This window comes from Notamacropus eugenii, chromosome 3 (genome assembly GCF_028372415.1).
Source record: "Notamacropus eugenii isolate mMacEug1 chromosome 3, mMacEug1.pri_v2, whole genome shotgun sequence".
Lineage (NCBI taxonomy): Eukaryota > Metazoa > Chordata > Mammalia > Diprotodontia > Macropodidae > Notamacropus > Notamacropus eugenii.
The window spans coordinates 252,663,803-252,735,891 of record NC_092874.1 but is presented as its reverse complement, the minus strand read 5'-3'; positions in this window follow the sequence as shown (position 1 = coordinate 252,735,891).

Sequence of the window (72,089 nt, the reverse complement as noted above, 5' to 3'; positions counted from 1 at the left end):
CCTTCCTAAAGCTCCAAAATTTACTTAGAGCCCATGGAAGAGGAATCACTTAACATCTTTAATATAGTGTATAAGTTTTAGGTTCAAAAATTTACTTTAGAAGCATTATTTTTTCCTGTCCTGTAAATAGAACCAAAAACTTAAAAAAAACAGTCACCAACTTCTGCACATATAACCTCTAGAGATTTTATTTTTTTATTTTTAAAATCTATACCGTATGGCACTTTATAAAGGGAACAGGGATGGAAAGAGCCCTTAAAACTTACATCTCAATTAACATGCCAACCTGGACACTTTGGAGTGGTGTGACCTCAAATAACTCCCTTATTTCTTTGAGCTGTTTCCCCCTCTTTCATAGAAGAATGAAGGGGTTAACAATAGAAGTGATGGATACCTGACTCATGGGGCTGAAGTGATGAAAAAGTCTTTGTAAAATATAAAATGTGTTAAAATATAAATTGACATTATAAAGCAAAAAATTATTTTTAAAGACTTAAGAACCATGATCAGTTCAATAGCCAGTCTTGATTTCAGACCAACGATGGAAGTCTTATTCTCACCACCTGACAAAGAAGAGAGGGACTCAAAATAAAAATGAGACATATAGTTTTGAACTTGGTCAATGTGAAAATATGATTTCTTTGACTATGTATATGAGCTATTATGATCTTGCATTTATTTTTCTTTCAATACAGGAAGAAAATGGGAGAAAGAAAAAAATCCTAGTTAATTTTTTTTCAAAAAATAACGAAGATGTTAATTTTATTAATGTGTGCTCTCTGATGTGGGAAGGCAAATGGGCACGCTTAGATATATACTGTCTGCTCAGGTTCTCCTCCCCTTCACATTTGTCCAAATATTTTCCTGTTCATCCTCATAGTAGGGGAATAATTTAGTCTTCATAGGAGTGAGTCTTGTGGTAGAGCTGATCCTGTTAAGAACTGGAATTTGAGCACTGATTATTCAGGTTAGTGCTTACATGGCTGCCTTTACTCCCATGACAGACATGTTCTTAACAATTTTGTGTACTGAGCAACAAGTGGGGACCACTCTGTGGACAACTCTGCTCCCTTCTCTTTTTAACTTGGGTGTTAGATTCCTTCTCTCCTTCAACTTCCCTACCCTCCCCCCAAGCTCTCATGAAAACTTCAAAAGTTTTACCACACCAGAGGATTAAATAGGTAGAAATCTGGCAATTGATTTTAGACAGTTCTTTATTCCTTTCACCAAAATATGGCTTTTCTTTTTGTTTTTTTTTTTAATTTAACTTTTAACATTCATTTTCACAAAATTTTGGGTTACAAATTTTCTCCCCTTTTATCCCCTCCCCCCCCAAACACCAAGCATTCTAATTGCCCCTGTGACAAATCTACTCTCTCTTCTATCATCCCTCTCTGCCCTTGTCTCCATCTTCTCTTTTGTCCTGTAGGGCCAGATATCTTTCTATACCCCTTTACCTGTATTTCTTATTTCCTAGTGGTAAGAACATTACAGTTGATCCTAAGACTTTGAGTTCCAACTTCTTTAGCTCCCTCCCTCCCCACCCCTTCCTTTTGAAAGGCTAGCAATTCAATATAGGCCAAATCTGTGTAGTTTTGCAAATGATTTCCATAATAGTTGTGTTGTATAGGACTAACTATATTTCCCTCCATCCTATCCTGTCCCCCATTACTTCTATTCTCTTTTGATCCTATCCCTCCCCATGAGTGTCGACCTCGAATTGCATTCTCCTCCCCATGCCCTCCCTTCTCTCATCCCCCCCACCCTGCTTGTCCCCTTGTCCCCCACTTTCCTATGTTGTGAAATAGGTTTTCTTACCAAAATGAGTGTGCATTTTATTCTTTCCTTTAGTGGAATGTGATGAGAGTAGACTTCATGTTTTTCTCTCACCTCCCCTTTTTATCCCTCCACTAATGAGTCTTTTGCTTGGCTCTTTTATGACAGATAATTTGCCCCATTCAATTTCTCCCTTTCTCCTCCCAATATATTTCTCTCTCACTGCTTGATTTCATTTTTTTTTAAGATATGATCCCATCCTCTTCAATTCAGTCTGTGCACTCTGCCTTTATGTATGTGTGCGTGTGTGCATGTGTGTGTGTGTACTCCCACCCAGTACCCAGATACTGAAATGTTTCAAGAGTTACAAATATTGTCTTTCCATGTAGGAATGTAAACAGTTCAACTTTAGTAAGTCCCTTATGACTTCTCTTTGCTGTTCACCTTTTCATGCTTCTCTTCATTCTTGTGTTTGAAAGTCAAATTTTCTTTTCAGCTCTGGTCTTTTCATCAAGAAAATTTGAAAATCCTCTATTTCATTGAAAGACCATTTTTTCCCCTGAAGTATTGTACTCAGTTTTGCTGGGTAGGTGATTCTTGGTTTTAGTCCTAGTTCCTTTGACTTCTGAAATATCCTATTCCATGCCCTTTGATCCCTTAATATAGAGGGTGCTAGATCTTGTGTTTTCCTGATTGTATTTCCACAATACTTGAATTGTTTCTTTCTAGCTGCTTGCAATATTTTCTCCTTGACCTGGGAACTCTGGAATTTGGCCACAATGTTCCTAGGAGTTTCTCTTTTTGGATCTCTTTCAGAGGTGATTGGTGGATTCCTTGAATATTTATTTTGCCCTCTGGTTCTAGAATCTCAGGGCAGTTTTCCTTGATAATTTCATGGAAGATGATGTCTAGGCTCTTCTTTTGATCATGGCTTTCAGGTAGTCCCAAAATTTTTAAATTGTCTCTCCTGAATCTATTTTCCAGGTCAGTTGTTTTTCCAATGAGATATTTCACATTATCTTCTATTTTTCCATTCTTCTCTCTTTGTTCTGTGATATCATGCTTACTCGCAAAGTCCTTAGCCTCCATCTGTGCCATTCTAGTTTTGAAAGAACTATTTTCTTCAGTGAGCTTTTGAATCTCCTTTTCCATTTGGCTAATTCTGCTTTTGAAAGCATTCTTCTCTTCATTGGCTTTTTGAGCCTCTTTTGCCAATTGAGTTAGCCTATTTTTCAAAGTGTTAATTTCTTCAACATTTTTTGGGTCTCCTTTAGCAGGGAGCTGATCTGCTTTTCATGCTTTTCTTTCATCCCTCTCATTTCTCTTCCCAGTTTTTTCTCCACCTCTCTAACTTGATTTTCAAAATTCTTTTTGAGCTCTTCCATGGCCTGAGCCCATTGGGTGGGCTGGGACACAGAAGCCTTGATTTCTTTGTCTTTGCCTGATGGTAAGCATTGTTCTTCCTCATCAGAAAGACAGGGAGGAAACACCTGTTCTCCAAGAAAGTAGCCTTCAATAGTCTTATTTCTTTTCCCTTTTCTAGGCATTTTCCCAGCCAGTGACTTGACCTCTGAATATTCTCCTCACACCCACCTCGCCTCCTGATCCTCCCAGCCAGTGTTTGGAGACTGAGATTCAAATGCTGCTTCCAGTCTTAGGGCTTTTGGCGGAGGCAGGGCTGCTATTCAGTATGAGATTATGTTCAGGTGGTCAGATTGGGGCAGGGCTGCCTCTCAGGCTCAGTTCCCTCAGGGGGTTTATGCACAGACCTTCCACAATGGATTCAGGCTCCCGCCCGCTTGGGGAGCCCTGGTCTGCAGCCGCCTCTCAGCTTCTACCTCCTGGGGGGGGGCCCAAATCATGGGGGCACCCCACTCCCCTCTCGACCCGCCAAAGAGACTCTCTCATCCACCCCCATCACCTGTGGGTGGAGGGACTTGTGCGGCCACTGGAGATCCCATCCCTGAAGCCTGCTCGGGTCTGTTTCTCTTGGTGCTGTGGCCGTAGCAGGTCTGGGCTGGGCTGGGCTCTGCGTCTGCAGCGCGACGGACCTTTTGCGAGAGGTTTGCTGGTCCCTCTGTGGGTGGAGGGACCCGTGTGGCCACTGGAGATCCCGTCCCCGAAGCCCACTGGGATCTTTTCATCTCGGTGCCGTGGCTGCGGCAGGGCTGCCCTCAGTTCCCAGTCCTGGTGCCCAGTCCGCAGCGCGAAGGACTCCCCGCGAGAGGTTTGCAGGTCCCTCCAGGACAGAAATCTCCCTCGCTCCAATATTCCGTGGCCTCTGGGTGCAGAATTCGCCATGAGTTACTCCCCTGTAGCCGTTCTGTGGGTTGTGGGTTCAGAGCTATGTGTATGTGCGTCTTTCTACTCCGCCATCTTGGCTCCGCCCCCGAAAATACGGTTTTTAAAAATAAAATTAACTGTAAAACTCTCAGTAATACCTGACAAAATTGAGTAAATTGTAAAAGTACCTAACAGTGTTTTCAGTTATGAGTTATTTGACCAAGAAGAAAAAGAGAGAAAGGATTTTAAAAAGAGAAGACATTAAAATTAAAACGGGTTGAGAAAGGTTCCCTATGGAAGATGGAATTTTAGGTGGAACTTCAAGAAAGCTAGGGAAATGAGTAGGTGGGAGATAAAGAGCATTCCAGGCATGATGGATAGGCAGAGAATATGTGCATCCAGAGAAATCCATAATTGTCCAAATTTAGTCTTATCCCTGCTTTGTGAGAGATATAATAATATGTATTGATATAATCTGATTAGTCTATTTCAAGCTCCCAGATGATAATCATAGCAATTATTAAAAAACATATCGCCCATTCCCTTTCTATGTAATTCTGATTATAGCATTCCTTTAAGCTGTCTTCTAGTAAATAAAATATATACAAACAAGCAATGCATTAGTTGAAGACAGTTTTGCCTTAACTAATTTTTAGAATGTTGACAGACAGAAATACAAAAGATACCTAAATGAAACAAAGCTAAATTTTGGAAAGCCTATATGCTCTACCATAAAAAGAGGAGAAAGAAAGAAGAGGGCCTACATTTTGGATTGATCTCTTTGTCAAGTTTGTCAACCACAGAATCTGTCACGTAGTTCTTGTGGCTGCAGAGTCTTGTGTTTCTCTTCTTTCTGCACCTATGTTTCTGACTGCATGACATATGGTCGTACTGACTTGGGAGAATTTTCTGGCCTTCACCTCTAACCCTTGTTATTCACTGAAGTTACTGGCCAAAAGTTAAATAGGACCCTTTGGCCTCTACCTTCACCCTCTTAGAAGCAACCCAAAGTCAATCTGGCAGCAGTGAAATGCTGGAGTCAGCTTGTAACAGCTCCAGAGTTAATTATTCCATATTCAGCCTGAGCATTTACACCTTGAAAAGCAATAATCACAAGAAATCTAGGATTGACCTTTTGCTTTATTGATGGCCTAGATTAAAGAAAATGATGGAAGAAAATATTTTTAAAAAGATTAAATTTAAAAGTGTATCATTACTCTTTTTTCTTTTACAAAGAGTTGGTTTTGTGAACACAATCCAGCACACTCCTGGATAGTGAAGGCAATGGACTGTGCATGGAAAGCTGCTGAGGCTATGACATCAGTGATGGGGCAACCAGCTTCCTTTGTCTCCTCTCTCACATTTGCTGTGGGCTTGCCATATTTTCCAATGTCATTACTTCTCAAAATGTTTCTCTAGCTCTTCTACTTCCTTAGGAAAATTAGGATCTGATTTTTCCATTACAGTCTTATGTTTCTCAAATGCCCAAGTAGATAATCATTGGTGAATACTTCGTTGTATAAACAACCGGATGATAACTTCTGATAAATAACAGATTATTGTTAGGGGGGAAATTATATTAATATAGAAATTTTAGCATTCGCAGATGGTTTGAAAATAATAGAAATAACAAATGATCATTTTGTTCTCATTTCTCCTGCCTAAGATTCTCTGGTACAGTCTATTACTCTATTTTGGAACTATGCTGCAAATCAGAATGGGAGTTTTACTGCAATTGTTTCTCATTTACATGTGATTAGCTATAGAATATATGTGAATGCTGAGCTGAAGGATCCCTGAAAGATTCCTGTGTTTCCTTCCTTAAAAACATTGAATGCTCAGGTAAATACAAAAAAGGAAAAGTCAGGAATTTTTCAACTTTGAAACTTTTTTTTTTTCAAATCAATAGTCAATTTCAGTAAGAAAAGCAAAAGTGTCTCCAACATTGTATTCCTTTCAGAATAAAAATAAAAACAGCAGACATAGATATGATTTTATCAGTGGAAAAGACATTAAAGAAAACATTTAAAATGATATTATCCTGTGGGATTTTCTGAGTATATACTAGAGTGATTTGCCATTTCTTTCTCCTGTGTGTCCTTATTTTATAGATGAGAAACTGAGGTCAATAAAGATTAAGTGACTTGTCCAATGTCTGAGGCCAGATTTCAATTCCAGTCTTCCTGATTTCAGGTCTGGTGCTGCATCCACTGTACCACCTAGCTGCCTCTAATCACTATGTGCTTTATATAATCAGCATTTAACATATGCTTATACATTAATGCAGTAATTCTAATAGTGAGAATTGACTTTGGAATCAGAGGACCTGTATTTAAATCCTAGTCTGGTCATTTCTACCTTTGTGACACTGTGCTAATCATTTAACCTCTCTGAACTTCAAAACAACCATAAAATAAAATGTAAAATGAGGGATGGGAACTGCAAGAACTTTTAACACCAATGTATTCTTTAATCCATCAACATATGATGCAAAGCCCACTTCACGACAGATTCAGAAACAGAAAAGGAGAATGGTTTGTTGCTAATGTCCTTTCATTTCCCCTTCCTTCCTTCCTTCCTTCCTTCCTTCCTTCCTTCCTTCCTTCCTTCCTTCCTTCCTTCCTTCCTTCCTTCCTTCTTTCTTTCCCTCCTTCCTTCCTTTTTCCTTCTTATTGATACTGCATCCTGAAGTTGTCATCTGATGTTACCAAATGGTGAAACTATATAGTCTATTTACTCTTCATTTTATTCTCACTGGCATCACTCAAATTTCATTGGAAACTCTTGTTGAGATAAAGGAGACCCCCCCAAAAAACACTAATCATTATGAATTTCCTCTACAGACCCACATATATTGACGTCTGCTTGAGCCTATCCAATGGATCCTTTTGACTAAAATTATCAGTGAATTCTAATCTGTTTCTAGATCTATGCCAACAAGTCCAATTGCAAAACAAACAAACAAACAAATAAATAAATAAAAAAGGAGAGGACATTCCTGACTATTCGCTAACCTGTACTTTGGTCAGGAAGTTCAACAAAGAAACACAGTCTTATACACCAAGAGTATTGTACTCTCTCTCAATATTCAGAGTTGAAGGCAGGATCCCAGAGTTGTGTTTAACAATAAATATCATTTCAATCTTGGCTTGATTTGAAGCATATGGTTTGGATAATTGTTTCAATATCATGTCTGCCCACTTGCTTGTTTGTTTTAATATGTCAGTCAATCTGTCCTCTAACTAAATTTTACAATTTTGCATCTTCTTTGTTCTCTGGATTGTGTATTATTTTACATCATAAAAATATGCATTGTTGGGGAAATTGGTCCATCTGTAAGAAGTGGATGCAATAAGCTTCCTTAGACTTACTTTTTGTAATTGTCCCATTCTGTTCCTTTTCTGCGTATTGCTGTCTATACCATCCCCTTATTTTAATCATTTTTCTAAAATTTCCATTTGGTTTCTTGGGAGGGGAAAGGGGAAAATCATTGTCATTTTACTTATGGACTTTGCAATTCTCTTCCTTTTTTACCCTCTCATTTCATACTCTCCTTTATTTTTTTTTAATTCCTCAGTTCTTGACTTTTTTATATATCCAGCTTTTCTTATTGAAACATCCCTCTCCTAACTAATTTGAAATGACCTTATCAAAAACTTTACAGCTAATGTTTGTTTTCTACTTTTATTATGCATTCATGAGCTTGTCTTAGTTGAACCACAGAACTGTCTAGCACAATATAACAAGCATACTAAATCCCAAGAAGATACTAAAAAAACAAATAAAAGCAAAAACCTTTCTGAAAATACAAGTGAATTGTAGAAAATTAAAGGGAATGAAACATACAAAGAGTTAAGTAAAGAAAATATAATGGAGCTCTTCAACCCAACCCAGATTTTGTTAAGTGGCTTGTAACCTTTTCAATTCTTAGCACTGTTTTTGTCTTACCTAAAGCCACCTGCGGTCATTGGACTGTCCTCTGAATTCCAAGAAATCATACTTACAGGAGCAGAGATTTGGAGATACAATGCACCTTAGAGATAAGCAAGAACAGACTCCTCATTTAACAAGGGAGGAAACAGACACAGAGAGGTTAAATGACTTGCCCAGAGACACATAGTATCTGAGGCAGGATTATAACCAGGCTTGCTGACTCCAAGTCCAGTGTACCTACTGTATCTGTAATGAAACCTTATTCTTATCTTTCCTCAGCAGTATATCTGGCTCTAAAGTTATGGATTCCTTCTACTCAAATTCGGTAAAGTGAGATTGACACATAGTGCTTGAGTATCACTCTTTCTCAGGGATTCTGCTTAGAATAAATCAAGTATAGGAAGAAATGGTGGGTAAGGTAGTGGAGCTTATGGCAAGATGAAGGAATTTAATGATTATGGATGGAAGAGGTAGGTCCCTTACAGATGATAATGAATTCAAGGGTCCTTGCATGTGTCTAAGATAAAATGAAAGTACAGTGTATGGGATATGAGGAGATTGATCAATAAACATATTTAAGGAGGCATTAATACATTATTTGAAGTTCCCAGTGTAGAAAGAATGGGTTAGACTTGATAGGAAAAGTCTGAATCAAGTACACAAAAGAATACTTCTCTTCCTTTAAAATACAGCTCAATCATCCCCTTGAAGTATTTCTCACTCTCCCAGTCTTACTTACAATTTTGTCTTAATTCCACATATATTTATTTACACAGATGCAGTTTCCTTCAACAGCATGTAAGCACCTTGAAAGTAGGGATTGTTTTATCTTTTCTATCATAGCTCAGGGGTATATGGGACATTCAAGGAGGATTAGTACCTCTGCTGTGAAGGCTTGCTGAGCCTTTTCCAAGGCTATTCATCAACCTTGATATCTACCTGGCTCTCAACTCTCACTTGTCATTTATAGAAGCTAAGAAAGGTGCAGTGGGAACATCCTGATAAACCATCAAGGCAGATGGGCTTAACCAGATTCAGTGTAGTCAACAGTCATCAAACTTGCCAATGAGTCATGTGCTCCTCCCCAAGTATAAGAAGACTTGAAGCTGTGGAATGGGGGGATGAGAACAATCTCTTACAATGGCCTTGAAGGCAGCTTAAGTAGCTGCTGTGGACTACTTAGAGCTTAGTCAAACACTGAAGAAACCAAGGTCATTCACCATATCATGGGCCATTACCAGTTGTTCTGACTTTTGTCTTGACACTGGACTTTGTTGAATTTGAAAGAGAGAGTGAGATGTTGTGTAGTTCAGCCTCATTTAATCAAATTCACACATGAGTCAAGACATCATCCCATGATGTCACTGGTCCTCTTCAAAAATAGAGGACAAAACAAGAGCATAGTTCAGGATTGGGCACATAGTAAATGTTTAATAAATGATAATAATTTATAGTAGGTGTCACAGAGCTGGGATTCAAACTTAGGTAATGACTTTAGAGTTTAAAAGGCTCTTAAGGACTCTTTAGATCAACCCTCTTATTTTACAGAAAGGGAAATTGAAATTCATGAATTTAAGTGAGTATACAAATAATAGATGTGAGAAGTCAAAATTGAAGCCCATTCCCCTCATTCAAAGACCAATCAGTCCTCTCTTCACTGAAATACATTGTCTCCATATAGTTTAAAGTACAACTATAGAAGTACTATGATTTAATTAAATGAGTACTAGACTCACAGTCAGAAGAAATAGAATTGAAGATTGGTTATATCATTTCTTAGTGGGGTAACTTTGGAAAAGTAATTGAAACTCTCTGAGTCTTAAATTCCTCACCTGTACACTAGGCAGAACGATATTTGTACTATCCACACTATCAACGTGGAGCAGAATAGAATAACTTCAACACAGTCTGATTTATCTGGGACCTAGCTGTAGGGTATTTTGGCAAAGAATGTAGAAAGACATAGGATTTGGGCAATTTAACTCTTGAAATTCCAGGACAATTCCTTACTTCTTTTAATTTTCTTGTCAACGATTTTATCTGCTTTTATTTGTCTGTGTACTGATTTTGACCAAGTTGAAAATTGTTTTGACCTAGGAAGTTTGCCAGATATGTTGTTTTTTAATTAATGAATTTATTTTTAGTTTTCAACATTCACTTCCATGAGATTTTGATTTACAAATATTCTCTCCATCTCTCCCATCCTCCCACCGCAAGATGGCATTCAATTTGATATAGGATCTGCATATACATTATATGAAACCTATTTTCACATTGCTCATGTTGTAAAGAAGAATTGGAACCAATGGGAGAAAACGTGAAAAGAAAGAACTGAGAGAGAAAGAGAAGCAGAGAGAGAGAGAGAGAGAGAGAGAGAGAGAGAGAGAGAGAAGGAGAGAGAGAAGTCCAGGTTTTTGGTCTGGTAGTAACCAAAGCTTTCCCAGAATCTGCAAGTAGAATTTCCTTTCCACAGTTGCCTCCAGTTCCACCATGCCAGCGCTCCTTCTCCTCACCCCAGGATGGAGCTCAGGGCTGAGATTCAGATCAGCTGCTCAATTCCCTCAGGGGCTTTAGGTGGAGGGCTTCATAAATTGAAACCACTGTTGTAGTGATTACTGCTGGCAGGGCCAGATCATATTCCCTTCTCACCCAGATGTAAAAGCTTTCTCACTGACCTTTGAAACTGTCTGTGGCATTTGTGGGTTGAGCAATCTGGGAACTGCTGTTGTAGGTGGCTCCCTGAAGCCTATTCTGGGTCCTGTCTCTTCCATGCCCTGTGGCCCATGATGGGCTGCACTCTGCTCCATGCTGGGTGCCATAGACATTTCCTGTAGGCTTCCCAAGCTGTCTTGGGCTGGACATCACTTTCACTGTATAATTTTGTGGCTTCTGTTGCTCTAGAATTTGTTTAGAGTCATTTCTACAGATATTTTATGGGCTATGTGGGGGAGCTTCTACAGGTCCCTCTTTCTACTCCTCCATCTTGGCTCCACCCCCAATCTGATACGTGTTATGTGATACCTCAGAGCTACTTTGATTTGCATTTAACTAATCAATAGTGATTTAGAGCATTTTTTTATTTGACTATACATAGTTATAATTTCTTCTTCTGAAAACTGTATGTTTTTATCTTTTGACCATTTATTAAATGGGAAATGACTTGGATTCTTATAAATTTAACTCGGTTCTCTATGTAATTTAGAAATGATGCCTCTATCAGAGACTGATTGTAAAAATTATTTCCCAGTTTTCTGCTTCCCTGCTAATCTTGGTTGCACTGACTTTGTGCAAAAATATTCAATTTAGTGTAATCAAATTATCCATTTTAAATTTTATTAATGCTTTCTGTCTCTACTTTGGTCCTACATTCCTCTGCTTTCTATAAATCTGACAGATTAATGATTCCTTGCTCTCCCAGTTTGCTTATAGTATCAGTCTTTACACATGAATTGTATATCTACTTTTATTTTATTTTTGTATACTGGGTGATATATCGGTGTTTTCCAATCAAATTAACCAAAAGTTTATCTAATTTGTTGTTTCTTTTTCATAAAACCACTTTTAGTTTTATTTATTAGTTCAGTCATTTAGTTACTGTCAATTTATTGCTTTCTCCTTTTGTTTTCAGTATTTCAAATTCAGTATTTAATTGGAGATTTTTAATTTGCTATTTTTTTCCATGTTCTTTTAGTCGTTTGTCCAATTCATTGCTTTCTTCATCCTCTATTTTAATCATGTAAGCATTTAGATATATGAAAGTTCCCCTAAGAACCATTTTGCAACATCCCATAAGTTTTGAAATGTTGTCTCATTATTGTGATTTTCTTTTATGGAACTATTGATTATTTCTACAACTTACTGTCTGACTGACTTATTTTTCAGGATTAAATTACATAATTTTCTATTGATTGTAGTTTATCTTTCCATTGCTCTTCATTACATTTAATTTTATTGCATCATGATGTGGAAAGGATACATTTAATATTTCTGACTTTCTAAATTTTATTGTGAGGTTTTAAGCCTGTGTATATGGTTAATTTTCTTTGTAGGTGCAATTTACCACTGAGAAAAAGATACATTCTTTTCTATTCCCATTCAGTTTTCTCCAGAGCTCTGTGATATCTAACTTTTCTAAAATTCTATTTACCTCCTTAACTTCTTTTTTGTTTATTTTCTGGTTTGATTTATCTAGTTCAGAGAGAGGGAGGTTGAGGTCCCCCACTAATATAGTATTGCTATTTCTCTCTTAACTTTTTCTCTAAGAATTTGGATGCTATACCACTTGGTGCATATATGTTCAGTAATTAGATTACTTCATGGTCTATAGTGCCTTTTAGCAGGATGTAGTTTCCTTCCTTATCTCTTTTTAATTACAAGTACTGTTACTTTTGCTTTGCCTGAAATCATGATTGTTACCTACCCTTGAAATATAATATATTCTGCTATAGTCTTTTACCCTAACCCCCATGTATATCCCTCTGTTCCAAATGTGTTTAGTGCAAACACCATATTGTAGCAGTATGGTTTTTAATCCATTCTGCTATCTCTTTCATTTTATGGCAAAGGATCTTATACAACAAATAACAACCAATCACACTCTATGTCTATGTATATCCCCTCTAAATGTTGTAATAAAGATACACTTCTCAAGAATTACAAGCATCATCTTGACATATAGGAATAAAAATAATTGTCCCTTATTGAATAACGTTTTTTTTTTCTTTTCTGTTTAACTTTTTATGGCTCTTTTGAAGCTTGCATTTGAAGATCAAATTTTTCATTGAGCTCTGGTCTTTTCATCAGAAAAGTCTGGTATTTCCCTATTTCGTTGAATGTCCATTTTTCCCCTGAATGATTATGCTCAATTTTGCTGAGTAGTTATAATCTTGCTTTTCATCTAAGCTCCTTTGCCTTATAGGATATCATATTCCAAGTCCTCTGATCTTTTAATGTAGAAGCTGTAATGTCTTGTGTAATCCTGACTGTGGTTCCATGATATTTAAATTGTTCTTTTCTGACTTTTTGCTCTATTTTCTCCTTGACCTGAAAATTCTGAAATTTGACTAAAATATTCCTTGTTTTTTTTCAATTTGAGATCTCTTTCAGTAGGTGATTGGGGGAATTCTTCAGGTGAATATTTTACCCTCTGATTGTAGGACCTCAGGGCACTTTTCCTTAATGACTCCTTGAAAGATGTTCTCCAGGAATTTTTTTTGCCATGACTTTCAGGTACATTAATAATTCTTAAATGACCTCTCCTGAATGTATTTTCCAGGTCAGTTGTTTTTCCAATGGTGCATTTTATATTTTCTTCATTTTCTTTTCATTCCTTTGATTTTGTTTGACTGATTCTTGGTGTCTCAGAGAGTCCCTAACTTCCACTTGCCCAATTCCAATTCCTGATGAATTGCTTTCTTCACTGAGCTCCATTTGTCCAATTATACTTTTCAGGGTTTTTTTTTTTTTCAGTGTACATTTTTTCCCATTTTGTCAATTGTATTTTTAAAGGATTTTTTCCATTTTTATTCTGCCTCTCTTATTTGACTTTTAACATCCTTCTTGAGCTCTTCCAAGAAGGTTCTTTGGGCTTGAGATCTGCTTGTTTTCCCCTTTAAGGTTTTAGATGTGGGTATATTGATAATGTTGTTCTCTTCTGAATTTGTGTTTTGACTTTTGCTGTCACCATAGTAATTCAGTGTTCATTGTTTTTCTTTATTGCATTTTGCCATGATGTCTGCTTTTTGGGGGCTTTAAAAGTTGATCTTTCCTTCTGGGGCAAAACGGGCACTTTCCCATGGTTCTAATGCTGGGGAACAGGGGACTGTTTACTGGCTTTCTGCTCTGGGGCCTCAGGCACTGGCAAATGGAGGCTTTAGGGATCTAGTAATTTATCTGGTCCCGAGCTGAATCTAGTAATGATGGCTGGTGTGTGCGTGGTATTGGTGCTTGCCTGCTCCACCACTCTTGAGCTCAGGATCTCCCAATGGTTTGCAGAGGTGGGCCTTGAAGCTGGCTTGTGAGGACACCTCCAATTCTGATCCCCTTCAATCACAGCAAGAGGGAACTTTCCCATTAATTCCCCTAGCCTCCTGAACTAAAAGACTTCAGCACTGTCCTGGGCTTTCTACACTAATTTAAATATCCCGGGCTCCCTACACTAACTTTCCCTCCCTGGGCTTCGCTTGCAATCTTACCTCAAGATCTAGATCTAGATCTCTGTTGGTCTTCAGATGTCTCTGGCCCCTCCTGTGGGGGAGGGGAATAACTAGACAGAGCACCCAAGTTGGCAGCTGCACACACATTAATGGCTACATCACTTCCTCTGATCCCCCAATGCACCCAGTATATTTGGGCATCCGAGCTCCTCCCATGTTCCTCCCCATAGGTGGAGCCTATCCTGTTACCGAGGTGTTCCCAGTACCACGCAGCTTACTAGACCAGCCAGTGCCATGTAAGCAGGTTAGCACCTCCAGGTGTCTCAACTCTCCATACAGGAGGCCACAGTCCAGAGCTGGTCCCCAGCATAGCACCCCAACTTTCTGCTGGTTGAATTGTTCCAGGATTTTTCCTGGGGTGATATTCTCTGGGTTTTTCAAGGTTACTAAGTAAGAATGAGAGCAGCTTATTGATTACTCCATCATCTTGGTTCCCAGACGTTGAAATAGGAGACTTTCAAACATTCTGTATGTGAGTAGATACCAGTTATTGTTGCTTCCAATTCTGTCACTTCCAAGGCCTGCTTCAGGTTTTGGGGGGCTGGAGCTGTGCTGAGATTGCCTGCATTGGACTGTGTCTCGCTCTCACTGAGTGAAATGAATAATCAAGGTAAAAGATAGGGTAAAAAATTCCTTTAATAAAATCATATCTGGAAGATAAAAGAGTGAAGGCAGGGGCTCACCTCAGCTCTCCTCCAAACTCCTTCAAATACCTTTAGAAAGTGACTCTATAAATTCTAGAGTGACAGAACCACAAAGGAAGTAGAGTGAGGCAGATTTCCAGTCCATGGGATTTGTCTTAAGGAGTGAATAACACATACTAAATTGGGTATGGAAATCTATTTTATCCTGCAGGAAGGCTGGAGGCAAAGGGATAGGAGAGCGAAGATAAAAATAGAAGGTGCAGTAAGTTGGGGGGGATAATCAGAAGCAAACACTGTTGTGGAGATACATGTCAAGGGACAGAATAGAAAAAAAAGGGAGGGCAGGATGGAAGAGAGGAAAATGCGATTAATCTTTTATAACATTACTATTATGGAAGTGTTTTGCATCACTACACATGTATGACCTATTCTGAATTGCTAGTTTTCTCAATGAGGGTGAGTGGACACGGAGGAAGGGAGAGAATATGGAACTCAAAACTTTAAGAGCGAATGCCAAAAATTGTTTTTGCATTCAACTGGGCAATAAGATGTACAGGCATTGGGATATAGAAATCTATTTTACCCTATAGGAAAATAGAGGAGGACATGGAAGAAGCAAGGATGATAGAAAGGAGAACAGACTGGGGAAAGGGGTAGATGGGGTGCATGTTTATTCATCTTGTCTCCAAAAACAAACAAAAATCCTATGTGCCTTTAACATATTAAAGTTAAATCTTCATTATTAGTACTTTATTATTCTAGATAATAACAATTCCCAATAAAATCAAGTGTTGATTTATAGTTTGCCAATTTCTTCAAATTCTCACACTGAAAATTTAATAATCAGCAATTGTGAGCTGATTTGAATTTGGGTACTCCACCTCTAGCTATCCTAGAATGTTATAATACCTTTAAAAATCAAACCGTTATTACCATTTTTATGAGAGGGCAAAAAGCTATCAATGGGAAAAGGAGTGTCTTGGTTCTGAATACTCAGGGACTCATTTGTCTACTCACCACTTGTGAAATCATGTCACATAAACTTTCTGAGCCTTAATTCTTCATCAATAAAATGGGACAAAATCTGTATTGTCTACTTCACTAGGAACCTATTTGGATCAAGTGACATACTGTGTAAAAAACCACTTTACAAATCTTAGTGCTCTGTATTTTTATTGGCGTACAGTTTGAAGAATGTCAAATCGGTTTCAGAGGAACAAGGTTTGAATCTGTCATTTACAACTGTGTGACACTGAACAATTCATTTAAGATTTGGGGTATCAGTTTTATCATTTGTAAAGTGTTAATTTGTTTGTGTACCTCTAATGCCCCTTGAACTCATATCTTTATAATCCGACAAAGTCAGAAATTTGCATTAAGCAATCACAAAGGTAACACCTTCTTTTCCTTTGCCAGGTGTTTAATCCTGTTAAAAACTACTGCCATTTAAGAATGCAGTATTTCTAAATTGTTAGTGATATAAAACCTGAAAGGCAGTGTGAAAATCTGCGTTAGCATAAATTAGGAATGAACAGATTAAACAGCAACTATTCTAGAGAAATACCAATTTAAATAAAAATTAAATGCAAGCCAGTTTAAAATACTAAGACTTTCTCTATATAAAGGAAATTAGAAAATGGAAGCAATTGTCTGGATGATTTAAAAGAAAAATAAGCCCTTAAGACTTTTTATCTGATTTTCTGCATATTTTAGTAAAAGTGAAGGATTTTTTTTTTAGTGGTCATTGGAATAATTACTTAAATTCTTTTCTTCACTTCATGTGTGTAAACATTGCATTAAAGTTGATTTGAAAAAGAAAATAAGCCAAATAAATGTTTATGAAGTGATAGTCTTAAATTTGTATTCAGGGCCTATGTTGGCATAGTGCCTTAAAATTACATACATATATGCACACATATACATACACACACATATATATGGAAATGCATGCATACATATATGTATGTATATATACATATATTTACATATGCAAGTAATTTAGAAATTGTTTTTGTGTTCCTGTCCCCTTAATCTGGAAAGTCTTTTTAAACCTTAAAGCACCTGTCTACACAACTGAAAATAAATCCACTTCTGATGTAGAATCATTCTGCAATGCAAAGGACTTTTCTTTCTCGGGCTTAAGAAGCTGGGAATAAAACACCTGCAGGAGCAGGTGCCAGGTGCCATCTCAACAGGGTTTGCTTCCCAGGCTGATGAAATCTAAAAAGGGCAAATTCCTCCATCCCCCCAAACAATATATGTCAAGTTTGCCTTAGCATTTTTGTTTGAGTTGCACTCTCTGACGCATAGTTTGAATACTTGGAAGTTCAGCTCAAGCAAGGACTTCAGTGTCTGGTATCTTATCCTGTCAGGTAATCCTCAGAATCTTCCTAAGACAATTCAAACTGAAGAGACTGAGTTTCCTGGCAAGGCACTGGTAGACTGCCCATGTTTCATAAGCATAAAACAATGAGGTAAGCACAACGGCTCTGGAGACCTTCAGTTTGGTAGTCAGTTTAATACCTGTTCTCTCTCAAACCCTTCTTCAGAGCCTCCCAAACACTGAGCTAGCTCTGGCAATGCATGCATCAACCTCATTGCCAATGTGTACATCCCTGGAAAGTACACTAACAAGGTAAATGAATTTATCCACGGCATTCAAAACTTCTCCATTTGTTGTAATTGATGGTTCCACATTTGGATGGTGTGGTGGTGGGTGATGGAACACTTGTGTTTTTTTGGTGTTAATTAGTAAGCCAAAATTACCACAGGCAGCAGAGAATTGATCCATATTTTGTTGTATCTCAGTTTCAGAGGCTGCATAATCATCTGCAAATGAAAAATCATGCACCAGTACTCCCTCCACTTTGGTCTTGTAACCCTTTCAAATTGAAGAACTTACCATGAGTATGGTAGTTGACCTTGATGCTGTGTTTATCCTCATTGAAATCATTTGTAAACATGTCTGAAGACATCATGCTAAAAAACATAGGAGCAAGCACACAGCCCTGTTTCACTCCACTGGTGACTGGGAAGGCTTTGTCCATTATCCAGAACCTGGGCAAACATGCCATCATGAAACTTACATACAATATTGATGAACTTTTCCAGGCAACCAAATTTTGACATGATTTTCCATAAGCCCTCATGATTAACAGTTTCAAAGGCCTTGGTCAGATCCACAAACGTTGTGCACAGAACTCTGTTCTGCTCCTGATATTTCTCCTGGAGATGTTGGGTAGCAAACACCATATCAACTGTTCCTTGGCCCTTTATGAAGCCACACTGACTGTCAGGTATATGCCCATCTTCCAGGTGAAGGATCAGTCTGTTAAGGAGCACTCTAGCAAAAATTTTGTTAACAATGACTGAAAGAGAGAGAGAGAGAGAGAGAGAGAGAGAGAGAGAGAGAGAGAGAGAGAGAGAGAGAGAGAGAGAGAGAGAGAGAGATTCTCCTGTGATTATCACAGGATAATCTATTCCATTTACCCTTATAGAGATGGACAATGGAGGTATCCTTGAACTCCTGGAGGATAACTCATCTTGTCATATAACCTGGAAAATTTCAGTTACCTTTAGTATGAGCAATGGTCCCCTACCTTGTAAATGTCAGCTGGAATAGAATCAGCACCAGGTGATTTGCCACATGAAAGGAGTCTAATGGCCCTCAAAACCTCTTCTTCAGTTGGAAGTTCAGCTAAGGAGGGATTGACTTCAACCTGAGGTAAATAGTCAATGGCTTCAGCATTAATTGATGATCGTCTTTTGAGAACACTATGCAAGTGTTCAGCCCATCTCTCTGGGATCATGTCCTTATCACTAATCAATGTGCCTCCATTCTCACTGAGTAGTTGTGATGCACCATAGATTTTGGTCCATAAATAGTCTTCAGGAATCATAAAAGCAAATTTGGATTGTTACTATAAGCACAAAACTGAATTTCATCCGTTTTCTTACTGAGCCAGGAACCATGCATCTCTCTAAGATTGACTTTTACTTTGTTTTTGGGGGAATTAAACGTTGCCTTCTTAGAGGTGGATGAACTATCCTACTGGTAAATTCTGTGGAGTTCATGATTTTCATTTAGCAGCTTCTGAATTTCCCCATCATTTTCATCAAACCAGACTTGGTGTTTGAGTGTTCTGACCCAGATGAGCAAATGCAGTGTTGTACACAAAATCTCAGAGAACTGACCACTCCTTTTCTGCTCCACTGTTGCTTATTACATGTTGGCTCAACTTTCTCTCCAAGTGAGCAGCAAACTGTTCACACTCAGAGAAGAGCTCTAATTTGTTGACCTTAATTCTTCTGGCACCCATTTTGCCTTGAGGTCAGCGTTTTTGATGAATGCAAATATTTAGTTTGGAAAGGATAAGTCTATGATCAGTCCAGTACTCTGCACCACACATCGCCTTTGTCACTTTCACATCTTGTCTGTCTCTTCTCCTTGCAATCACATAATCTGTTAGATGCCAGTGTTTGTGGCAAGGGTGCATCCATGAAGTTTTATTATGTTTAGGTAAATGGAAGACAGTGTTGGTCATGAGAAGGTTATGCGATGCACAAGTCTTCACCAGTAAATGTCCATTGCTGTTGCTGTTTCCAACTTCATTCCTCCCTAGGACTCCCTGTCAAGTCTGATAGTCTGAGCCTGCTCTAGTATTAAAGTCACCCAGAATTATAAGCTTGTCTTCTTTTGGTACATTAACAATAACTGTCTCTAGGTCTTCATAAAATTGATGATTGATGATTGACTTCATCAGGGTTTGTCATGGTGCGAGCATAGGCACTGATGATGGTAGAATGGTGTTTTCCTACAAGTGGTAATCACATTGTCATGAGCCTGCCATTCACTCCTTTGGCAGGCTTGCTGATTAGATTAGTTTTGATTGCAAAACCAATGCCAGCTTCAAGGCGCTCCCCTTCACTGCGCCCACTCCAGAAAAAGGTGTATCCAGCTCCAACTTCAGTAAGCTGGACTACATTTGCCAACCTTATTTCACTCAGGGCTGCTATTTGGACACAATACCTGTTGAGTTCTCTTGTAATAAGAGCAGTTTTTCTTTCATGTATACCGGATTTTGTGCTGCCTATTAGTGTGCACATGTTTCATGTGCTGATGGTGAGTGGTATCATCTTTGCAGATGTTTTCGTACTTTTTTGTGTGTTTCAACCCCATAGTGAGAATCCCTGCCTGCTGTGGTAGTCAGGCCAGGATTGGGTAAACAGGCAATGTTTAGGGCACCTCCTTATTCATACCAGGAGGTGAGCAGTGCAATCCTTGAAAGGCTTCTTAGAAACTCAGGGGATTGCCGAGTCCCATTGCTGCTTCCAGTAAGAAACCACCTTATGGCCTGGGTCACCTGTGTGCAGGGTGGTGACTACAATTCCCAGTGTATCCACACCTGCTGCTTCATCACTTGCCTCTCACCACAGGACTTTGAGGCATAATAGTGAAATGGTATGGGTGATGTCTTTTGATTCATGTGTAAATTGGATTTAAGTGAGTTAGAGTTGCAAGAAGTTGTCAGCCTCACTCTCTCCTCCAGTGTCATCATAGTCCAGTGGCAGGACAGAGACAAGATGGCTGATGATGGCTCAGGATGCAGTGGATGACCTTGGCATCTTTGGTGTTTAACCAATGCCTTCATGGCCATTGGACCAAATTGCTCTCATCTCACTAGATGAAGTCTTCACATGCTTGGGGTAGACACTCCCCTAACTTACCAATGAGTTTGGGAATCCTTGGTTACCCTCAACCTGATTTGGCCCATCTGCCAAAATGATTTACCAGGGTATGGCAGCTGTGCATGCTGCAGCTTCTTGGAGCCACAGGTGAGAGTTAGGCGGAACAGGTGGACACCAAAGGTGGAAGGAACTCCAAAAAGAGCTCAGCAGCCATCACACCAAAGGTACTGATCCTCCCAGAACACACCCTATATCCCATCTATGTGAGTAGAAAGAATGGAATACATGAAAGATCATGTAAAGAAAGAAACATCAATATTTGGCAAAGTATTAGATAATCAGTGCTTCACATATCATAAAATAACATAAGCAAATGCTAGTTCCTATAGTCAAAACACTCAAAATTCTTTCTAATGTTTCATACCTGTCATGGGTGGACTTGACATTAGTACTTTGCTAGTTCAGATTTAAATTTAGGGCTACATGAGGCACTTGTAAATCACTGAATAGCTAATAAGATGATATTTATTTATTTAAAGTAGCAAGGATATAAAATAACAATTAGATCAGGATGACTTGGGCCTCATCAAATATGTCATGTGAGCAGGTCAGCATGGAGTCTTATGAGGTCTTTGAAAATCCATAAATCTGAAGGATACCAGCTCCAGGTGGGAGGGATCATTTATGCCCCTAGATGACCAAGAAGTCATTAGAAAGGTCCAAAAAAGGAATCTCAGCTTTCATCATACTTTGTCCCAGGACAACCAAATCTGGGCTTTGTCACTTTTTAGATAAAATCTAATTTAACCCTTCGTGGTGGTAGGGAGATGGAGAATTCTGATATAATATTGATTCTACCATTTTCTACTATGAAAAAGAAAGAAAAAGATAGAAAGGAGAGTCAATATGTATAGGACATATACATGCATATACACATATGTAAACATGGATACATATATGTCTATGTACTTATGTGTATTTTGTGTGTATATACATATATGTACATATGCATGTATATACATGTGTATGTATGCCAGTCATGTACTTCACAATAGTTGTACTCTTTTTTTTCATGACTTGGGAATATGGCCAGTATTTTTCCCTCTTATTCATATTTTTGATAAAATTTGTTTGAACTTACATGATGACTATAAACACTGAAAAAAATCACAAAATTTATTTCCTAAAAGCCCTTAAGCAAAGCACAGCAAAGTAAACCAATATACCTTTGTAATTTACTAGGAGATAAGTGAAATGATGCTTGCATGTTTTAGCAAAATAACACAAAGTCTTCTTCACTATACTGTTTTTAACTTGAGAATTGTTACTTTATAAATCTTATATTCACATACTTTTAGGCAATCAAGTACCAACAATTATTAACCAGCAGATATAGGCAAGATATATTCTTGAGAGAGTCACTGGCCTCAAGGAGATTACATTCTACTGGGGTCATTATTGTTTGTGCTATTTTTGTTGTTATTATTATATCTTACTTGTTATTATTTCCTTATAACTGTTTCAAAGACAGTGGGAATGTTTACATGCTTTAATTTGCTTTTATTAACCTGAAAAGATAAATTACAAATTTGAAGAGAGTGATGGCATTAAGTAGAAACCTAAAATGGTAGAAAGTTACATCTGTTACTCAGAAAATGAGAAACAGTGGATTAAGGTGGTTTTTGAAGCTAGAGGGTTTGCTGTGCCTAGTATATAATTCTGATTAATGTGCTTCTACTATAAATAGTCTGACAGATATCATAAAAGTCTTCAAAGGGGATTCTGTCAAATGGTCTTAGAATGTTCATGATATAAATGTTGTGAAATGAGGATTTTGAATGATATGGGACAGCATTCTATGGCCTCTCCTTGATAAGACTACACACAGCTGAGCTTCCACAAGGCACAGAAAATATTCAGGTCATGGAACAAGGAATATTGTTTTTAAATGAACTTGTAAATCTCAGTCTAATTTTCAGGGTTCAATACTTTTATTGAGATTGGAGTTCTGTTCTCCTTCAATGTCATAAATTTATGAAAGTATTTATGATAATTAAAAGAAGAATAAAAAAAGAGTTGTTACTTTATTTTGCTTTCTTGAGGGTCCTCTTTGGAAAACAAAACACTATGGTACACTGATGTCTTCTCTGGGCTCTGCTGGTATAACTGTGGGAATGAAAGGCCATAGAAAACATCCTGGCAAATTAAAAAATAGGAGATTTCACCTTTCTTTATATAAACCTAGATGTACAATTTCTTATTGCTTCACTTCTCACCAAAGTCATTAACTATGCATTTGTTTTAGTATTTCTATGATAGAATGAGTTTTCTTTCCTTAGAATTATAGGTGTAATTATCACTTCAGATTAATCCTTTTTGTACAGGAACTTTAAGTGCTTTATGTTTTTTTCAGAAATTATCCATTTATGCACTTATATACAATGTAGGTCAATTGACTCTCCAGTAGAATAGCTTTGAAAAAAAATTGTTATAGAAGTATTTTAAGACAGAAAATACACTGAAAACTTAGTTTTGTATCAGCTGTTTGGTGTTTTGTTTCAGATGTTTGGTTTTTTTAAGACTATCCTTAGTTAAATTTACCCCAAACTTTTATTTAATTTCGATTAAAAATTTCAATTTCTCTTCAATTTCCTTTCTCATTGGGAAAAAAGAAAAACAAAACTTTATGACAAATATGCATAGTCAAACAAAACTAATTCCCACTTTGCTCAGCATTGTATTCTGTATCCTGAGCCAATCACCTCTTTCTCAGAAAATAGGTAGCATGTTTCATCCTCAGTCCTCTAAAATTGAGGTTAGCCATTCTGTTAATTGAAGTTTTTAACTTTCAGAATTGATTTTCCATATGTTATTTTTGCTATCATATGAATTAATATTCTATATCTACTCACTTCATCCTACATCATTTCATACAAGTCTTCCATAAGTCTGTCTCTGAAATAATACTCGTATTCATTCAAATAACACAATACTATTTGATCACATGTTTATACTACACTTTGTTCAGTCTTTGTTCAATAGGTAGGCACTACCTTAGTTGCCAGTTTCTGATCACAACAAAAGGAGTTGATTTTTTTTTTTTAGTACAAAAGGACTAATTTCCTCTTTCTTCTCTTTAGACCTAGTCATTGGATCAAAAAAATATGCAGTTTAAAAACTTTAGGAGCATGATTTGAATTGTTTTCTAAAATGTTTGAATAATCTACATTTCTATCAATAGTGCATCAATACTCACATTTTCTCACAGCTTCTCCAAAATTTGTCATTTTCCTTTTCTATCAACTTTGACAGTCTGAGGAGTATGAAGTATATCTTTCCTTTTGCTTGCATTTAAATTGCTCTAATGATTATTCATTTACAGAATTTTGAACAATATGGTTTTCAGTAGCTCATGTTTATTCCTTTGGGAAATAGCTGTTCATATATTTGGATTCATCAACAACTTCTTCACAAACTTATTCATTCCATGATTTATATAATGGAGTTAGAAACAGTACCTGTGATTTCATTATTACTAGGAACAGCCAGAAAAAGGAACACCAGGGTTTTTCCAGGGTATTAATGTTAATTATATAGTTATAGATAGAAAGATCTATCTATACTTATCTATCCATATCTATATATTTCTGTCTTTATAATGCGTTTATTGGTTGTTTTGATTTTCTTTGTTTTTGGTTTGTTTTGTTTTTTGCATGGTGTGAACAACTGTTGCTTAGCTGGTAGAGTCCTGGACCTAAAATTGTGAAGACTTGCTTGGACACACATTCAACTTAGGGAACTTACCACTTCTTTGGCACTTAACATAAGGTCTTTAACCTTTATGTGCCTCAGACAGCTATACAAAACTTATCTACCAAATAAAACTTAGGTCATACTTATTTGTTAGTAAGCAGAAATTGTACACCAGCTGTCATGAAATTGCAATTCATTTTGGTATTCCTTTATCTTTTCACATATGTGCAAATCACTCTACTAGAAGTTCAAGATGTAAAAAAAAAAATCAGCTCCTAATGAATATTAATGAAGCTTAATTGCCCTAATGAAACTTCCATTCTGTTTTCAGGAGGTAAGGGTTATATGTAAATCTAATGAATTTGAAAGAGCATTAACAAATGGATGATGACCAGTGAATGCTTAAAGAAAGAGTAGTATTTGAGCTGGTTCTTGAAGAAAAATAATTCTGAGACAGAAATGAGTATGGAGTATATTATAGGTAAGTGGTTTGACTTATGCGTATACATAGAGAAAGTAATTGCCAACTTGATATTTAGAAGAAAAAGAACTAACCTGGTTTAGTTGGAAAGTAGACTTTTTGAAAATGAGTAATATAAAATAGACCTCAGTATGCAGGTAACAGTCAGATTGTGGAGAAACTTAAATACCAAAGTAAAGACTTTGCATTTTATCCTAGAGACAAAAGTCAGCCACTGGCTAATTTTAAGCAGAGGAGTGACATGGTGACAGAGTAATCACAATTTTCTACAACATCCCTTTTAGGCTTTCATGATACATTGTATGAGAAATACTACTCCAGGCTATATATACATGACATTCAAACAATATATTTATTGAACAAACTCACTAAAAACACAAACTACTGAAATGAATTAGCTGAATTGACTTAATTCAGTTAATATGATTGAACCAATTGCTTTACATAATCATAGTCTGAATGTCCATGGAAAGAGCCAATGTCTAATACGTAAATGCATTTGTCCATGCGTTTCATATATTATCAATAAATATTAAATGATGGATTAAATTATACATTTCACTACGGCAGCTGCTTTAGCACTCTGTCAGTTTTTCTGCAAGGTAATCACATTATGATGATGACTTTAAGATTTCAGAGGAAAAGAGGAAATTAATTATTTATTTTTCAATATATTTTAAATGTGTAATTATAGAAATAATTTGCAAAAAAAGGTGTTAATCCCATACAAAAAGCTTTCATTTTTTCTAAACAATGTGCAAAGCCCGTATTTCTGGGGCGGAGTATAGGTGAGCTTAAACCATTTCATAGACTTAGTTGAAAGCATATTTAGAAAGGAATGATTAGGGTCATTCCCAGCAGAACATGTTGAATGGAGGTAATGGTTGTAGTAGAACTAGCAGATCAGTAAATAAGAAGCTGATGCACACTCATTAAAGACAACAGGTCTTAGCCCTATAGGGCAGATAAAAGTATCACAAAAACCAGCACTGTGGATAACCCAAATGCAATAGGCAGCTCAGACTTTAGAACAGAAAAAATAAGTTCTATTTGTTCATATGCACTCTAACATCTTCTACCTACAGATTAGCTGTTCTTAAAATTTTTCTTCAACACGAATTCTGTTCCAGTCACTATGATAGGGATATAAAACAAATGTCAAGTAGTATGACATAAAGGAGCTTATATTCTATCATGAACTCATATGAAATTATGTAAGTATAAAGTGTATGAGGGAGAGCAGGTTGTGAAAGGTAATTGGAAAGGACATTGTCATAATGTCTACTTCCAAGTCTGCTATGCATGTTGTTTCCACACCTGTTCACTTCTTGGATGACAAAATATTTGGCTACTTCTTGTCAAAGTATTACTCAAGGCTGAGAAGTCCGAGGACACTGGATTTACAAGACATTACAGAACCACACCAGGATGATCTTGAATGGTTCAAGTAAGAAATATGACTTATGAAAGTAGAATTTGTGAACTGCACCGCAAATATTTGACAATAGGAAAAATAAAAAAAAATGCCTACAAAAATAAGCCAGACAGTTGTCTCAACAAAGAAAGCAAAAAAAAAAAAAAAGAAACTAGATGATAGTAAAAGTTTCTGCCATATTAAGCATACAAATACACAGGAGTCAGAGATAATATGGCAGAAGAGAAACTTGCAAATAAACCATCTTAAAATAAATAAACAAAGCAATGATCTCAAAGATAAGATGCATGGAGGCAACTGAATGATTGCTTGTCTCCCAAAAGAACATGGCAATATAAATAACTGGTAGCTGTAATGTGATTAATTATAAAATAGAAATAGTCATAATTTATGAAAACAGAAAAAAAGTACCAAACAAGAACAAAACAAAGGAGCAAAACATCGGTGCTGAAAATTCTAAAATACACAGTGCTAAATGTATCAAATCCAATGATAAGAAACAAATTCTGCAAGTGGCATAAGGGGAAAAACTTTCAAATAGACACTAAAAGAAATTAGAATAACATGACTATTATAAATAAATCTATTGTGAAAGAGAAGGAAAGATATGTTCCAAAGAGCAAAGGACCTCAAGATGTTATTCAAGGTAGCATATTTTGACAATCTGAGTCTACTCAGGAATTGGAAACATCATATATAAGATAAAATTCAGGCATTTAAGCATTTCTACACAAAATTAGGCATGTCATGTGTTAAACAAAATATTATAAAGCTAGCTTGTTAATTTATCTGACCCTTTCAATAATAACTATTTGACCTTTCAGTGAACAGTATGGATTGTGCTGATACGAAAATTCATATTAGGTACACCATGATCCAATATTACCAATTTATTTATTTTTTTCAAATTTCAAATCAGGATGGATTTAATCTTCTCTGAAACACTGAAAAAAAGTCTGCCTCCAGGTCTTTAATTGTTAATCCAATAATAGCATTTACAATGTAATTACTGCTGTTGTTTAGGGCTTGGACAGCTTTTGCTCTGGATGCATTTGCTTGGAATATGACTGATTCTATGTCTTTAAATTCCACACCTGTTTCATCAACCTCTTTCTCTTCTTCTTCTCTTTTTATATAATTTATTTACTTTTCAGCTTTTAATATTCACTTCCACAACAATTTGAATTCAAAATTTTCTTACCATCTATATCCACCCCCACCCCAGGATAGCATGCGCCCCTTCCTCCAGTCTGTCCTCCCTTCAATTACCTACCCTTCTCCATCCCCATTCCCCTCTATTTTCCCATAGGGCAAAATAGATTTCTATATCCATTGCCTGTTTACCTTAACTTCCAATTACAATTTTTAACATTCATTCATAAAGCTTTGAGTTCCACGTTCTCTCCTTCCCCCTCCATTATTGAGAAAACAAGCAATTCAATATAGCTCATATATGTGTAACAATTCAAAGCACTTCCATAATATTTATATTGTAAAAGACTAACCTCATTTCCCTCTGTCCTATCATGCCCTTCATTTATTCCATTCTCTCCCTTGACTTGTTCCCCCACATTAAAGTTTTCTTCTGATTATCCCTTTCACCTATTTGCTCTCTCTCCTGCTATATTCTCTCTCCTATTGCCTTCCACCTTGCCTTCCTACAAGGTAAAATAGATTTCTATATCCAGTTGAGTGTGCATTATTCCCTCTTTCAGCCAAATCTCATGAGAGTAAGGCTCAATTATTTCCTTTCATCTTCCCTCTCTTCCCCTCCATTGTAAAAGTTCTTTCTTCCCTCTTGTATGTGAGATGATTTGCTATATTCAACCTCTCTCTTACTCCGAGTACATTCCATTAAACATTAAATTTTATGGTTTTTTAGGTATTCTTCCTTCATATTCAACTCACCCTGTGACCTCTGTCTATGTGTGTATGTATGTATAGACACACCCATATATGTATATAGATACACATATATGCGCATATATGCATACATACACATACACATACATATATATGTACACATACATATATGTATGCATATATACATACACACAGACACACACACATACATATATGCATATACATACATATATATTCAACTTTAATGAATTCCTTAAGTCTTCTCTTTTCTATTTACCTTTTCCTGGTCTCTTGACTCTTGTATTTGAAAGTAAAATTTTCTATTTAACTCTGGTGTTTTCAACAAGAATGGTTGGATGTGCTCTATTTTATTGAATGAACATTTTTTTCCTCTGAAGTATTATATTCAGTTTTGCTCAGCACGTGGTTCTTGGTTTGAATTCTATTTCCTTTGACCTCTGGAATATCATATCCCAAGTCTTGATCCCTTAGTGTACAAACTGCTAAATCCTGTGTTATCCTGATTATATTTCCACAATATATGAATAGTTATACTGGTTGCTTGTAAAATTTTCTCTTTGACCTGGGAACTCTGGAATTTGGCTACAATATTCTGAGGGGGTCTTCCCTCTGGGATACTTTTCCAGAGGTGATTGGTGAATTCTTTCCATTTCAATTTTACCCTCTGCTTCTAGACTATCAGAGCAGTTTTCCTTGATAATTTCTTGGAAGATGAGGTCTAGGCTTTTTTTTTTTTTTATCATGATTTTCAGGTAGACCAATAGTTTTTAAATTGTCTCTCCTGATCTATTTTCCAGGTCAGTTGTTTTTTTTTTTTTTTTTTTTTTTTTTGCAATGGAATGTTTCACATTATTTTCCATTTTTTCATTCTTTTAGTTTTGTTTTGTAATTTCTTGGTTTCTCATAAAGTTGCTAGCTTTCGCCTGCTACTTTCTAATTAAAAAAAAAAAAACAACTCTTTTCATCAGTGAGTTTTTGAACCTCCTTTCCCATTTGATAAATTCTGCCTTTCAAAACATTCTTCTCCTCATTGATTGCTTGGACCTCTTTGACCATTTGGGTTAGTCTATTTTTAAAAGTGTTACTTTCTTCAGCATTTTTGGGCCTCCTTTAGCAAGGTATTGATATAATTTAAATGATTTTCTTGCTTAACTCTGATTTCTCTTCCCAATTTTTCCTTCACCTCTGTTACTAGATTTTCAGAATTCATTCTGAGCTCTTCCATGGCCTGAGACCATTGCACATTTTTTGGAGGTTTTGGATGCAGAAGACTTGACTTTTATGATTTCCTCTGATGGTATGCTTTATTCTTTCTCATCTGAAAGTAACTTTTTATAGTCTTATTGTTCCCTTTTTTGATCATTTTCCAACCAGTTACATGACCTTTGAATTCTTTGTCAAATGGAAGGCATGCTGTAGGCATCTGTAAGTTCTCAATTCCTCCAAGGTATCACAATCAAGGGAGAGGAGTTTACTCATCTAGTCATCTGTGCTCTGATCAGGGAGCAACCACAAGCACTTTTTTCTGCCCAAGGTTTATGAGTAAGATTACCTTTCTAGAGCCTCTACCAGCTCCACCACACAAGTGCTCCTCCTCACCCCAGGACCATCACTCATAACTGGGACCCAGATCAGGCTGCTCAATTCCCCCAGGGTCTTTAGCCCAAGAGCTACAAAAGTAGAGGCTGCTGCCTCAGTGGTTGCTGCTCCCTGGAGCCGGGACTGGGGCCAGACCACATACCCCTTTAATCCCCGTGAAAGTGCTTTTTCCCTGACCTTTGAAGCTGTTTCAGGTGTTTGTGGGTTGAAAAATCTGGGAACTGCAGTTTCTACCCATGATTCCATGTCCTAAAGCCTGCCCCAGTCTTGTTCTTGCTGAGTGGCCCAGTCTGGGCTGCACTCCACTCCAACTCAGTGCAATAGACTTTTCTGGTTGCCCCTCCAGTCTCTCTTGGCCTGGAAATCTCTTTCACTCTGTTGTTTTGTGGCTTCTGCTGCTCTAGGTTTTGTTTAGGGTCATTTTTTACACATATTTTATGGGCTATGGGAGGAGAGCTAGAACAGGTCTGTCTTTCTACTCCATAATCTTGGTTCTGCTCCCCTGCCAATTTATTTAGAATGGCATATTAATGACCGTTACTTATATGGTTCTTTACATTTCACAATGTAAAATTTTACATTGTGAAATGTAAAAAGTACCTCTAAAGAGTGAATCGGAACAAATTTCAGAGTGGCAGAATCTACTAGAAGACATAGTGTGGCAGATTTCCACCCATGGAAGCTGAAAAGTTTGACAGGACAGATCTGTTATACTAGGCTAGGGGAGCACAGAGTGTGAGGGCTGCAACAACATAGAGTCAACCATTGCAGTTCAGTAGGGGCCTAGGCAGATCGAATCACCAGCAGCAGTGCTGATTCCCAAATATCTCTCTGAGCACAGGACCAGAGCCTGGCACAGCTGGGTGAGAGAGAAGCACAGGGCCCTCAGCAGCAGCAGCTAATCCTAGGGCTGTCATCCCACAGACTAAATGTTTGAAAGTCACCTATTTGAACATCCAGGACCAAAATGGCAAAGTAAACTGTAAATACCCTCCCCCTCCATTTGTTGACCTTGAAAAATCCAGAGAATATTACTGCAACAAAATTAATGGAACTGTGGAGCCAACAGAAGAAGTACAATAGTCTTTAAGCTCATGAAGCAAGCAGATCAATGGGAAGGGTCTCTCTTGTTGTGACTAAAGGGGATGAGTTCAGGGAGAGAGATGTCTCAGCAAGCCCCACCTCAGTGAACCAGCCTGAGATCCTGAGTCCCAGGGGTTGGAGCTGATAAGTGCCAACAGCAGGACCACTAGACGGTCTTACCAGTGCAAGGAAATTTGAGTAGACACCAATGGGGTCTACCAGCCACTGAGGCTGCCTATGTTCTAGCTCAGTCCTAGGGGAGGAGGAGATCTAAAGTGGCCAGACCACCCCTTCCAATGCTTCACATAGTGAACTACAGTGTAACCCTGGGGAAATTTAGAAAGACTTCACCTGACTTCAACTTTGACACATGATAGACAGCTCAGCACCAGGTAAGCTTCAGCATTATACAGTTTATAGCTGAAAGAATCAGAGGACACATTCCACAAAGCCAATAATCAAGCTCCAACCTGTCAGCACAAGAAACACAGGACAGAGACCCTTGCAGTTGAGAAACAAAGATAAAGCCAGGAAAAAAAGCAATCACTATGACCAAGAAGCAAATCATAAAAGCAAAGACCCCAGAATTTTGCTAGGGGGACAGGCAAGATCAAAATATGAATTTAGAAGAGGACACTATTGACATTATACCAAGATCAGAAACTTCCAAAGAGAATATGAAGTGATCTCAAGGCCAAAGAGCATTCATGAAAGATCTCAAGGAGGATTTTAAAAGACAAATTAGAGGGGTAGAAGAAAAATTGACCGATGATTTTGAAGCTACGATTCAAAAAAAAAAACAAAAACAAAAAAAGAATTATCTGAAGAGTTAATTGGCCAAATGGATAAAGAGGTACAAAAAGTAACAGGAGAAAATAGCTCCTTTGAAGGAAAAAAAATGGACAAATGAAAAAGGAGGTACAAAAGCTAGCTGAAGAAAATAATTTATCAAAAAGTAGAAGTGGGGAAAAAGAAGCTGTTGACTCTAAGGGGTATCAAGAATCAGTCAAACAAAATGTAAAGAATGAAAAAAGTAGAAGAAAACATAAAAGATAACATTGGAAATAAAACTGACCTGTAAAATAGATTCAGGAGAGAAAAATATAAGAATTATTGGTCTACTGGAAAGCTGTGATGAAAATGAGCCTGGAAAGTATCTTCTAAGAAATCGTTCAGGGAAACTGCTCCAAGGTCTTAGAACCAGAGGGCAAAATAGTCATCAAAAGCATTCACTGGGGCAGAGCCAAGATCACAGAGTAAAAAGAAATTCCTACTATAACTCTCCCATTCCCCCCCCCCCCAAAGCCCATAAAATGCCCATAAAAATGACTCAAAACAAATTTTAAAGCAGCGAAGACACATTCAGCCCAAGGCAGCCTGGAAGTCCCACAGGAAAGGTCTATCACACCGGGCCAAGAGCAGAGTGCATCCCAGCCTTGACCACATGGTACAGCAGGAACAGGACTGGAGCAGGCTTTGGGCCACAAAATCACGGGTAGCAGCTGTGATTCCCAGATTCCTCAACAAATAAACACCAGAGACAGCTTCAAAGGTCAGTGAGAAAGCTCTTTCACTTGGGTGAGAAGGGAGCAGGGTCCTGCCCTAAACCCAGCAGTGTCCATTTTTGGAGCCCTCTGTCAAAAGATGCTGGGGGAATCAAACAACTAATCTGAATCTCAGCCCTGACTGGCTGCCCTGCGGTGAGCAGAAGCACTGATGTGGTGTAACTGGAAGGGGTTGTGCAGAGGGAACCCTCTACAGATCCTATGCAGAAAAGTTTGTGGCTCCTCCCAGATCAGAGCACAGGCCTGGAGAGGAATAAACTCCTCTCCCTTGATTGTGCTACCTTGGACGAACAGAGAACTCACATTTCCCTAGAGTATATCCTTCACTTGACAATGACTCAATAGTCAAGGGACTAGTTGGGAAAATGCCCAAAAGAGCAAAAAATAGAATAATATAGAACAGGTATTTTCCTCCATCCTTTTGGATGAGGAAGAAGAAATCATACCATTGGAGGAAGACATCAAAGTCAAGGCTTGTTCATCCAAAACCTCCAAAATAAATTTTCAATGGTCTCAGACCATGGAAGGGCTTAAAAGAAATTTCGAAAATCAAATTAAAGATGTGGAGGAAAAAATGGGAAGAAAATGAGAGCAGTGCAAGAAAATCATGAAAAGCGAGGCAACAGCTTGCTAAAAGAGAGACAAAATAATGCTGAAGAAAATAATACCTTTAAAAATAGATGAACACAAATGGCAAAAGGAGGCCTAAAAAGCAATTGAGGAGAAAAATGAATTAAGAAGGAGAATTAGCCAAATGGAAAAGGGGTTACAAAAGCTTAGTGAAGAAAACAGTCATTTAAAAATTAGAATGGAGCAAATGGAAGCTAATGAAATTGTGAGAAACCAAGAAATTACAAAACAATAGCAAAAGAGTGAAAAATAAATGAAGACCGTGTGAAATATCTCATTGGAAAAACAACTGACCTGGAAAATAGATTCAGGAGAGACAATTTAAAAATTATACTGCTACATGAAAGTCGTGTTGTGAAAAAGATCATGGGCATCATCTTTCATGAAATTATCAAGGAAAACTGTCCTAATATTCTAGAATCAGAAGGTAAAATATATATTGAAAGAATCCTCAATCACCTCCTGAAACAGTTCCAAAAAGAAAAACTCCTAGGAATATTGTGGCAAGATTTCAGAGTCCCCTGGTCAAGGAGAAAATATTGAAAGCAGCCAAAAAGATATTTTGGAAATACAATCAGTATAATACAAGATCTAGAAGCTTCTATCTTAAGGGATTGAAGGGCTTGGCATATGATATTCCATAAGTCAAAGGAACTAGGAATAAAACCAAGAATCATCTACCCAGAAAAACTGAGTATAATACTTCAGGGGAAAAAAAATCATCATTCAATGAAATAGAAGACTTTCAAGCGTTCTTGATGAAAAGAGCAGAACTGAATTGAAAATGTGAGTTTCAAACACAGGAATCAAGAGAAGCATGAAAAAGTAAACAGGAAAGAAAAATCATAAAGGACTTATTAAGTTGAACTGTTTACATTCCTATGTGAAAGATAATATTTGTAACTCTTGAGACTTTTCTCAGTATTTGGGTACTTGCAGGGATTATATCCATATATACAAAGGGCACAGGGTGAGTTGAATAGGAAGAGATGATAACTAAAAGTCAAATTAAGGAGTGAGGGAGGAATATATTGGGAGAAGAATGGGAGAAGTGAAATTGGGCAAATAATCTTTCATAAAAAGGCAAGAAAAAACTTTTTCAATGGAGGAGAAAATGGGGGAAGTGAGAGGGAAAAAGTGAGTCTTCCTCTCACCACATTTGGTTTAAGGAGGGAATTTCATGCACACCCAATTTGATATGAAAATCTAGCTTACACAACAGGAAAGTAGTGAAGGGGATAAGTTGGCTGTTGGGGGGGGGGGATGGTAACAGGGAGGGCAAATGGGATGAGAAAGCAATTAGAAGTAAACACTTTTGGGGAGGGAAAAGGACAAAAGACAGAATGCTCTTTGGGCCTGAGACCAGTTCATATTTCCTTCTGAGGTTTCAGATGAGAGTACACTCTCAATACTGACCTCTTTGGTCCTTGTGTTTTGGTCCTTTTTTCCACTGTAAGGTTCTATGGTCTTTGCTTTTCTTGTTTGCTTCTTCCTCAGGATGATTGCCGTTTTCCTGGCTTTTAAAGTGGATCTCTGCTTCTGGGGCACAGGGGGCTCTGCCCCTCATTTCTTATGCTGCTAACTTGTAGCTTTTCTTTCAACAATAAGCTAGAATCTTGCAACTTATTTGTTGTTGAGCTGGCTACTGTGTACTAGGGCTGAGGCCAGGTGAAGTCTTTCTGAGTTTTCTGGGTTATCTTTGAGTGGAATAGGCTTAGTGAAGACTTTTCAGATTGTAATTCTTCTCCCAGAGGTGAGGTAAGACCGAGAGACTCAAGGTTACAATATTTTTAGAGTGGAATAATTCCATATAAGGATATAAAAGTGTGTAGTACATTAGAGCCTCAGTGATTGGATGAAACTTACATCATTCTTCATTGTCTTCATTTCAAAAGGGATTGGCTAGATTTAGCATCTAGAATGCAAGATCATATTCTCAGCTAATGAGGATAATGGTCAGTGAGGAGGGAGGGACTTGCGTTAGAGTCTATATATTTCATTGCTTCTCCTTTGTCTTCAGCTTCTCCTGCTCCAGGTGAACTGGTACAGGAATTGCCCGATTCTCCAGAATCTAGTAAATAAATCTTTCTGTCATCACTTTGAGAGGCCTTTGAGTAATTAATTTAAGTAGGGATCTGAGCCATCCCACACACCCTGAAGCTCACTGGGTGAGGTGTGAGGGATGGGTGATCTGACTGCAGGAGTTCTCTTCTCCCCTGAGCTGGAGCACATCAGACTCAGTGGCTGGTGAACCACTATCTGTGCTGGTGTCTGCCTGATTCCCCTGGATGTGTTAAGGCAAGCTTTGAATCCTGGTATTAGCACTTCCTGATTTCACTCCCCTGGGGCTCAAGATCTTCTCCTGGTTCGCTGAGGTGGGGCTGACTGGAACAGCACCAGTACTGCGCTGGTCCCCTTCAACCATAGTAAAAGGTACTCTTCTTGAAGATTTTCCTAGCTTCTGAAGCTGAGAGTTTACCTGTTTAACTAATGCCAGTATTCCAGAATTTTTACCTGGGAAGTATTCTCTGGCTTTTTCAAGGTCAACAATGGGAAGGAGAAAGCATTTACAGTTCACTCTGCCATGTTGCCTCTTGGAAGTTCAAGTTGGTTACTTTCAAACATTTAATCTGTGGGCTTGGGAGCAGCTGTTGCTCTTACCAGGGGTTCTATACTTCTCTCCCCCTCAGTTCCTGCTGGATTCTTGTCGTACACTAATATGTTTGAGAATCAGCCCTGTTGCTTCTGCTTCAGTCTACCCTGGAGGTTCCTGCTCTGCTCTGCTATGGTGAAGTCTGCATTGGTTCAGCCTATGTACTCTGCACTTCACAGCCCCATGTAACAATTTCTTCCCATCAACCTTCCAGGCTATCCGGGACTGGAAATCTGACACATTCTGTCTCCTAGTGAATTCTGTCATTCTAAAATTTGTTCAGATTCTCTTTTTAGGGGTATCTGAAGGAATTTGTGGTAGAGCTAAATTGAGTCCATACTCTCACTCTGCCATCTTGCCTCTGCCCCCATTTTCTTTTATCTTTAAAATGATGATAATAGTGGGACATATCTCCTAGGACTGTTGTGAAGAAATATTAATATGATATACACATATGCACATTAGATAGATAGAGATATGTGGGTATGTCTGTGTGTGTGCATGTGTGTGTGTATGTATATATGTGTGTGTGTGTGGAGAGACAGAGAAAGATAAAGAGACTGTTTCTGTATACACTGTTTTTAATATATATGCTGCTCTATATTTGTTTTTAAGTTCTTTGTGCCCAACCACATGTCCAATTTTTTAAAGATGGTACAAAAAGTTGTGAAATAGATGTAATTCTTGTGATCTCAATTGATTCATTTAACTGATGTTTTGCCATTTGCTACATACATATTTAGTAATGATGTTATGACAAAATCTATGATTCCTATAATCACAATATGATTCTCTTTTCTATGTCTTTTAACTGTGTTTTGAAAATTGAAAATTAAATCAGCAATTATTTTCAGGTTTACTGTGAATAAAAATTGTACCAACATATATTAAGTATTTTGCCACTTTTAGAACCCTGTTATAGTTGCAGTTCATTCTTATTATAACTATAATTTTGTTTTTAAAGATATAGTCAAATATAATTTTTCATCATCTAGAATTATGCTTAGATTTACAAAATAATGTGTATATTTCCTTATTTTTCATGTTTACTACATGCAGTTTCCTATTATTGATATTTCTCTTTTTATCTATGTGCATGTGTGTGTATATGTATGTGTGTATATGTATGTATATATATCATATATGTATGTATATGCATGTGTATGTATATATGTATGTATGTATATTTGTCCTTTAATCTAGAAACTGACATTTTGTAATTGTATTTCTTAGTGTGTTAAGTTTAAAGGTTGTTCAGGTTGATTCCATCTATTTCACTTTGTGCCTTAGGCTTCATAATTCTTGGCAGTTTTATTGTATTTCTTAAAAAATATATTTTTCCATTTTTATTTTACATATATACACACACATTCACACATATAAGTATATACACATATATATATATATATATTGATTATGTGTGTATATGTATATGTGTATATACATGCACTTGTATATGTATATACAGTTGTGTTCATGCACACACACATGATTACCAAAAAGTGTTACTGCATTTTTAGCTCATTAATTATTTTTAGAATTTAAAATGCTACAAAGATTTTTGGAAAACTTTGTTTAACAGATTGCTCATGTGTGCTCAAAAAGTTTCTGTCTTTTGACTATTCTAATATTTTAGATTCTATCATTCAATTTTTGAATGTCGTTTATTACCTTCTATTTTTCTAGGCTTATACTACTTAGATAAATGTTTTCAGTCTTTTTTTAATCATTTTATGGTATATATTTTTTCATCAAGTGATCCTATTTCTTTGGTTTTGTATTAAATATATTTTTTATTTTTGCCATCTAAAATTGAAAGTTTATTTTTATTTTTTTTTGAAATCTGTGCTTTTCTCTCATTTCCTACTTTTAGTTATAGAAAAAATATCTTATACTTCAGGCATTGTCTCTTAGGGAGTATTTAATACATAGTATTTTTTTCACTCTATTAAATTAAAGATTTGTTTTCCCATGTCTTCAACATTTCTTTTAGGAATGACAGATATTGCTTCCCTTCATTTCAGTTTCTTTCAAAATATCTTTTGTTCTATAACTGTTCTATAAGTGGCCACTCTGGTCTCTTGCTACAGGCCATGGAGTGTTAGTGGAAAGATGCATGTAGTCACACTGAGGTCTCAATCCTCAAATATAATAAAGCAGTCAGAAATTCTGGCTGATAATTGCTTTTTTAATGATTTTAGTTTAACCGTTAGGCTGTGCCATGTATCAGTTTAATTTTAGAATTCTGAGACAGATAGAGATAATAGTCAAAGGTGGAATAGAGAACCTGGAATTGTAGTCTTTGTTTCCTTCCCCTCCGCATTAGTATAGATAAAGTCAATAAGCTAAGAAAATATTGCTTTTTCACTGATGCTTCTTGATGTGCTAAAGTGAGATGTTGAACCATAAAAAGGGCTTGACCCCTCTAGGGTCTTAAATGAGAACACATTGTCCCACCATCCTAGATGATCTTACCTTTATCCATAATTTCAAACTTTAATTTTGTACTGAAATCAGATTCTAACACCTCTCAATAGTTAGGATCTGACAACTCTCAAGAATTAGGACTGATTCTTAGTAATAGTTGTGGGAAGAATGAAAAAATTGGGATCAGGTTCTTATGGATTATGACATTGAAATAAAAGTTCTATTCCCTGGGCCCTGCCTCCCCCTGTATTTTAGCACTCATACCCGTACATTTTATTTGTAATATAATTTATTTTATCTTATGAATTTAAAAACACCATTATGAGAAGGGGTCAACGTGGTTTAGCAGATTTCCATAGGGCTTCCTTATAAAATATTAAGCACAACTCAGATGTAGGCATAGTTGGAAATTTCAACTTTGACAGAAGTGTAACCAACATTTGGAGAATAACTGAAACTCCTGAGGTATATTAATATGATAGAATATTTTGTGGAGTAACAGATGAGATATATAAGGAATTCAGATAAACATAGGAATATTGGTGTGAAATAAAAGAAAATGAAACAAGAAAAATCAAAGTAAATAATTACTATGAGGCAAATAGGAAAATGACTAAATGTGAAGCAAATGTGAAAAAAAAAAAGGAATGACATTGAAGAAAAAAAATAAAGTAACCTGTATCCCTCTTTATGGCAACAAGGTGAATAACTATGGAACTTTCTACATCTGATAATCAATTCAGGTTTGTCCAAAGGCTCATAATGAGATAACACAGTTAGATCTAGAAGAGACCTTAGTTGTTGACTCTAATTCTTTCATTTTAGAGTTGAGAAGTGTCAGTCCCAGATATTTTGCTAGGAACGCTTAATAATATTTCATTTTCACATGGAATAATTTAATTGGGATGGTAAAGGGTGATATTTCCTAGAAATGATTATGATATAGAAAGATAAGAGACATTGTAGTATAGTGGAGAGAATAAAAAGAAAAGGAAGAAGAAGAAGAAGAAGAAGAAGAAGAAGAAGAAGAAGAAGAAGAAGAAGAAGAAGAAGAAGAAGAAGAAGAAGAAGAAGGAGGAGGAGGAGGAGGAGGAGGAGGAGGAGGAGGAGGAGGAGACAGAAGATATATTGTCAGAAGTCATTTGACCTCACTTACTTGAATATTTGGGGAATGAACACTTAAGCTTTACTGTGACACATTTTTGTACATGTATGTGTGTATGTGTATTTTTTAAAATTAATTTTATTTATTTTCAGTGTTCTGCAATCACTACTATATAACTTAGATTATTATTTTTCCTTCCCTCTCCCCTACCTCCACTTTCCCTGCCTGAGAGAGCATACAATTTTATATAGGTTCTACACATACATTCCTATTAAATATATTTTCACTATGGTCATGCTGTGTAGAATAATTAAAATGAATGAGAAAAATCATATAGCAAACCAAAACATAATATAAAAAACAATGATCTACTCCATTTGGAGATTTCCTTGAATGTGAAAGGCATTTTGCCTAAGAGGACCATTGGGAAATTTTTTAAGTCCTTGCATTGGTACGAAGTAACAAGTCCATCAGAAAAAACTTTCACACACTGTGGTGGTTGCTGTGCACAAACGTCTCCTGGTTCTATTTCTTTCCCTTAGCAACAGATAATATAAGTCTTTCCAGGTCTCTCTTAAGTCTTCCTGTTCATCATTTCTTATAGAGCAATAGTATGCCATTACACTCATATACCATAATTTATTCAGTCATTCTCCAATTGATGGGCATCCCCTTGATTTCCAGTTTTTGGCCACCACAAAAAGTGCTGCTATAAATATTTTTGTACATGGGGGACCCTTTCCCATTTTTATGATCTCTTGGGGACACAGTCCCAGGAGCAATTTTGCTGGGTCAAAGGGTATGGATATTTTTGTAGCCCTTTGTATATAGTTCCAAATTGCTCTCCAAAATGGTTGGATCACCTCACAGCTTCACCAACAATGGATTACTGTTCCAACTCTCCCATATCCTCTCCAGCATTTATCATCTTCCTGTTCTGTCATGTTAGCTAATCTGATAGGTGTGATGTGATACCTCAGAATTCTTTTGATGTGCATATCTCCAACCAAAAGTGATTTAGTGCATTTTTTCATATGACTACAGATATTTTTAATTTCTTCCTCTGAAAATTGCCTGTTCATATCCTTTGACCATTTTTCAATTGGGGAATGACTTGTATTTTTGTACATTTGACTCAGCTCTCCATATATCCTAGAAATGAGGCCTTTATCAAAGATATTAGCTGTAAAAATTCTTTCCCAGTTTTCTACATCCCTCCGAACTTTGGTTGCATTGGGTTTGGTTGTGAAAAATCTTTTCAGTTTAATGTAATTGAAATTATCCATCTTGCACTTCATAATGCTTTCTATCACTTCTTTAGTCAAAAATTCTTCCCTTCACCATAAATCTGATAAATATAGTATTCCTTGCTCCACCAATTTATCCATAGTATCGATCTTTATACCTAGATCATGTACCCACTTGGATTTTATTCTTGTGTATGGTGTCAGACATTGGTCTATGCCTAGTTTCTGCAACACTGTCCTCCAGTTTTCCCATCAATTTTTGTCGACCAGTGAGGTCTTATCCCAGAAACTGGGGTCCTTGGATTTATCAAAGAGTAGATTACTATATTCATTGTCTACTATGTCTTTAGTACCTAGCATATTCCACTTGTCTACCCATCTGTTTCTTAGCCCGTACCAAGTGGTTTTGATAATGCTACTTTATAATACAATTTGAGATCTGGTAGCCCTATGCCACCTTCCCTAGCATTTAATTTCATTAGTGCCTTTGATATTCTGGACATTTTGTTCTTCCAGACAAGATCTGATATTATTTTTTCCAACTCTAGAAGATAATTGTTTGACAGTTTAATTGGTTTGGCACTAAATAAGTAAATCAATTTAAGGAAAATTGTCATTTTTATTATATTGGCTTGGCCTACCCATGAGCAATTGATGTTTTTCCAGTTACTTAGATCTGACTTTATTTGTGTGAAAATTGTCTTGTAGTTGTGTCCTGGGTTTGTTTTGGCAGGTAAACTGTCAAATATTTTACAGTATCTACCTTAGCTTTAAATGGGATTTTTCTTTCCATCTTTTGCTATTGGGCTTTGGTACTAATATACAGAAACACAGAATACTTGAGTGAGTTTATTTTGTCATCTGCAACTTTGCCAAAGTTGTTTATTATTTCAAGTAATTTTTTACTTGAATCTCTGGAATATTCTAAGTATATCATCATATCATCTGCAAAGAGTGATAACTTAATTTCTTCTTTGCCTATTCTAATACTTTCAATTTCTTATCTTCTCTAATTGCCATAATTAACATTTCTAATACCATATTGAATGATAGTGTTGATAATAGACATTCTTGTTTCATCCCTGATCGTTTTGGAAATGCATCTAGCTCATCCCCTTTGCATATAATGCTTGCTGAAGATTTTACGTAGATATTACTTATTATTTTGTGGAAAGTTCTCTGTATTCTTATGCTCTCCAATGTTTTTAACAGGAATAGATGTTGTGTTTTGTCAAAAAAAAAAAAACAACTACTGAGATAATCATGTGGTTTCTGTTAGTTTTGTTGTTGATATGATCAATAATGCTAATAGTTTTCCTAATATTTAACCAGTCCTGCATTCCTGGCATGAATTCTATGTGATCATAATGTACTATTCGTGCAATAAGTTGCTGTTCTCTTTTTAGCAGAATCTTATTTAAAATTTTTTTCATCTACATTCATTAGAGAAATTGCTCTATAATTGTCTTTCTCTGTTTTGTCTCTTCCTGGTTTAGGTATCAAAACCATATTTGTATCACAGAAAGAATTTGGGAATAATTCTTCTTCTCAAATCTTCTTAAATATTCTATATATTATTGGAATTAACTGTTCTTTAAATGATTGATAGAATTCACTTGTAAATCCATCTGGCCCTGGAGACTTTTTCCTATGGAGTTAATTAATGGCTTGTTCAATTTCTTTTTTCTGAGATGGGATTGTTTTAAGTACTCAACTTTCTCTTCTGTTAATCTGGTAAATTTATATTTTTTAAATATTCATCCATCTCATTTAGATTGTCAAATTTATGGGCATAAAGTTGGGCAAAGTAATTTCTAATTATTGTTTTAATTTCCTCCTTATTGGCGATGAGTTCACCTCTTCCATTTTTTAAAATTGGTAATTTGTTTTTCTTCTTTTTTTTTTAAATCAAACTGACCAAAGGTTTATTAATGTTATTAGCTTTTTCCTAAAACCAACTATTAGTTTTATTTATTAGTTCAATAGTTTTCTTAATTTCAGTTTTACTGATCTCTCCTTTGATTTTCAGCATTTCCAATTTGGTATTGACTTGGGGATTTTCAATTTGTTCAATTTGTTTTTCAGCTGCATGCCCAAATCATTGATCTCCTCCTTCTCTATTTTATTCATGTAGGCATTCAAAGATATAAAACTTCCCCTAAGAAATGTTTTTTTTTCAATATCCCATAAGATTTAGTAGGTTGTCTCTTTGTTGCCATTCTCTTGAATAAAATTATTGATTGTTTCTATGATTTGTTGTTTTACCCACTCTGTCTTGAAATTGGATTATTTACTTTCCAACTAATTTTTGCTTTATCTTTCCATGGCCTTTCATCAGATATAATTTTTATTGCATTGTGATCTGAGAAGGATGCATTGATTATCTCTGCCTTTCTGCACTGGATTGTGCGGTTTTTATGCCCTAGAACATGGTCACTTTTTGTATATGAGCCATGTACTGCTGAGAAAAGGTGTATTCCTTTCTATCCCCATTAAATTTTCTCCAGAGATCTATCATACTTACCTTATCCAGAGTTTTATTCACCTCCTTAACTTCTTTCCTGTTTATTTTAAGGTTCGATTTATCAAGTACAGAGAGGGGGAGGTTGAGGTCTCCCACTAGCATAATTTTGCTGTGCATTTTTCCCTGCAGCTACCCGAAGCTGTCCGCTAAGAATTTGGATGCTATACCACTTGGAGCATGCATGTTTATTAATGATATTGCTTCATTTTCTGTGGTGTCTTTTAGCAGGATATAGTTTCCCTCCTTATCTCTTTTGATTAGATTTATTTCTCCTTTTGCTTTGTCTGAGATTAGGATTGCTACCCTTGTTTTTCTTACATCAGCTGAAGCACAATATATTCGGCTCCAACCTTTGACCTTTACCAAGTGTGTATCCACCGTTCAAATGTGTTTCTTGCAAACAACTTTTTGTTCAATTAAGGCTTTTAATTCATTCTGCTATCAATCTCTGGTTTTTGGGAGATTTAATTCCATTCACATTCATAGTTTTGATTACAATCTGTGTCTTTTCTTCCAGCCTCTTTCCAAATGTTTCTGCTTATATTTCTCCTGTCTCCCTTCCCCTCCTCAATAGTCTTCACTTTTCACCACCCCTTACCGCAGTTTTTCCTTCCTTCTTTCAGCCCCCCTTCCTTTTGCTTCCCTTTATCCTTACTACTTCTTCCCCCACCTTTTGACTTCCCCTCCCCTTTCTTCCACCTTCCTTCTTACTGCCTATAGAGCAAGTTAGATTCATATATTTAATTAAGCTTATTGTTCCCTCCTTGAAGCAAGTGAAATGATACTATCTCTCAAACCATGCTCATCTCCCTCCCCTCTTTCCCTCTACTATAATCTAATTTTGTACTACTTCCTGTGATGTAATTTATCATTTTCTGCTTCCTCCATTTTATATCTCCTGTTACAATCCTTGTGCGTGCTTGAATCATATTTTCATTATCATATCATTTACTTTATACTCATTCCCTCTCTCTCTCTCTCTGTATATATATACACATATATGTGTATATATATGTGTATATATATTTTCCTTTTATACTTCATAATAGGTGTACAATTCTCAAAATTAGCAGGTATCATCTTCCCTTACAGGGATGTAAATAGTTTACCTAAATTGAATACCAAGTTTTTGTTTTCCCCTGTTTACCTTTATACCTCTCTTGAGACCTGTGTTTGAATATTGAATTTTTTAGAGTTCTAGTCTTTCTGTCAGGAAGGTCTGGAAATCCCTTATTTCATTGAATGTCTATCTCCTTGCCTGAAATGTTATGCTAAACTTTGCTGGGTAATTGATCCTTGGTTGTAGCCGCAGTTCCTTTGCCTTATGGAATATCAGATTCCAATTCCTTAGATCTTTTAATGTAGAAGCTGCAAGATCCTGTGTGATTCTGATTATAGCTCCTAGATATTTGAATGATTTCTTTCTGGATGTCTGCAGTATTTTCTCCTTCACTTGATAGTTCTGGAATTTGGCAACAATATTTCTTGGTGTTTTTAGTTTTGGATCCCATTTGGGAGGTGGATGCTGTATTCTTTCGATGACTACTTTGCCCTCTGAATATAACACTTCTGGGCAGTTTTCCTTGATGATTTCTTGGCAGATGTTGTCCAGACTTTTTTTTTCCATCAGTGTTTTCAGGTAAGGCAATAATTCTTAAATTTTCTCTCCTGGATCTATTTTCCAGGTCAGATGTTTTGTAATTAGATATTTTACATTCTTTTCTATCTTTTCATTTTTTAGATTTCGCTTGACTGATTCTTGATGCCTCATAGTGTTGTTAGCTTCTCTTTGTCCAATCCTACTTTTCATCATATTATTTTCTTCTGTTAACTTTTACATCTCCTTTTCCATCTCTCCAATTATTCCTCTTAAGGAATAATTTTCTCCAGCAAATTGTTGTACTTCCTTTTCCATTTGCTCAGTTTTCCTTCATAGAAAGCTGTGCTTTTCAGTGAATTCTTTTTTCATACTTTTAAAATAGTTGGCCATTTTTTCTTCTATTTCCTTCTTCATCTGTTCCAGGAGTGCTCTCTGTGCATGAGAGCAATGTGCAGTCCCTTCTAAAGTTTCAGATGGGAGTACGATCTCAATACTGACCTCTTTGGTATTCGTGTTTTGGTCCTTGTCCCCACAGAAAGATTCTGTGGTCTTTTCCTCCTCCTTTGCTTCTTGCTCATGATAGTGAGGTTTTGTGTGTTGTAGCCTCTGGTTCTTTTGGTTAGAAGCTGGAGGACTTGTTGTTGAGCTGCTAGTGTGAGAAAGCTAAGGTCAGCTGTCTTTGTTTTTCCTTTTGTTTTGTGTTTTCTAGCTTAGCCCTGGGGCTAGCTTGCTAAGTGTGGTGGAGGGGTAGTCTGGACATGGGAGATCTCCTCAGCTGAGCTAGATCAAAGGCAAACTCAACTCACTCCTGGGTACCAGTGCAAGTTTACCCCTTCCCTGGGGTAAACTTCTGCAAGTTGCCTTCTGGTTATCTTCTGCCACAGTAAGAGGAATCTCTCTTTGCTATTTTCCTAGCCTCAGGTGCTACAAGACTGTTTGCCCCTTCAGCTGTTCCCACTTATCCAGGATTTTTCTGGGGAAATATTTTATGGTTCTTCTGAGGTCAATAGGGGGAGGGGGAGAGAACATTTACTGATTACTCTTTCATTTTAGTTCTCAGAAGATCAAGTAGGTGACTTAGAAATGTGTAATCTACAGCCAGAAAGTCACCAGAGTGGCTGCAATTGATACCTGGGGCTCAGTGGATGTCACTCACTCTGCTCTGCTGATCTCTTGCCCTAGGTTGCCACTCTGCCTTTCCACAGTGCAGCTGCTGCCTGAGGCCCTCCTAGGGGTTTCCTTTTCAGCCACCCTGCTGCAGGATGCACTATGCTGTGTGCTGTGGGCTCACCCCCGTGGAAGATATCCTTTCTATCCATCTTCCAGTCTTTCCTGGTCTGTGAATCTGGCACAGTCTCCTATTGGATTCTGCACCTCCAAAATTTGGTCAGATTCTCTCACTCTGCCATCTTGGCTCTGCCTTCAACACTTCTTTTCAAAATTTTACTGAAACTGTGGGAGCCAAATGTTGATAATATCAAGTGAAAAATAGTTTTCTATGCAACAGTATAATGAAAAACCACAACTTCAATTCAGAAACTTTAAAAAAGCTGCTTTGATTTCATTTGTTTTTCATGAATGTATGAATTATTTATGTAATTAATTAATTGATTAAAATATTTATTAAGCATATGTGTAAAGGACTTGCTCTCAAAAAGCTCACATTCCAAAGAAAGAAAGAACACATATGAGAGATTTCAACTGCAAGTCAGACAGAAAATCCAGTGTCTTTAGAGTGTAGCAACAACAAAATGTAATCAGTCATTAATACAATTTTCATTTACATACCATATTATTTCTGATATTGACCTGTTTGATGGTTCCAAATGAAAAAAATGGTATATTGTTTAAGAGAAATTTTGAACACTTTAGGCACCCGGGTTCATATTGTGCCTCTGACAATATCACTGTGATCTTTGGCAAGCTTATTAAGCTCCCTGGTCTCATGTCCTTCAGGTGTAAAGTAAGGGATTTGAACTAGGAAACCCCCGTGGTTTCTGCCATCTTTAAATCTATGATCTTAAGATATTTAATTTTGTTTGTCAAAAGAAACAAGTTGAGTTATGCATTAAAGAACAGGATTAATAAAAAGAATGATTTTCATTTACCAATGGTTGCCTATTGGACAAAATATGACCTATTCAAGTTGGGATTTAAAACTCTACACAATCTTGCTTCACGATATTTCTCCAGCTTTATTTCATATTATCTTTTATTCTATATTATGCTATAAACTCTGACCAAATAGTGTTACTTATTTTTCCTCAATCATATCCTTCCTTCTTTCACCTCAGGGAATTCATCAAAATGGGCCAAATCCCTAAAATGTGGTCATTCCTTATCATAGCCTTTTGAAATTTATTTCTTTGTTTTTCAATGTATAGGCCAGGTGCCATCTCTTCCATGAAGTGTTTCTTGACAAATCAGTTAAAAATAATGCCCTTGTCCTCAAAATTTTCTTAAATCCTTTGTCTATCTCTGGCTCCAATCATGATCTGATTTTCAATTATTTGGACATATCTACAAACAGGTGTCATCTTTCCCCACTCATAGCCTAGCATAGTGATTTTCACTCAGCCAATGAGTATTTACTAAGTATCTCATCTGTACCAGACGCTAAGCAAGGCAGATACAAATAAAGATAAAAGACAGTCTCTGCCCTCAAGGAACTCACAAACTAAGAGGAGAAACAACATGCAAGTACCTATGTGGAAACAGGAGAAATTGGAAATAATCAACACAGAGAAGGTAATAGAATTAAGAGAGATCAGTAAAGACTTTGAATAGAAGGTAGGATTTTTTTTCTTGGATTTGGTGGTAGAATAATTCATTTGGATATTTGGATAATTCTAACCCTTCTTCTGATGATTAGAAGTATTTGACTATTGGTAAATCACAATTCCAGTTTCCTCACCTGTAAAATAGGGGTGATGATAGCACCTATTTCAAAGGTGATTGTGAGGAACAAATAGAATAATATATGTAAACCACCTTGCAAAACTTTAAATTGATATTTAAATGCTAAATATTATTGCTATCATCAATTATATTTTTATACCAAAATCAATCTCTATATACCATCCAGAAAATACATAGATCATCCTTGACTTTCAGAAGTCAATTTGTCATTCAGTATTAACTGAAAATATTATGAGATTGATCTGATTGAGAAAAGCAATCAAAGGAAGCATCTGGTGCCATGTTGAAAAATAGTTTCAGTTTTGGTACAAAGAAAGATTGAAAATGAAGCTCCCAGGAGACAATCTTATTTGTGGTAGAGGACAAAATAGTCGAAAAGGTGACAAGACATTAAAGAAAAACTTGCTGGAGAATTTAGATGATTGTTTTTAAAATGTAGATACATACACATACATACACAGTTATGTGTATATACCACATATATGTAGACATACATGCAATTATATGGTAATTATATATGTATATATCAAAGTATATTTATTGACCTACACTTATATCTGTTTATATATATATTTTGATATATGTATACATACATCCAACACAAATATCTCTGTATTTTTAACTAATTAGAACAAAATCATTTAACCTCCCTCATTCAGTTATTATCTTAGTATTAGAGAATAACATAAATTATAAGTTATATGTAATTACATAAATATACGTAATATAATTTTAATAGCTCCTTTACCTGATTGCTATAGAAAGGGAGTAACATTTACAAATTCCTCCATATCTCTCCTTTAATTCAATTATATTAAATAACTGAAAATATAATATGAAAAATAAAATAGAACTCTGTAAATTATTATTCCCTGCTGTTTTAAAGAAAGACTGGAACAGCAGAGATCTTGGCAACTGGTCTCATCACTTCCTAACAATAGAGGAAAAGAAATGGAAGCAGTGCCAGATTTTATATTCTTGGGCTCAAAGATCACTGCAGATGGCTACTAAAGGCATGGAATTAAAAGACCCTTGCTCCTGGGAAGTAAACCTATGACAAATCTGGACAGCATACTAAAGTGGAGAGATTATTACCTTGCTAACAATGGTCTACATAGTCAAAAGTGTGGTTTTTCCAGGAGCAGTATATGGTTATGAGGGTTGGACTATAGGAAAAACAAAACGAAACAAAACAAAAAACAAAAAACTAAAACTGAGCATTGCTGAGTTGAGGCTTTCAAATTGTACTCCTGGAAAGACCTTAATTTAGAAAGACCAAAGTCATTCACTTCTTCTGGGGTCATCACCAGTCCTTTGGACATTTGTCTTGCTATGGGATTTTTAATTATTCTGGAAGACAGAGTGAGTAGACTGCACATCTCTACCTCATTTCAATCCAATTCACAAGCTAATCACATATCATCCTTATTATGTCACTGGTTTTCTTCAAGAAAAAAAATGTACAACAACAATAGGTTGTGGGACCTATAGAATCCTTTAGTATTTAATCTCAAAAAGATCATGGAATTATCTCCTATCTACATTCTGTCTTATGTAGAGATGCTGCTATGATACAATGAGAAACATATTTTTGAATATAGACAATGTGCGGATTTTTTTTTTTTGGTTGGCAATACGTTTACAAGAGCTTTTTTGCTTGTTTTTGTTTTCTTCCTCTTTGTTTCCTAGTGGGAAAGTTAAGGTGTTGGGGAGAGAAAATAAATGCTTTTTAAGTAAAGCAGAATAAATTAAAATTTTATGATTGGACACTCTTAAGTTTACAAATATTTACATTGACATAATGCTTTATAACTTAAATATCATTTCTCTCACAGTTTTTACTTGAGCTAGGTGGTCAAAATTTTATTATTTCCATTTCATTGATAAATAAAATGTGACTCAGGTAAATGAAGTGACTTCACTATAGCTCGTAAGTAGAAATACTCAAACTCTAAATTCTTTCCTACTGAAAGTCCAGAGTTATTTTCCAGTGCTTTCTAATGTCTCCAGTATTAATTTATGCTAATAGGATCTCTGATGCTTTTAAGATCATGGATCTTGACATGGCTCCTATACAATTCTAGAAAATCTGGTTTAAGTTGTAATATTTCTTCTTTTTGACTTTCCCCTCTCTTTTCTTCTTCATTTTCAGTCTGATTCATTACTGACCTTTCCATACTCCCACTGTGCATATCATAGTAGGCAGTGGAAACCATCTATTGAGACACCAGGCTTTGCATCCTGAGGTATATGAGAACAGGAAAGAAGATGAAAGGGATACTAGTCCAAAAAACCCCTATCAACTCCTCCCCATGCTTAAACTCCTAAGTACTCTGCAGGCCAATTTCATTATAATATAAATTGCTTTCATAGAATGCCAGCCTAAAGTGGTATACTATCAACTCCCAAGACATATCTGGGTAGTCAAATCAAATATTCACAAATTCACACACCTTTACACAATAATAATTCATATACATATATTTAGAGCCTAAGAATTAACTAGCACACACATCTCTTGGTGACATCTTATAAGAAGTTAAAATGACATCCTATATTGTAGTGAATGAGAGATTTAAAACCCCTCTGTTGTATTTTCACAATTCTCCCATGTGGCTTATTATTCTAATAGAATAATAATTCAATGATTATGGCTGTTCTGTGGACTTCAAACTATCAAAAAGCCTTCCTCCCAAAAGTTACCTAAATAATTATCTTCAAATCATTTGCTGAAATTTTCAGCTAGATTTGCTTCAATAGCAATGTGTGTCTTCAGAGCAAGGAAAATGCTTTCCTAACATCTAAAACAAATGAAGTTAGAGATCTATGAGGACAGAGATCCATCATGACTAAATTTTAAAGATGACCCAGTGCCTAGAACAGTACTATAAATATGAGAGGTGGAAAATGACTGCTGAATTGAATTTGCAAGGCTGTTTTCTGAGAATCAGTCATCTCTTTTTTGAGAGATGGAATAAAGCCTCTCAGTCATTTTCAGCTCTATTATTTACAATGACATATAGTAAATTGTACCACACTGTCTTTAACAGCACCTTAAGTGTATATGTACCTACTTCAAAGTTCCCATCACCAGATATTTAAAATGTATAGAATTTCATCTTAATTATCTTCATTTCTCTGTCATTCTAACTGAATTTCAGACACGTGTTTGAATAATTTATTCTTTTGATGTTAAGTTTTTAAGCTAAATATATTCCTAATTTGGCACCATGGATTTTGAGCTTATAAATGTTAAAAGAGTAAGATGCTTTCTCTGCAACGTTTATGAGGATATTAGCTATAGTAATAATGTTTTCAAGTCCTACCTTTGACATTTTTTTTCCATGTTATGATGGGCAAGTCAGAGAGAGAGAGAGAGAGAGAGAGAGAGAGAGAGAGAGGGAGGGAGGGAGGGAGGGAGGGAGAGAGAGAGAGCAACTGCCAGATATCTAAATAGATGGATACCTAGTACACAGATATATAGTTGTATAGATGGTAGATGGATATATTGATAGATACAGATATGCTACTTGTACATGCCCTACTTACATATGAAATATGTCTATATGTGGGTGCATATTCATGCACACATAGGCATTATATCCATGTATATGTGTTTCAGTCATGTCCAAATCTTAGAGACTCTATTTGGGGCTTTTGACAAACATAATGTATTGGTTTCAAATTTATTCTCCATCTCATTTTAGAAATGAGGAAACTGAAACAAATAGTTAATGACTTTCTGAGGGTCATATGACTTGCAAATGTCTGAGGATAGTTTTGAATTCAGGTCTTCCTGACTCCAGGTCCAAAGTTCTTTCTACTGTGCCACCTAGTTGCATGCACAGATACATATGTGTACACAGATGCACATATAGTATTTATTTACTAAAATGTCTAGCATTTTTACCTTTGTGTACATCTCTATCACTATTGCAATGTAAGAGACACAGATTTGATATAGATACAGAAAATGTAGATGTAGATTAGAGATAGAAAAAGAGGGAGGATGGCTCAGAGGATAGAACACTGGGCTTAGCATCAGGAAGACTCATCTTTATGAGTTAAAATCTAGCTTCAGACACTTATTAACTGTATGAACCTGGGCAAGTCACTTTATTCTATTTGCCTCAATTCCTCTTCTGTTAAAAATGTATTGAATTCAAGAAGGAAACAGCAAACACCTCTAGTATCTTTGCAAAGAAAATCACAAATGAGATCACAAAGATTTAGATACAATTTAACAATAAGGTATAGAGGGAGATGGAGATGAAAATGGAGATAGAAATAGAGATGATAAGCTAGAGATAAAGATAATGATAACTGTAGATGGATAGAAATGTAGAAATAGAGATGACATAATTATATATATATACATACATACATATATACATACACACACATATATATATATACATACATGCATATATATGTATACATGTGTGCGTATACATATATATATTAAGCTAAGTGGGAGAAGAATCACCTTACCTTTCTCCTTATACCCTGTGACCCAGAGAAATAAGTTTGAGTTTGGTTGTTTTTTTGTTTGTCCTTTTTAGGTCTGGATGCAGGCAGTGGAATCTGAATCTTGTCACTCAAAACATTGCAACTTTGGAGTGAAGATTTTTGCATGTTTGTCACTACCAGGTCAGTATGAGGTTTTGGAATTTGGTGGAATTAATATCTTAAATGAATTGCATTAAAATATGAAACTTATCCACTTCTGTTGCTGAGAGATTAATGTGATGTCGATGATATCCCTCCCCTACCTCAATTTTGAGAAAGGAATGTTTATTAATTTCTTCTTGATATGCCTTTGAAGGAAATATTCCTTGGAAAAAAATAACCTGATTGTTAAGTGTTTAAATGAAAGTGGAGTACTGTAAACACACAAAATTGGGAAAATGCAATTGGTGGGTACTTAAACCAGTGGCTGCCAGACCTGTCTCAATAGCAATTTGTGTCTTCAAAGCAATCACTTTTCTAAAAACTAAAACAAACAAAGTTAGAGATCCATGAGGGCAGAGACCCCAACTCACTTAAGTATACCAGAAAAACTCTGGGGGAAGAGCGAATTGTAAAATACTTGGTTCTCAGGAAATAAATACCACTGTTACATATAAATATGTAAGTTTTATTTTTTCAAATGTAAGAAATTTAACAAGATGGTAAGAAAATTACTGATTTCTAATTTTCATGTGTGACTGTGTGTGTGTGTGTGTGTGTGTGTGTGTGTGTGTGTGTGAAACAGGGACTTGGTACTCCAGGAGCTGGTGACTCTGGGCTTGTCAAATATTATATTACCACATTTGATTGTTTGGGATTTTCTTTATATAAGTTTCCTGACTGAGCAACTTTTCTACTTTTTTCAATTTACTAAGAAAAAAACACTGATCATTACTACTCTATAATTTTGGCATGATATTAATAGCACCTTTATTTCCTTTATTATTTTTTATAGTCTTCCTACTGCAATTCTTGATCTTTTGATCTTCCAGATGAATTTTCTTATTATATTGTCTGTGCAAAACATATTTTTTGTTTGAATTTATATGGCACTAAATGTGTTAATTAATTTTATTTTCATAAGAACTTTTGTTGTATCGACAAAGTCAAACAAGGAATTTCTCTCCAATTATTTCTTTTCTCATTTCTTTAATTGGCACACACTTCTTCAATCAGTTAAATCTCAGTTGCTAGCTATACTCCTAATTTTCTCTCTCTTTAATCTCCCCTTTGTATTTTATCCTTTGTTTTTAAAGCTTTCTAAAATTATGTTGAATTACTCTTCAATTCTACTTTCTTACTTAAATTCCCTCCTTACCTCTGCTTATTCCTCTGCTCATTTCAATGCATATCCATGCAAGACTCTCTGTGTAATTATTTGCACACACATGTGCATTAATGAGACATGTTTTGCCTTCCTTTACCTAGTTCAGATAAGAGAGATAATTCTGTCTTCCATTGTTATATTTTTATACACAAGCTCATTTTGACACACACTCCTTTTCTTTCTTTTGTTTTTCCTTCAGTTATCTTCATTTTCTTAAACAAAAGAACACAAAATTCCAAGCCCTGAATCTCTCCATCTTCACCCTTCTTTGAGTGTTGAAAACATATTTTCAAATGATAATAGTCTCTTCTTTCCCCCATCAGTCTTTGAGTGCCTATTCATTATTTAACCTCTTCATCTTGATCATATATACTTCCATTTCTACTTATCTTTTATCTCCTATATTTCCCGTTTTGATTTTTCAAAACTCCTCTGTTCTAATATAGAGATATAGTGTTTTCCCTGGAATGGTCATGTTTGGTTTTGAAGCATAAATTATTTTTCTTTGAAACTTTCTCTTTTTGTCTTATTATCATATTTATCATATTCCAATTTTTTTTTGTGATAGTGACTATTTGATCCTGTATGATCCTGACTGTACTTTCCTGGTACTTTATCTGTTTCTTCATGGACATTCGTAGTTTTGTTTTGCTTTTTTTTCTTTGACTTGAGAACTCTCGATTTATGACTGTGATAATTCAGAGTATGCTCAATTTAGGATTTCTTTCAGGAGGTGCACAGTAAATTCTTTCTATTTTTAATGTGCTTTCTTGCTTGAATTTTGGTGCACATGTTTCTTTTAAGATTACTTGAAACATGTTTTGTGTGTATCTTTTTCAATCATTGCTTTCAGTGTTCAGTGTTCTTGAAATGTCTCTATTCCCCCATTTTCTGTTTCTTTTATATCCTACTTAATCTATATTTTTCAATCTTTTTTATTTTGTTCTAAAATTTTGTATTACTTCCTTGAATCACTTAGTTTTGCTTCCTTTGTTCTATTTTTCAGTATGTTTGGGTGAGATTATTTAATTTTGCTCAACACTGCTTATTCTTATTGCAAATGTTCTAATTTTCTTATATATTTCCTATTTGACCCATTTTTTTTTTAATTTCTTCATTCATTCTAGGGTTCCTTTTTGATCATGGTATTCCTTTTATTTCCCCTCAGGTTCTACTTGTGTACTTATGATTATTTTGGTATAGTTTTCTTCCTGAGATTCTAAATTGGGATTCTGTTAATTCAGAAAAATTTCCCCTTTATTTTATGTCCCACCACCCTCTGTATGCTATTATTTAATGTGAGTTTCAAATTGTCTCTCTCATTCATTCCCCTTGCCATTGAAAAGGTAAGTGATTTGACATACGTTATATATTTGTTGTCATGCAAAACACATTTCCATGAGAGTTGTACAGTAAAAAGCAAAAACAAAAACAAAAAGCAGACATGCCCCCCAAAAGAAAAAAAATGAAGTTTTCTTCAGTCTGCGTTCATGCTCCACCATTTTTTCTCTGCGAATAAACAGCACTCTTCATCATAAGCCCTTCAGAAATGTCTTGCATCATTATATTGCTGAGGACAGCTAAGGTATTCAGAGCAGATCATCATGTGTTGCTATTACTGTATAAAATATTCTCTTCGTTCTGCTTATTTTACTTTGCATCAGTTCATGTATGCTCTTTCAAGTTTTGCTGAGAGCTGCCTGATTTTCATTTCTTTCTTCAAATTAAATTTATTTATTTTAATCCTCAAAATTCAGTTTTTTAAGATTTTGATTTCCAATTTTCCCCCTTCTGGTCCTTCCCCCTCCCTAAGACAGACAGAGAGAGAGAGAGAGAGAGAGAGAGAGAGAGAGAGAGAGAGAGAGAGAGAGAGAGAGAGAGAGAGAGAGAGAGAGAGAGAGGGAGGGAGAGAGAGAGGGAGAGAGAGAGAGAGGGAGAGAGAGAGAGAGAGAGAGAGAGAGAGAGAGAGAGAGAGAGAGAGAGAGAGAGAGAGAGAGAGAGAGAGAGAGAGAGAGAGAGAGAGAGAGAGAATAGTATGCTTCCACTTCCATCTCTGCATGTTGTGGGCTCTAATTCTTTCAGCTAGAAGCTAGAATGCTGCAGCTTGCCTGGGGCTGAGCTGACTGGTGTGCCAAATCAGAAGCCATGTGAAGTCTTTCTGAGTTTTGCTGGAGTTATCCTGAAGATCTCTGCATGACCTGTGGGGGAGGGATGTTCTGACTGCAGGAGATCTCCTCCCCTGAGCTAGAGCACAAGTAAGCTTAGCAGTTGGTGAACCCCAGTCTGCACTGGTGTCATCCCAATTCCCTTGGCTGTGCTCCCCGGGATACACCTGGGGACCTGGTGTTGTCATTTACAGGCTCCACTCTTCTGATGCTTGGGATCTCCTCCTGGCTTGTTGAGGCAGGCTGTCTGGGACAGCTCAGGTCCTGCACTGTTTCCCTTCAGTCACATCAAGAGGATTTCTCCTTGATGATTTTCCTATTCTCTCAAGCAAAGAAACTCTTTTCCCCTTTGGCTGATCCCAGTATTCCAGGAATTTTCCTGAGGAAATATTCTCTGAGTTTTTCAAGGTCAGCAAGGGGGGAGGCTAAGAGCACTTACCGATCATTCCACCATCTTGGATCCCAGTAGTTCAAGTAGATGACTTACAAATATTTAATCTCTGGGGTGATAGTCTCAGGAGTGGCTGGTGCTGTTACCTGAAGGCCTGTGCTTCTCTCTCTGGTAGTTCCACTGGACTCCTGTCCTGTGCTGATATGTTTGAGAATCCACATTGGTACTTCTGATTCCATCTGCCCTGGGGGTTCCTGTTCACCTCTAATATGGTAGGTATCAAAACAACATCTTCTTAAAAAGATACCATAGATAATGAAGTAATTTTAATACTAAACATATATACCAAGTAATATAGCTTCTAAATTCTTAGAGAAGAAGTTAAGTGAGTTACATAAATAAGTAGACAGCAAAACAATACTGGGGGAGGGGAGTGGATCTCAACCTCCCCCTCTCAGAACTACATGAATTTAGCAATAAAATAAACCAGAAAGAAATTAAGGAAGTGAATGGAATTTTAGAAAATTTAGATATGATAGGCCTCTGGGGAAAATTGAATGGAAATAGAAGGATATATACATTTTTCTCAGTGGCGTATGACACCTATATAAAAACTGACCTTGTATTAGGGCATAGCAAACTCACAATCCATTGCAGAATGGTAGAAATATTAAATGCATTGTATTTAGGTCATGGTAAAATAAAAATTATATATAATAAAGGGCCATTGAAAAATAGTCTAAAACTGATAGGAAACTAAATAATCTAAACCTGAATAGTGAGTGGATTGAACAGCAAATCACAGAAAAAATAATTTCATCAGAGAAAATTACAATAGTGAAACAGCATACCAAAAGCTATGGAATGCAGCCAAAGTAGTTCTTAAGGCAAATTTTATATCTCTAAATGTTTACATGAATAAAATTGAGGAATAAAGGAGATTAATGATTTGGCGAAGCAACTAACAAGACCAGATAAAGAACAAATTACAAACCTCCAATTAAATAATAAATAAGAAATTCTGAAAATCCAAAAGGAAATTAATAAAACTGAAAGTAAGAATAAAATTAAATTAAACAATAAATCTAAGAGCTAATTTTATGAAAAAACAACAATGAAATAGATGAACATTTTGTTAATTTTATTGTAACATAAGAAAGAAGAAAACAAAATTAAAGTATCAAAAATGAAAAAAAGTGAATTCACGACCAACAAAGAAAATTTAAAGGAAAGATTAGGAGATATTTCACCCAATTGTATGCCAATAAATCTGATAATCTAAGTGAAATGGATGAACATTTACAAGACAAATTTATAAATTGCCCAGAGTAACAGAAGAGAAAACACAATACTTAAATAACCCCATTTTAGAAAAAGAAATTGAGCTGTGAGGTCTTCAATCCAGTGTGCACTTGCCTCCCCCCCCACCACCAGGTGCCAGATCCAGAGGGAGGATGGCATGGAGAAGGGCATCTATGAAGGTTATTCCTTTCCCCATGCCATCTGGATCTGGCTGACCATGAACTGGTGGACTACCACATGAAGATCCTGACCAAGAGAGGGTGCAGTTTAACTACTACAGTTGAGAGGGAAATTGTACATGACATTAAAAAGAAGCTGCATTACATCATCCTAGACTTTGAGCATCTCCCTGATGGTCAGGTTATCACCATTGACAACGAGAGGCTCCAATGGCAAAAAGCTGTCTTCCAGCCATATTTCTTAGGTATAGAATCCTGTCAAATCCACAAAACTTCTTCAACTCAATCATGAAGTGTGATGTTGCCATTCATAAAGATATGTATGCCAATTCCATATTGTCTGGTAGTACCATCATGTACCCATGCATTGCTGACAGGATACAGAAGGAGATTACAGCGCTAGCTCTCAAAACAATGAAGACTAAGTTCATTGCCCCACCGTAGTGCAAATGCTTTGTCTGGATTGGAGGCTCCATCCTGGTATCTCTTTCCGCTTTCCAGCAGATGTGGACTGGCAATTGAGGAGTATGATGAATCTGTGCCCTCCACAGTCCACTGCAAATGCTTCTAAATGGACTGGTTGTGAGTTGTTTTTTTAATTGTTTTTTGTTTTTGTTTTTGTTTTTGTCAAAAGGATGTGACATGATAATTTCCCAGAAAAAGGGATGACACTGGCATGGCTTTATTTGTTTTTGCTTTAGCTTTTTGGTTTTGTTTTGACTTTTTTTTGGTCCTTGGTTCATGATTTAAAAACTGGAATAGTGAAGGTGACGAGCAGTCTAAGTATGTTGGAGGCAAACTTCCCTAAAGTTCTACAGTGCATCTTCAGGACTCTGATTATACATTTGTCTTTTCTTAATAGTTATTCCAAATATTGTATAATGCATTATTACAGAGTTGCAAGTTTCTGTAAAGGCTGTCCTCAATTAGAGCAAAGGAACTAAGTAACAAATCCAGATCAGGATATGGGGAGGGAGGATGGTACTTTTATTGCTTTACATGTAAATTAATGTAATTCTTTAAATAAAACACTTTTTTATATCTTCCTCCTTAATATTTGTTCATTTAAAAAAAATTATTAGCCATATTGAATGGAACCCTAAGTTCCATCCCTATCCCCAACATAGATGTGAATGAAGACTTTAGAGTCTCCCTTCTGGTTTTCTGAGATTGTTGGCAGTACTTGGGGGAGGGGAGGAGCTTTACTTGTACACTGACTTAAGACCAGTTCAAACAAAAGTGTACACATTAAAGAAACAAAAAATAAAAGAAAAAGATATTGAACAAGTCATTAATGGAACTGCCAATGAAAAATCTTCTGGATCAGATGGATTTGCAAGTCAATTCTACCAAATATTTAAGGAACAACCAATTCCACTGCTGTTTGGAAAAACTGACAAAAAAAGGAGCCTTGCCAAATTAACTGTATGACACAAGTACTCTCCTGATACCTATACCAGGAAGAGCCAAAACAGAGAAGGAAAATTATAGACCAATTTTCCTAATCAATCTTGACACAAAAAAATAAATTAAATATTATCACAGACATTTAGCCAATTTATCACCAGGATTATATATGATTAGCAAATCAAATAATACCAGGAATGAAGAGCTTGATCAACATTAGGAAAACTGTCAGAATAATTGACCATATCAGTAACAAAACTAACAGAAATTATATTATTATCACAATAGATACAGAATATCACTCATTCCTATTAAACACTGGAGAATATAGGAACATATAAAGAGGTATATCATCAGAAGTCTGGCCACCTGACTTAAAATCTTCTTTCTGCCATGGCAATCCATGAAATAGAAAAGCAAAACAAACTGCTTTATTTCATATGGTAAAATATATGATTCAGATGCCCTTTTATCCAGCAGTACCACTACTATGTCTGAACCACAAAGCAATTATAAAAAAGGGAAAGGATGGGCATATACATATACATACATATATATATAGTAGCTCTTTTTGTGGTAGCAAAGAATTAGACATTGAAGAGATACCAATTAATTGGGGAAAGGTTGACCAAGTTGTGGTGTATAAATGTAATGGAATACTATTGCAATATAAGAAATGATGAGCAGGAAGACTGCAGAAAAACCTGGAAATACTTATTTGAATTGATGCTGAGTGAAATGGACAGAATCAGGAGAACGTTATACACAATAACAGCCACATTGTGTGATGACTGACTTTGATAGACTTGGCTCTTCCCAGCAATGCAAGGTTCGAAGACAGCTCCAAAAAAATCACGGTGAAAAATGCAATCCACATCCAGAGAGAGAATTATGGAACCTGAGTGCATATTGAAATATACCATTTCCTCTCTTGTTCTTTTGTTATTTCATTTTGTTTCTTCCTTCTCATGGTTCCTCCTATTCGTTCTGATTCTTCTTTACATCATAACCAATGTGAAAATGTGTTAAATATGAATTCACAAGCAAAGTTGATATCAGATTGCATGCTGTCTTGTGGAGGGGTGGGAGAAAGAGGGGGGAGAAAATGTCAATGTTGAAAACTAAAAATAAATAAATTAATTATATAAAAAGATGGAAAAAAAAAGAAGGGAGATAGATCTCACGGAAGACACTAGGCAAGAGTAGGAAAAAGGGCTATTTGAATAGGGCTAAAAAGGAGATATACTATGTCCAAGAAAGATTTCCTGAAATGTAAAGAACTGATCCATAAGTGATAAAAGAAGGAGGAAAATCCAAAGGCACACTCAGTACAAAATTCAATGCCAAAGCATGTCACTCAGGGTTTTTTACAATAATGTATCACAAGATCCACAATCCATACATGCTCAGGCTAAATGATTTTTTTATTACTAACAAAAATTTTAAAAAGTTTCCTAGCTCTTAAAAGAACTAGATTTTTTAACAATAATATTAAAACAAATAAAAAATAAAACTTTAAAAAGTAAGAAATACGGAGTTTGAATATAGGTCAAAGCATACCATTTTCATTTTTTTCTTTATTTGTTTTTTCTCATGCTTTTTCCCTTTTGTTCTGATTCTTATTTTGCAACATGATGAATGTGGAAATATTTTTAACATGATTCTATATATATATATATATATTACATATGTCTCATTGCTTGCTGCCTTGGAGATGGGAGGGGGGAAGGAAGGAAGAAAAAAATTGGAACTCTAAATCTTACAGAAATGAAAAGTGGAAAACTATATTTACATGTAATTAGAAAAAATACTGTTATATTGAGAAATTTAATAAATAAGGCCTACTCCATGTTCCTCTTTCAAAAAATATCTGAATTCAAATCCAGATTCAGACACTTGCTAAAGGTATGCCATTGGGCAAGTCACTTTACCTCATTTGCCTCAGTTTCCTAAAGTTAAAAAGAGGACAATAACATCTACCTTTCCAGGTTGTTGGGAGGGACAAATGAGATGAATTTAAAATGATTAGAACTTTTTCTGGTACTTAGTAACTTCTATATAAATGATATTTTAATTATCATCATCATCATCATCATTATTATGATTATTATTTTACTGAGGCAACTGAGATTTACTAAGATATATAACAATTATCTTGATCAAATTTGGAAGGAAACTTTCAAGTCAGGCTCATCCCTATAATAGTTCTTACACAGTATAGGAAGAAAGTGATTATGGAACTAAATTATTTTATGTCTGTGATTCCCTAAACCTTTTCAATGGGCTATAGTGAAGTACACACAGAACCACTTAATCAACCCTCCTAAATGGCATAATGTTTCAAACCATCATCTGATTTTCATAGCTTATCCTTTGGAATAGATATTCTTTAGGCCTTTAAGTTATTGGTTGGCAAAAGCATCCTGAGCTGCAGAAAGTTTCTTTATAGAATGTGCTACATTGAGTTTACCTTTTCATTCTGAGATCATATTATCAGTAAATAAGCCTATTGGCCTTTGAGCTAATGAAAAAAAAATCTAGAGGCCAAGGAAAGACCACCACCAATTTCACGAAAAAATTTTTGCTGCTGAATACTGAGCACATGCTAAAGGAACCATGAGATTAAAATGAAATGGTTCTTTAAATTATATTGTCTGTATTAATAAACATCATTTTCTAATGATAATAAAAGTGTCCTTTTTATTAGCACTTCTCCCAAATGTATCCATGCCTCCTAGGTCAGCTAGCTCAATTTCCTCTAGTAAAGGATATTGCTGAAGTACAACACATATTATCTTTTTGCACAGAAGGCCACCATCATACCTTGATTTGCAAACAGTGAATTTTTCCTATCATGGGCACAGACATTGAAGCAATTGTACATAAAGAAAAAAAATTCTGACACCTGCAGAATGCTGAACTTGAGGTTGGTTCCTAGAAAAAATCTAGGCTAAATTATGAAACAGATGGTTTGTGAGCACTTCTAAGAGAAAGTGATGATCATCATGCATCTAGTATGCCAGGCTAACCTAGTTTCTGTTTTTGATGGCCTTAATAGGATGGTAGATCGGGGAAATATAAAAAACATAGCATATCTAAATTTCATCCAAGCACTTGACAAAGGCACTTTTGATATCCTTGATGGTGAATTGTAAAAAAAAATAATATAGTTAGTTGAATTTAGATCTACTCTAATAACAACCCACAGAGTGGCTCTTAATAGATTAATTTCAACCTGGAAAGCAATGTTTAGCAGTGAACTTGAGGCTCTTATGATTGGCCCTTTTTTCTTGTACATTTTTAATAATATAAGGGATATGAAAACAAAACAAAATGTAACCAATCAGATCAATGGACAACATGAAGTTTGCAAAGATAGTTAATACGCTTCATTATAGAAATATGATCTAAAAGTTGTCAATAGGTTAGAGTAATGCATTGAATATAATATGTGCACATCTTAAGTTTTGGTTTAATGAATCATACAACTAAATAAATGCAGGATGGCATAGATCAAAACAATAGTTCTTTTTATGAAAGGACTTGATAATGGGTCAATACACTCCGATCGTCAAATAGACATATTTTGATGGGCCACTGACAGAAATTCCCTTATTTTATAAACAAGGAAACAGATCCAAGGAAGATTACTGATTTATTCTAGGTCACACATAGTAGGCATCAAAGACGTTATTAGAACCTAGGTCCTCAGTTTCCAGAGGCAATATTCTAATATTTTAGTGAAGGAATAAGTAGCAGAGATTAAAAGTGAGGCCTAGGTGTTTAGTGGGTTAGGCTATCTTTGTGTGGCTGAAAAGGAGGCAGAATAGATATCTCTAGCCTCTTTCTAACCTATCTATTCTCTTTCAAACCTATCCTTTTCTAAGGGAGACTTCCTACCAGGAGGGAAACCAAGAGGTTGGGATAGGATGCCACCACTCTGCTGTCGAGAGAGAGAGAGAGAGAGAGAGAGAGAGAGAGAGAGAGAGAGAGAGAGAGAGAGAGAGAGATACTGGGCAAGAAATATTTTGTATATGCTTCTTTAAATATTACTAGTCTAGGAGATATGATTGGGTTAGAATTAACTTTTGTTCAATTTGTCATTTTGGGAGAAACAGGAAACTCCAAGTCCTATATTCAAATTTTAACCCCCTTACCACCTAATACCACAATGAACAACATAACAAGTAGCAAGGGAACTCATTTATACAAATCAAAGCAAAATAGAAACCAAACAACAGACAAACAGGAGAATCTACACAAGACAATAGAGATTGAAGGGCTCTCCCTTTAGGAGTGAGCTAACTCAGTCCAACCAAGACAGAACTTCTTGGATTTCACCCAAAGGGAAATGCCACAGTTTCTTGCATGACAATCCGGGAATTAAGGGTGTGCAGGAGACTGCCTGCTCCTCTCATGTGTTCCCAGACTCTTTTCCATTAGCAACCTAAAGTGGGATTGGTCTCTTCCATTTTATTTCTTGAAGCTGGAAGCTGACTCGATTATTGAAGAAAACTTGAAGCTTTACCATTCCCAAAAGAGGACTGCCCAGAACTGATGTTCTCTCACCTCTCTCCATCTCTCTCCAACCCTGTTCCTTATGTAAGGCAGGGTCTTCATTTCAAACAGTAAGGAAAAAGTCCCATAACAATGGATTTTGGCAAAAGGATTCCATATAAGTATGAAGAATTAAGAGAAAGGTGAAAATACTTTAATAATGTATGAACTGATACAGAAATGGGATAAGCAGAACTAAAAGTTTTGGAGCTGGTTAGTATAGTTTATAGAACACTGGGCTTGCATTGACGAAGGTCAAATCTTGGTTCAAAGCCGGGTTACTTCTGTCTGTCTTAGTTTCTTCATCTGTAAAATGGGGACAATAGTAGAACTTAATCCCAGGACTATTGTGTGGCTAAATTAAGGTAATTGCTTTGGAAATTTTAATACTTATTTATTATTGTTAATACAATACATGATCATAATCATATAAATGTAATGATCTCGCTTATACCATCTCTCTGTCTCTCTCTCTCCCTCTCTTTCTGACACACACACACAGACAAACACACATGTACACACACACATCTGAGCATTATCTCAAAATATGACCCTAGAGAACAGATAATGAAGAATTACTTTTTTTTCAGCAGAAAACAAGAATGCTATTGGGCAGAGTGCATTTATAGATGTAGTCATGAGATTTTCTAATGTACTTTATTCTAAGTTATATACTATATGGGTGAATTAGGGATATATCCAATGGACCTACAGGTGCTGCTCCATGGAATATGTGTTGAGCATTCTTGGTTGTTTAGAAATGATAATGTACAGCTAGTTCAATAGTGGAAGAATTGGAGATTTGGCTTGACAAAGCTCATAATTACCTTGGTCCCATGATAGTAGGTCCCATGATTTGAACACAAATAATTAATAAATTTGCTTTGTGTTATAGCATCAAATTTAATATTTCACTTTGAAACTTAACTATGCTTTTGTTATGAGTGAACAAGGAAATCTTTTGTAAAACAAATACAGATTACAAATTTACGAATTCTATTAACATCTTACTTCTATAATATTGTATTTCTGCTATAGCTCTTAAAAAGACAAAGTATTGACTTCAATCAATAGCTTATAATTATTAATAGCGATATAATTTGTAATATCATAATTAAAAATAATTAAAATTCAATTAAATTTCAAAGTACTTAAAAATAAACTTTTATGTTACAATACGATCACTAACTAACTGGCACATTGATCACTATGCAATGTTGTTAATATAAAACTTCATAAGAATGAACTATAAATGTGTATATTTATTTATATTGTGGTTCATAGTTAATTGTACAATACATTGTAATGCATTGTTTATTTTATTAGAACTAAAGTACAAGCAAAGTAAATTATTTGCATAGATTGTTTAATGAGAATTGAAGGAGTTCCAATAAGTTTTTTGGGGAAAGTAATATATGCACATGGAGTTTAGAAACTTTCCCCCAAACTGAGCAGTAAGAGCGGAATTTATATTTAAAAATCAACTGAGATTGTGCTATTTTGTGTGGAAATATATCTGACGGAATTGTTGTTGTCTGTTTTTTCTGAAATATAGCTTGGCAGGTTATATAGAAGTGGCACTAATTTTATCAGTGACAATCTTAAATCTTAAGAAAGAGAAATTCCTAGATACTGATATTTACTGGATTGGGAAAATAACAATTAGAATATGGAATGTTCCCAAAATAAAACAATGATTTGTTCATAACTAGATTGCTACATAGCTTGACAAATGGAACATAAATAAATATTTGGTGATGAATACATAAAAATATCATTTTTAAAATATAACAATTCAGAAAATATTCTAATAAACACACATATAGCAAAAAAGACTTACAACAAAAACTAAGCCTGATAATAGAAATAATAATTCCATTCATTAAAACTAAAATCTCATTAAATAATTCATTTAATTTTAGATACAATTTGAATAAAATGAAAAAAAAATGATCACCATCCCTTTGAAGGTCACTGCCATGACATTTAATCTACATTCACTTAATAAATATTTGTTAAATTCCTTCTGTGTGTAAGGCACCATGATAGTCCCTGGGGGAAATGCAAAATTCAAATGAGTTGTTATCTATGCCTTCATGGAGTTTGGAATCTAGTCATGGAGATAATAATAATACTAACATTTATATTATAGTATATTATATATATATACATACATACGTACATAAATACATACATATGAAACATATACTATAACATAGTATAGTAATACATATCAAAGCTAAGTGCTTTCACAAATATTGTCACATTTGATCCTCTCAACAAGCCTGGGAGGTAGATATCTTTATTATCTCCATTTTACAGATAAAGAAAATAAATCAGAGAGAGGTTTAGTGACTTGCCTAAGGTCTCACAGTTAGAAAATGCAGGAGACCAGATTGGAACTCTGGTCTTCCTGACTGCAATCCAAGCATTCTATCTGCTGTGGTGCAATTTTGAGTTACTTACAATTAACTTACTCACAGTTAACTACAACACTGTAAGTAATTTAGGAGAATCCAACAGTAGAATATTTAACAGAGAAAAGAAAATGAATGATACAATTAAGATCCAAGTAAAGTGATTACAAGGAACAACTAACAACACAATAGGGCCAAGTAGAGGGTAATCTTTGAAGTGATATCATTAGATGTAGAGAGGCTTCCAGCATCTAAGGAAGAGATTTATTATTTGACTCAGGCTTTGTCAATAACCCAGAAAGAGAATTTCTAAGTGTTTAATGAGGGAGAAAAATCTTTGGCTCTTGACATAGCTATAAGAGTTGAGTGGGAAGAGAAGCATGAGCTGTCATTGAATTGTATGACCCAATTGGAAGAACTTGTGTGGGAAGATACTTGGAGATTTCAACTTTTTCAAAGGACAACAGTTGACATATTTCTTGGGAGACTGTCTGGTGCTGGATAAACCAATAAACAACTAGTTCAAATGTCCAATATTGTTATTTCCAGAATCAAACTCCGATTACTTTGCTTTCTGAAAAGAAGCATCATGAGAGATTTCTATTCCTTTAACTTGGGCTTGAAGACATTCATTCTTTGTTTAAAGAAAATCAGGAGTTGATAAGTTAGAATTGATTAAATATAAATGCAATTGACACTATTTCTCTTTCCTACTGCCTTTAAATTTCTTGTAGCAAGTGATATTTGTTTGTGAACAATGTACATCATTAAGGAAAGAAAAAAAAATAAGGAAAGGAACATTTAATTAGCTCCTATAAAAGCCAGGCATGGTGCTAAGTATTTTACAAATATTTTCTGATTTGTTTCTCACAGCATCCCTGGGAAGTAGTTTTCTGACATGGGAGACAATATGTGAATAATTAGGTACATCAACAAAAATGTACAGATTAGACTTGAAGCCATTTCAGAGGGAAAAGCCATCATAACTGGAGGTTTATGGATATGATGAAGTCTATTAACCTCATTTTACATTTGAAGAAATTAAGGTTGCAGTTAGATGACTTGCCCAGAATCACCAAGCTAGTAAGTATCTCTGGCCAGATTTGAAAGCAAAGATCTTCCGGACTCCAAGTGCTCTGTCTATGCAGTAGCAAACAGAATTAAAATTGAAAAGAAAAATTAAAATGAAAGTCTCTCATCCATTTCTCCTGGACTCCTGACACTTTTTCCTATTCTACTACTCCCAGCATTCAATCCATCTAAATAGTGCATAGAGCTAATCTAGAAGCATTTAGGAAATACAACTGCTATGTAACAGTAAGGATAGAACGGCATATCTTTGGACTTTATGACTTTATGTACTTAAATACTAATTTAACATGCAAACAAGGACCTCCTGATATATATATATATATACATATATATATATATATATATGTATGTATGTATGTATATAACGTCTTTTTTAATGTTCATTTTATCTCCAGCCATTAATTTACTCCAGCAGCATTTATCAAGTTCATACTAGGTACAAGTCATTTTCTTTTGGGAAATACAATGATGAATAATATAAAACCAGACCCTCTTCTAAATTTTTTTGTATTACTTGAAGATACTACAATATTTTTAGTCATAAAATAGTTTATAATTGGAGAGTCCTCCTTGATTATTTCTTTTTACTTTTCTCTTCTCCCATTTAATTGATTGTCATTTGTGCTTAGGCTCTACCTACATCCCTTCCTGGTTTAATCTTCTGTTATCTGACAACTTTTTCCTCCTCTGGACCTTTATGTCTTCTTTTATCATTATGGTTATATTGCCAAGATGTATGACTCTGTCTTAAAAAAAAAAAACAAAAAAACAAACTATTCTCTTGAAATATCCTCTGCAACATCAATCCTCCTCACCCAAAGTGGTATTAATTAAAATATTGTTTTCTTGCTTCCTCCAGGTACTCTGTGATCATTTTCCACCTCTGTCAAAAACTTTACTTTTGTCTAATGGGACCCACCTCTCAATACTCCTTATTTTCTATTCCTCAATATTCTATTTTTTTCACATCAAATACTTCAGAAGCATGTACAGAAATTGAAAACCTCTCAGCCATCACTCCTGGAATCCTGACAGACTCTTTTCCTTACTCCACTACTTCCAACCTCCTACTCATCAAATCTCTCTTCTCCTTGCTAGAAAAGAATTCCCGTGTATTATTATTCAAATAATATCATTAAGCTACTGATATCCTTTATCAGGACTCCTTGATAGTTGTCCTCTTACTTTAGGGCTATTTTACAGCATTTATATCATATTTGGAAGGTGGATTTGAGCTATGGCATGAAATTAATTTTTTGGTTTATTTCAAGATGTCAAGATGAAGTCTTACCATTTTTACTATGCCATTTGACTCTAATAGACATGGCCATTTTTTTTTAATTCAGAGAATATTAAAATGATAACTATTATGTATTATATATTTTTGTACTGCTTTTAGTCTGTTTTTTTTTTAGAAATATACATACAGATGTGTGTATGTATGAGCATACACACCCATATGTAAGTATGTGTGTTTTTGTGTATATGATTCTGAGCTTCAGTGAAGCGAAAGACTGGGAATTCTCACAACTTTTGGTTTGTTGTTGCTCTTTGACCTGTCTTCTTGAAGAGGACCATGACATCAGAGAGGTGTTATTCATGTGACATGCAAGTGAATTGGATTTAAGTGAGGGAGTACTGTGCAAAGTAACAAGCCTCACCTTATCCTCCAGAGTCATTTGGGTTCAGTAGTGAGACATAGATTCAGATGACTGGACATAGCGCTGGATGCAATGAAAAAAGCTTGGTCTTTTTAAGCTGAGGTCTTTAATAGGTCTCAGTTTGACTGACACAATGCACATTCAATGATTAAGGTCAGGTAAGAAATGATGCACAGAATGGTGTCTTTACCTAGTCAAAAAAATTAACCTAGGAGTGAAAGAAGTCCATGGTTTTTGACCAAAAAAGAAAAAGAAATACTATTTTTATTGCCTCTGAGCCAATCAGGTCTCAAATAATGACCAAGTGAGGCTTTGCCTGGGATGTATTGTTGTCCAATGAATGAGAGTCAGAGAGATTTAAGTTTAAGGCATTGTTCTTGAGAGAGAGAAAAAAAAAAAACAACCAAAACAGAGATCAGAATGTACATTTCTTTGGACAGAACCCCAGCAAGTTAAGTGAAGGAGGACTGCTCAAAGTCTCAAGCCTCACTCTTTGCCCCAGAGTCATCTTAGTCCAGAAGTGAGTTATAGATCAGGATTATTGGAGATGGCCCTTACAACCTTTGGCACCAATATAATGAGCCCCACATTGACTAAGGAAGGATAAACAGATCCTGGCATGAACAAAGAAGTTTGTGCAAATCAACAAAGTCCTTAAGTGTCTGAATTGTGAGTTTGGGCAAGGTAGGAGTATATCCAGTCTCAAATGTATAGGAAATTAGGAAAGTGACCTCTACTTCAGTTCTGATGGGCCAGGGTCAAGTTCCTTCTGGTTTCAGGGCCTGATTACCAGAGCACACACTTGACCCTGGCCTGTCAGAACTGAAGTAGAGGGCACTTTCCTAGCTTCCTATACACTTGAGACTAGGCATACTCATACCTTGCCTTACCTCATAGTTAGGTTACTTAAAGACATAAAGTTTCCCAGGATTTCCTGACAATATACCCTTTTATAATTTCTTATCGTATGTTAGTACTTCATCACATTTATGTACTATACCTTATTTATCCATTACCTAATTGATGAACACATCTCATTTTTCGATACTTTACCACCACTAGAATTGCTAGACATATTTCTATTCATATGAGCCCCTTTACTTATTATTTCATCTCTTTGGAGTTATATTCCAAGTAGAAGCAATGTTCAAATTTTATGCACAGTTGAATAGCTCCACCAACAGTGCCTTAATGTACATACTTTCCTAGAGCCCCAACAACAGTAAACATTTTTTTTTCAACTTTGTCACTGTGATAGTTGTGAGATGGTAACGCAGTATTGTTTTAACTTATATTTCTCTTATAACAGCAACAAAAAAAATTTTCCACATAAGAGTATGATAGTTTAGATTTCTTCCTCTGAAAATTGTTTACTCATGTCTTTTGACCATTGAACAACTGAGGATTAATTTTTAGTCTTATGAACTTGATTTGATTCCCTATGCATTCTAGAAATAAGATGTATCAAAGAATCTCATCTTTGTAAACCAATGCATAGCTTTTCTTCTAATTTTAACTGCATTGGTTTTGTTTCTGCACTTAAAAAACAGGCACTCAAATTTGTCCATTTTACCTCCTATTTAATAATGAGGGCTTCTCCATCCATAGTTATCATGGGTTACTTTTCCCATTGTTCTCTAATTTGTTTATGATTTCATTTTTTATATCTCAATCAGAAGTGTCAAACACGTGGCCTATGAGTGTTAAATACATAGGCCACATGCAGCCCACAATACTCCCAGAATACAGTCTGATCCAAATTACAATGCAATTTGGAACTCTGTAATGAAATAAAAAGAATAGAGAGTATTACATTTCAAAATTAGGTCAAAACACCACCCACTGGGATCCTTATGCACAGTTTAGTGCACCCCCATCCCATTGGTATTTCAGTTTGATACCACTAGTCATGTACCATTTGGAGCTGGTTTTAATATACAATGTATGATGTAGCTCTACATCTACTCTTTTCCAGGTTACATTCCAGTTTTTTCTAGCAGTTTTTGCTGAATAGTGAGTTCTTGTTCCAATAGATAGGATCTTTGGGTTTATAAAATGCTAGATTCCCTTCTATATATTGTATAATTAATCTGTTCTATTCATCAACCTATTTCTCAATACTAAATTTATTTTAATGTGTTTGTTTTGTTTTGTTGATTACAGCTATATCTTATTTATTGCAACTATGTATTATAGTTTGTGATCTGGTACTGCAAGATCCCTTTCCTTCCAACTTTTTTTCTTTCTACAGATAAATTTTCTTATTAATTTTTCTAACTAAATAAAGTAAGATAACGGTAAACAAGATAATAATTGTAAAAAACTTGGCATAGTGTCTGGCAAATAGGAAACACTCTTTAAATGCTAGTATCATTACAGTAATCCTCTAGTAGATTGTTTGAATGACATTGAATAAGTAAAGTAATTGATGTATATATTTCTATAATAGTTGATCTAGCTATGTAACAAACTTTCTCTAAGCATCAAATTAAAAATGGATGTATTTTATTAATGATAAAATGTTATATAAATGTATACCTATGTGTAAATGAATTTGGATATACAAATAGATGTCTATATACACATGTTTCTGTGTATATACTCACATATGTAGACACAAATGTATATATATAATATGTAGATACACATGTATCTTTGTGCATGCACACATAAATACATTTCTACACGTGCTTATCTAGTGTATGTACAGATATGTATTTGAACGAATGTGTTGTGCATATTTATGTATCTACATACATGCACACATGTATATGAGCATCTGTGTATTTATGTATGCATCTCTGTTTATGCATATGCACCTATGTGCATGCACACATATAACTGTATATGTATAGATGTATTTAGTGTCTGTCTGCACATGTATATATGTATCTATTTTATATATCCATCTACACGTTCATCTATAAGAATGCATGCACATATGTATGTGCATATGCACATATTGCATGCACACAGCTATGGGCTTACACATGTACCTATATGTGTAAACATATATACTATACATATGCACATATACACAGATGTATCTAGCTGTATGTAAGTGTATCAATATGTATGCACACATACAGATATGTATAGCTTGTATATAAGATCCTTCTTGGTATTGTTCCTGTACAGGTCTCATCTGTGACATATTATCTCACATTCTACAAGTGGAGCTTGATAAATTTTGATATTATAGTATAATTTGCATAAAGGTATTATATAAGAGATGTTAAAAAAAAAGAAAAATATGAGAAAAAAAAGTACAGCATCACTGTATCATGGAAACAATATCCCATAAAGGAAATCATGGGAATTCTAGTGTTGTCTCTTGCTTGCTAAACATAGGCAAGTCACTTAATTCTTCTTTTTCTAAAACGCAAAATGAAGCAAATAACTCATGTCCTGCCTATTCCACAGAAAAAATGTTCAGGACATAGTATAAAAATTGCTAGGGAGTCCTTTGAAAAGGAAAAATCACTCTGTAAACACAAGGCATTTATTACAAATAGATAAGACATGTAAAGAGAAAGGAATCATTTACACTAAACAATGCAGTGTTATATGATGAATGAAAAGGTTCATCTGGGTGCATTTCAACATAAATTGATATTTTATCAACTTAGCTTAGTGAG